Genomic DNA, 72,089 nt, shown 5'->3' on the forward strand with positions numbered 1-72,089 from the left:
GGCATACTAGTGACACTCTGTTTGTCTATGTATTCACACATGTATTATGTTTCCGGTTAATACAATTCTAGCATGAATAATAAACTTTTATCATGATATAAGGAAATAAATAATAACTTTATTATTGCCTCTAGGGCATATTTCCTTCACATACAAGTGGTAGAAGAGCTCACCTTATAAAGAGGTGCAACTCTCTCTCCACTTTCGGGGTAGGACTAAACTTTAGCCTCACTCACTCCACTCACATGTGTGCATGAATGGGCCAAGAGAATTTCAGAATTTTAGTTGGGCTTTGGGCCAAAGGCCTACTAGCAAAATTCCAACAATCGCTGTTTTGGGACGGAGGGAGTATGATGGAAGCGTGTAACCCGTGAGGGCCGCGTGTGGTTTGTATTAATAAGAGAACAGCCGTGGCTTACACGAAAGGAGATCACTTAGGATTCATCATGGAATTACAGAAGCTCGGTAGAAGAGTTAGAACAGAAGAAGAGATAGAATCTAATACGAGTACAAGTTAAACACCTCTCCTATCTCGCGTCTGGATTAGGGTCAGGTGCACAATGAACTACTAATAGGCTGTTAGCCTAATTATCAATTTATTTATGGAAACATCCCTTAACCGACTTAACACTTCCCTAAAAATAAAAATAAAACCTTAACCGACTTGTCTTTTTTTTGAGGAAATAACCGACTTATCCTTGAAAGGACAAACTTGACCGACTTCAGCCGCTTCTCGCTTCCTTCCAGACGTCAACTTCCTCCATTATTCATCTCTACTAGAAGTTTGTCACACGCTTTGCTGCGTCATCTCTGTAGATCGACGGTCACATCTTCATATGTATACGGCAGGACAACCTATCACATTTACTCCCTCTTTCTAAATATAAGTTTTTTTAGATATTGTATTATGAACTACATACGAATGGATATAAACATATTTTAGAGTATAGATTTATTCATTTTGCTTCGTATGTAGTCTCTTATTAAAATATCTAAACAGACTTATATTTAGGAACGGAGGGAGTAACACATAGACATGCATTAATCTTGCCTGCTGAGATAATCTCAGATTAACATCAAGGATATGTAAAATTAGTTTGGCAGCCCCCTACTATGATAGTATCCACTACCATGCCATAAGTCGAGTGTAGAAACATGGGTACTCGACTTACATTCACATAAGCAAGTATGGAATGGCAAACACACAACAACAAAAGGCAACTCGGATTATGTCTAAATAAGTCGAGGTGGGTAAAAAAAGGTTCTTGGCTTTTGTACAACATTCGACATATAGAAAAAATGCACTCGCCTTGCAATTAGGGCTCGGCAATGATCGTTTCCATGTGGAGATCATGTACACCGCAGACATCTTCATGACGGAGCTAGAAGTAAGGTGGTTACCCGATAAACGACACTCGACTTACAGGTACTCTATTTTTTCCAAACCTATTTTTTAGTTCAAAAATGATTTATAATGTGGCGCATTGCATGTTATTTCTTTTCCTTTTCCTTATCCATTCTGTTTGGGTTAGTTTTCATCACCCTTTCTATGCTCCAATTTCACGATCTCTGTCCAATTAATTACCAGCATTTTGCCAGTTTGAAGTTGTGGGGTATTGCTTAAACTTGGCCTGGCATGACACCATGCATGACCTACCCTATCACAAACTAAGAGTAATTCACCATGGTCTACCCCATCTTGTTGCCAGTCAAAGCCCTAAACTATGCGGGGTCCATGGATGGGCATCGTCTGAAAACGCGCGAGGGTGGATCAAAACCACCCTCACCTACATGTGGTACCAAAACTGTTTGAGCTCTAACATCTCGACACATGTCATGAGTCATGGCACTTACAAGAAACCCCAATAATATTGAGCAAGTAAGAAATATGATCAAAAAACCACACACATACATAATCCATTGTCCGTTGGCACACAATAAGACCAATTGAAGTTAATGTGCAAAGCAATGGATGTAATACGCACAGGGAGAATCTACCATGATCTATGTAATACGCACAGGGAGAATAAACCATGATCTGTTGCCACCCCCTTCATATCCCTGCCCACGTATTTAACTATGAGTCAAATGATGATCTTTAAGCAAGATTTGAATTGCATCTTTAAGTGGCAATGAAGATGTATTGGTAACATGAACAACCCCAAGAAAACTCTCACATCCTATTCCCGATTTATCAATGTCAATGTCTACATCAAAATGAACTAGATTTGGGAATCAGGACAATGTATTCTACTATCTTCAATTTCATTTTACACTTCGGCTACAACCTTCCTTGTTCTAGCCTCAAAATTCCAAAAAATGACATAATGTCACCCTTCCTCTTCACATTCAGTTCTACGATTACAAAAAAGGCACAAGAAAAATAAGAATCAATACGCAATAGTTGAGTAGTGACTACACGATGGCATCAATTCATACATGTAACCGGTGACTACACAATCACAATGCAAAATTGACCACATATTTAGGTTCAAGAAGTAAATGACATCAATTCATATGCCAAATTAACTTTATATTCAGGTTCAGGAAGTAAATAGGATCGAGTCACACATATGAGATCTGACTACATAAGTAAAACAATGCCAAGCTGACTGCAAGTAAATGACATCAATTGATTCAATTCACTATTCTTTGACATGGAAATGCAGAAAAACTCACACACTAGCACGACTGGACGAGGCATCGGGCGTCACTAGTGTCGCAGTGGGGATGAGAGGGAGGTGGTAGCAACAACTTTTTTTTCCTGATAAATGGTGCATTTGTTATCTCAAGTTGTAGCATCAAGAGGACACAAAGCATGATTAGTAACATGCAACCTCTCCATAACTAAGATGCACACAACTTACGCTGGCAATGGGATTACCCAGGCAAGTATTGGACTCCCATTCCCATCACCATGAAAACCTTCCCATGCCCGATCCCATCCCCATACCTGTCTGCGGGGATAGAAATATTCTCACCCCCATCCTCGTCAAGTTTTTATCCCCATGGGGAAACCCATGCATGCAAACAACAACAACTTTTGATAGCATTTCAGTAGAAAAAAATAGCATTTTAGCATAGTAAATGATATGTTGTGGCTAGGTTAGGGTTTACTTATGGATTTTTGGCCAAATGGGTGGGGTGTTAGGAAATTTAGGTCGGTAAGGGTGGGAACTACATGGGGTATACTAATTTTAGAGACCACATGTAAGGTCTTCGTCGGTAAGGCAGGTAAGGGGCATGGGTAATGCTATCCCATCCCCATCCCCGTCTTTCACGTTGAGTAAGATATTTGACCCACCAGCTTCCCTATGGGCATTAAATCTAGCACATCCCCATCCCTTAATAGATTAATCACCCATGGGGATGCGTGTAATAGTTAACCATTGCCAAATTAACACACAACCAATCACCAAAAGGTAGCAGCAGCTAATAGAGTAAGAAGTGAAGGAAATATGCCCTAGAGGCAATAATAAAGTTATTATTTATTTCCTCATATCATGATAAATGTTTATTATTCATGCTAGAATTGTATTAATCGAGAACATAATACATGTGTGAATACATAGACAAACAGTGTCACTAGTATGCCTCTACTTGAGTAGCTCGTTGATCAACGATGGTTATGTTTCCTAACCATAGACATGAGTTGTCATTTGATAAACGGGATCACATCATTAGGAGAATGATGTGATTGACATGACCCATTCCGTTAGCTTAGCACTTGATCATTTAAGTTTACTGCTATTGTTTTCTTCATGACTTATACATGTTCCTATGACTATGAGATTATGCAACTCCCGTATACCGTAGGAACACTTTGTGTGCTACCAAACATCACAACGTAACTGGGTGATTATAAAGGTGTTGTACAGGTGTTTCCAATGGTGTTCGTGGAGTTGGCATAGATCAAGAATAGAATTTGTCACTCCAATTGTCGGAGAGGTATCTCCGGGCCCTCTCGGTAATGCACATCACTATAAGCCGTGCAAGCAATGTAACTAATGAGTTAGTTGCGGGATGATGCATTATAGAACGAGTAAAGAGACTTTCCAGTAATAGGATTGAGCTAGGTATTGAGATACCGACGATCGAATCTCGAGCAAGTAACATACCGATGACAAAGGGAACAACGTATGTTGTTATGCAGTTTGACTGATAAAGATCTTCATAGAATATGTTGGAACAATTATGAGCATCTAGGTTCCTCTATTGGTTATTGACCGGAGACATGTCTCAGTCATGTCTACATAGTTCTCGAACCTGTAGGGTCCGCACGCTTAAATTTCTATGATGATCGGTATTATGAGTTTTTGTTTTTTTGATGTACCGAAGGTAGTTCGGAGTCCCGGATATGATCATGGACATTACGAGTAGTCTCGAAATGGTCGAGATGTAATGATCGATATATTGGACGACTATGTTCAGACACCGGAAGTGTTTCGGGAGGTTTCAGGCATATACCGGAGTACCGGGGGGTTACCGGAACCCCCCGGGGAGTAAATTGGGCCTAATGGGCCCTAGTGGGATAAGTGAAGGAAATATGCCCTAGAGGCAATAATAAAGTTATTATTTATTTCCGTGTATCATGATAAATGTTTATTATTCATGCTAGAATTGTATTAACCGGAAACATGATACATGTGTGAATACATAGACAAACAGAGTGTCACTAGTATGCCTCTACTTGACTAGCTCGTTGATCAAAGATGGTTATGTTTCCTAGCCATAGACAAAGAGTTGTCATTTGATTAATGGAATCACATCATTAGGAGAATGATGTGATTGACTTGACCCATTCTGTTAGCTTAGCACTTGATCGTTTAGTATGTTGCTATTGCTTTCTTCATGACTTATACATGTTCCTATGACTATGAGATTATGCAACTCCCATTTACCGGAGGAACACTTTGTGGGCTACGAAATGTCACAACGTAATTGGGTGATTATAAAGGTGCTCTACAGGTGTCTCCGAAGGTACTTGTTGGGTTGGCGTATTTCGAGATTAGGATTTGTCACTCCGATTGTCGGAGAGGTATCTCTGGGCCCACTTGGTTAAACACATCACTTAAGCCTCGCAAGCATTGCAACTAATGAGTTAGTTGTGGGATGATGTATTACGGAACGAGTAAAGAGACTTGCCGGTAACGATATTGAACTAGGTATTGAGATACCGACGATCGAATCTCGGGCAAGTAACATACCGATGACAAAGGGAACAACATATGTTGTTATGCGGTTTGACCGATAAAGATCTTCGTAGAATATGTAGGAGCCAATATGAGCATCCAGGTTCCACTATTGGTTATTGACCGGAGACGTGTCTCGGTCATGTCTACATAGTTCTCGAACCCGTAGGGTCCGCACGCTTAAAGTTCTATGACAGTTATATTACGAGTTTATGTGTTTTGATGTACCGAAGGTAGTTCGGAGTCCCGGATGTGATCACGGACATGACGAGGAGTCTTGAAATGGTTGAGACATGAAGATCGATATATTGGATGAGTATGTTCGGACACCGGAATGGTTTTGGGGAGTTTCGGGCATATACCGGAGTACCGAGGGGTTACCGGAACCCCCCGGGGAGACTAATGGGCCTATTGGGCCCTAGTGGAGAAGAGGAGGGGCGGCCAAGGGCAGCTGCGCCCCCTCCCCCCAGTCTGAATTGGACAAGGAGGGGGCGGCGCCCCCCTTTCCTTTCCCCCTCTCTCTCCTTCCCTCTCCTCTCCTACTCCCACATGGAAGGGGGAGTCCTACTCCCTGTGGGAGTAGGACTCCTCATGGGGCGCGCCTAGAGTGACCGGTCCCCTCCCCCTCCTCCACTCCTTTATATACGGGGAGGGAGGCACCCCTTGGAGACACAACAATTGATCTCTTGGATCTCTTAGCCGTGTGCGGTGCCGCCCTCCACCATAATCCACCTCGATAATATTGTAGCGGTGCTTAGGCGAAGCCCTGCGTCGGTAGAAAATCATCATCGTCACCATGCTGTCGTGCTGACGGAACTCTCCCTCAAAGCTCGAATGGATCGTGAGCTCGCGAGACGTCACCGAGCTGAACGTGTGCTGAACACGGAGGTGCCGTACGTTCGGTACTGAGGATCGGCCGATCGTGAAGACGTACGACTACATCAACCACGTTGTTATAATGCTTCCGCTTACGGTCTACAACACTCTCCCCTCTCATTGCTATGCATCACCATGATCTTGCGTGTGCGTAGGAATTTTTTTGAAATTACTGCGTTCCCCAACAGTGGCATCCGACCCAGGTTTATGCGTAGATGTTATATGCACGAGTAGAACACAAGTGAGTTGTGGGCGATACAAGTCATACTGCTTCCCAGCATGTCATACTTTGGTTCGGCGATATTGTTGGATGAAGCGTCCCGTACCGACATTACGCGTACGCTTATGCGAGACTGGTTCTACCGACGTGCTTTGCACACAGGTGGCTGGCGGGTGTCAGTTTCTCCAACTTTAGTTGAACCGAGTGTGGCTACACCCGGTCATTGTGAGCAGCACTAACTTGATGAAATATCGTTGTGGTTTCGATGCGTAGGTATGAACGGTTCTTGCTCAGCCCATAGCAGTCACGTAAAACTTGCAACAACAAAGTAGAGGACGTCTAACTTGTTTTTGCAGGGCATGTGGTGATGTGATATGGTCAATACATGATGCTATATTTATTGTATGAGATGATCATGTTTTGTAACGGAGTTATCGGCAACTGGTAGGAGCCATATGGTTGTCGCTTTATTGTATGCAATGCAATCGCCCTATAATTGCTTTACTTTATCAGTTAGCGCTAGCGATAGTCGTAGAAGCAATAGTTGGCGAGACAACTGATATGTCTCCGTCGTATCTACTTTTCCAAACACTTTTGCCCTTGTTTTGGACTCTAACTTGCATGATTTGAATGGAACTAACCCAGACTGATGCTGTTTTCAGCAGAATTACCATGGTGTTATGGGACAATTGCATTTTTACCCCTAGTTGGTTCCTACCCACGGGTTTTGCCCTTACTTTTCGAGCTTGCTCAGTTTTGCCCTTACTTTTTCCGTCGAGGTCCCTCGAATGCCCTTTGACCGTTAGACCAAAACATTGAAAATTCATAACTAATTCATATTAACTCAGAAAAATGCAAATAAGATATCAAAATGTTCAGATAAACATTACCTTTATGTGCATATCATCTGCATTCAGGACAAAAGCACCCTTTAAACTACCTGAGGTAATTAATGTTATTAACATTATTAAACTAAAAAGGTATAAACACTATTTTTTTCATGAATAAAAATTACATGCAAATGTAGGTGATGTTTTCTGAACATCAAGATATCTTATTTGCATTTTTCTGAGTTCGTATCATCTTGTTATGAATGTTCTAATGACTTTGACAATTATTTGGAAACTTCATAACAAATTGATACGAACTCAGAAAAATGGAAATAAGATATCACGATGTTCAAGAAACATCACCTACATTTGCATGTAATTTCTATTCATGAAAAAAAATATTGTTTATACCTTTTTATTTTTAATAATGTTAATAACATTAATTACCTTAGGTAGTTTAAAGGGTGCTTTTGTCCTGAATACAAATGATATGCACATACAGGTAATGTCTATCTGAACATTTTGATATCTTATTTGCATTTTTCTGAGTTCATATGAATTAGTTATAAATTTTAAAAGTTTTGGTCAAACTGTCAAAGGGCATTCGAGGGACCTCGACAGAAAAAGTAAGGGCAAAACCGAGCAAGCTCGAAAAGTAAGGGCAAAACCCGTGGGTAGGAACCAACTAGGGGCAAAAATGCAATTGTCCCTATTATTTATGTGCAGAAACAAACGTTCTCGGAATGACCTGAAACTTCACGGAGCAACTTTTTGGAAAATATAAAAAGTACCTACAAAAGATGAAGGCCAGGGGGCCCACCACCTGTCCACGAGGGTGGGGGCGCGCCCCCCTACCTCGTGGCCCCCCTGGAGCTCCTCCGACTCCAACTCCAACTCTATATATTATGTTTCGGGGAGAAAAAAACCAGAGAGAAGAATTCATCGCGTTTTACAATACGGAGCCGCCGCCAAGCCAAAAACCTCTCAGGAGGGCTGATCTGGAGCCCATTCGGGGCTCCGGAGAGGGGAATCCGTCGCCATCGTCATCACCAACCATCCTCCATCACCAATTTCATGATGCTCACCGCCGTGCGTGAGTAATTCCATCATAGGCTTGCTGGACGGTGATGGGTTGGATGAGCTTTACCATGTAATCGAGTTAGTTTTGTTAGGGTTTGATCCCTAGTATCCACTATGTTTTGAGATTGATGTTGCTATGACTTTGCTATGCTTAATGCTTGTCACTAGGGCCCGAGTGCCATGATTTCAGATCTGAACCTATTATGTTTTCATCAATATATGAGAGTTCTTGATCCTATCTTGCAAGTCTATAGTCACCTATTACGTGTTATGATCCGTTAACCCCGAAGTGACAATAATCGGGATACTTGCCGGTGATGACCGTAGTTTGAGGAGTTCATGTATTCACTATGTATTAATGCTTTGTTCTGGTACTCTATTAAAAGGAGGCCTTAATATCCCTTAGTTTCTGTAAGGACCCCGCTGCCACGGGAGGGTAGAACAAAAGATGTCATGCAAGTTCTTTTCCATAAGCACGTATGACTATATTCGGAATACATGCCTACATTACATTGATGAACTAGAGCTAGTTTTGTGTCACCCTAGGTTATGATTGTTACATGATGAACCGCATCCGGCATAATTATCCATCACTGATCCATTGCCTACGAGCTTTCCATATATTGTTCTTCGCTTATTTACTTTTCCGTTGCTATTGCTATCATCACTATGCTACCTCTTGAGCACTGCGTTGGATTTCCCCGAAGAGGAGAGGATGATGCAACAAAGTAGCGTAAGTATTTCCCTCGGTTTTTGAGAACCAAGGTATCAATCCAGTAGGAGGCTACGCGCGAGTCCCTCGTACCTACACAAAAACAATATCTCAATGCAACCAATGCGCTTAGGGGTTGTCAATCCCTTCATGGTCACTTACGAAAGTGAGATCTGATAGAGATGATAAATAATATTTTTGGTATTTTTGGTATAGAGATGCAAAGTGAAAAGTAAAAGGCAAAGTAAAAAAGCAAAGCAGTAATAAAGGGATGGAGATTGATATGATGAGAAAGAGACCCGGGGGCCATAGGTTTCACTAGTGGCTTCTCTCAAGAGCATAAGTATTCTATGGTGGGTGAACAAATTACTGTTGAGCAATTGACAGAATTGAGCATAGTTATGAGAATATCTAGGTATGATCATGTATATAGGCATCACGTCCGAGACAAGTAGACCGACTCCTGCCTGCATCTACTGCTATTACTCCACTCATCGACCGCTATCCAGCATGCATCTAGAGTATTAAGTTAAAAACAGAGTAACGCCTTAAGCAAGATGACATGATGTAGAGGGATAGTTTCATGCAATATGATAAAAAAAACCATCTTGTTACCCTCGATGGCAACGATACAATACGTGCCTTGCTGCCCCTTCTGTCACTGGGAAAGGACACCGCAAGATCGAACCCAAAGCTAAGCACTTCTCCCATGGCAAGAACAACCAATCTAGTAGGCCAAACCAAACTGATAATTCGAAGAGACTTGCAAAGATAACCAATCATACATAAAAGAATTCAGAGAAGATTCAAATATTATTCATAGATAGACTTGATCATAAACCCACAATTCATCGGTCTCAACAAACACACCGCAAAAATAAGATTACATCGAATAGATCTCCACGAGAGAGGGGGAGAACATTGTATTGAGATCCAAAAAGAGAGAAGAAGCCATCTAGCTACTAACTATGGACCCGTAGGTCTGAAGTAAACTACTCACACTTCACCGGAGGGGCTTGGATGATGATGTAGAAGCCCTCCGTGATCGATGCCCCCTCCGGCGGAGCTCCGGAACAGGCTCCAAGATGGGATCTCGTGGATACAGAAAGTTGCGGCGGTGGAATTAGGTTTTTGGCTCCGTATCTGATCGTTTGGTGGTACGTGGATATATATATAGGAGGAAGAAGTACATTGGTGGAGCAACAGGGGGCCCACGAGGGTGGAGGGCGCGCCTGGGGGAGGGGGGGGGGCAGGCGCGCCCCCTACCTCGTGGCCTCCTGTTAATTGGCTTGTCGTACGGTCCAAGTCTCCTGAGTTGTATTCGGTGAGAAAATCACGTTCCCGAAGGTTTCATTCCGTTTGGACTCCATTTGATATTCCTTTTCTTCGAAACCCTAAAACAGGCCAAAAACAACAATTCTGGGCTGGGCCTCCGGTTAATAGGTTAGTCCCAAAAATAATATAAAAGTGGATAATAAAGCGCAATAATGTCCAAAACAGTAGATAATATAGCATGGAGCAATCAAAAATTATAGATACGTTGGAGACGTATCAAGCATCCCCAAGCTTAATTCCTGCTCGTCCTCGAGTAGGTAAATGATAAAAACAGAATTTTTGATGCGGAGTGCTACTTGGCATAATTTCAATGTAAATCTTCTTAATTGTGGTATGAATATTCAGATTCAAAAGATTCAAGACAAAAGTTCATATTGACATAAAAATAATAATACTTCAAGCATACTAACAAAGCAATTATGTCTTCTCAAAATAACATGGCCAAAGAAAGCTATCCCTACAAAATTATATAGTCTCGCTATGCTCTATCTTCACCACACAAAGTATTTAAATCATGCATAACCCCGATGACAAGCCAAGCAATTTTTTCATACTTTTGACATTTTCAAAACTTTTTCGATCTTCACGCAATACATGGGCGTGAGCCATGGATATAGCACTATATGTGGAATATAATGGTGGTTGTGGAGAAGACAAAAAGAGGGGAAGATAGTCTCACATCAACTAGGTGTATCAATGAGCTATGGAGATGCCCATCAATAGATATCAATGTGAGTGAGTAGGGATTGCCATGCAACGGATGCACTAGAGCTATACGTATATGAAAGCTCAACAAAAGAAACTAAGTGGGTGTGCATCCAACTCGCTTGCTCACGTAGACCTAGGGCATTTTGAGGAAGCCCATCATTGGAATATACAAGCCAAGTTCTATAATGAAAAATTCCCACTAGTATATGAAAGTGACAGAATGAGAGACTCTCTATCATGAAGATCATGGTGCTACTTTGAAGCACAAGTGTGGTAAAAGGATAGTAACATTGTCCCTTCTCTCTTTTTCTCTCATTTTTTGGGCCTTCTCCTTTTTTATGGCCTCTTTTTCTTTTTTTTTTATTTTTCGTCCGGAGTCTCATCCCGACTTGTGGGGGAATCATAGTCTCCATCATCCTTTCCTCACTTGGGACAATGCTCTAAAAATGATGATCATCACACTTTTTATTTTTCTTACAACTCAACAATTATAACTCAATACTTAGAACAAAATATGAATTTATATGAATGCCTCCGGTGGTGTACCGGGATATGCAATGAATCAAGAATGACATAATTTAAAGAATTATGAATGGTGGCTTTGCCACAAATATGATATCAACTACATGACCATGCTAGCAATATGACAATGATGGAGCGTGTCATAATGAAAGGAATGGTGGAAAGTTGCATGGCAATATATCTCGGAATGGCTATGAAAATGCCATGATAGGTAGGTATGGTGGCTGTTTTGAGGAAGGTATTTGGTGGGTGTATGATACCGGCGAAAAGTGCGCGGTATTAGAGAGGCTAGCAATGGTGGAAGGAAGGAAAGTGCATATAATCCATGGACTCAACATTAGTCATAAAGAACTCATATACTTATTGCAAAAATCTAGAAGTTATCAAAGCAAAGTATTACACGCATGCTCCTAGGGGGATAGATTGGTAGGAAAAGACCGTCGCTCGTCCCCGACCGCCACTCATAAGGAAGACAATCAATAAATAAATCATGCTCCGACTTCATCACATAACGGTTCACCATACGTGCATGCTATGAGAATCACAAACTTTAACACAAGCATTTCTCAAATTCACAACTACTCAACTAGCATGACTCTAATATCACCATCCTCATATCTCAAAACAATTATCAAGCATCAATTTTTTTCTTAGTATTCAACGCACTTCAAAAGAAGGTTTTACAAATCTTGAATACCAAGCATATTTATTATTAAGAAAATTACCATGCTATTAAGACTCTCAAAATAATCTAAGTGAAGCATGAGAGATCAATAGTTTCTATAAAACAAATCCACCACCGTGCTCTAAAAGATATAAGTGAAGCACTTATATAACTCAAAAGATATAAGTGAAGCACATAGAGTATTCTATCAAATTCCAAATTATGTATGGCTCTCTCAAAAGGTGTGTACAACAAGGATGATTGTGGTAGACTAACAAGCAAACACTCAAATCATAAAAGACGCTCCAAGCAAAACACATATCATATGGTGAATAACAATATAGCTCCAAGTAAAGTTACTGATAGAAGTAGATGAAAGGGGGGATGCCTTCCGAGGCATCCCCAAGATTTGGCTTTTAGGTGTCCTTAGATTATCTTGGGGGTGCCATGGGCATCCCCAAGCTTAGGTTCTTGCCACTCCTTGTTCCATAATCCATCAAATCTTTACCCAAAACTTGAAAACTTCACAACACAAAACTGAAAGTAGAAAATCTCGTGAGCTCCGTTAGCGAAAGAAAACAAAAGACCACTTCAAGGTGTTCACACACGAACACGTCACGTGTACCCTCGACGCCGGGTGTGATGCACCGCAGCTCGAGTCAAAGGAGTCTCACCGGAAGCGCGATTCGTAAGACGACCGGAGAGAGCTTTTGAGGACCCAAAACCCCACACTCTCGGGTGGGACCCCATCGGGGAGTGCGGCGGCTATGGGCTGCCCTAGGTTGGTCAAGCCACCCCTAGAGCCTCGGGATTCGCAGCTCTCCAACATGAAGAACGGCGAAGAACGAGGGAGCAAGAACGGGGGAGGACAAAACATAGATGAAAAAAGTGGTAGATGCGTTGCGATTGTCTGTTGTTATTCAATCGGCCGTCACCCCTTACATATATATGAGGCGGCTGGACTTTCCATATAAGAAAAGGACTCAAATCCCGTCCAAAACATCAAAAGATAACCTAACTCAGACAAAGAGGGCCGGAACTTCCGGGCTGAAATTATATCAAGTAGCCCTCTTGCACAGAATCTGCAGGTCGCATACTACTTCGGATGACAATGGTCCCAAAAGCAAAGTTGTAGATCTTGCAATGGACAAAAACTCTTCAGTTGATCACTTTTTCATCCGAGGTCATCTTGATGTCGAAGTCGGCCCCGTAAATCTGCAAACAATGTTAAAATTTCAGTTTTTGGGGCGCACCGCGTGCAAACTTTCGGTTTAGCCCGGAACCTCCCCGGAAGTTTTGCCCGGAACTTCCGGGGCAAACTTATGCAGCACACTGTTTTGGCTCTAACTTTTGCATACGAACTCCGATTTAGACGTTTTTTATATCGAAATCGATCGCCTCGACGAGGCGAAGACAATCCGTATAGGAACTTTTCCCATAGGACGTCGTCTTGAAGGCCTAATTGGCCGAATAATACTCTGAATACAAAATCATAAAATTTTGAGCATAGTTTCGGCCCTTGATATGAGGTCGGATGGCGATAACCCAAACTTGAAAGATGTTCATATCGACAATATGAAACTTTTTCATGTGGATCACTTCTCTATTTGAGGCCATCTTAATCAAGTTCTTAACCGTGCCAAAATCTGGTGTCAACACATGCCCCCCTGTTTTTCGGCAAACTTGCGTGCTGAAAAATAATTTTCAATGTATTTGTTCTAAGGACGATGTCAACACTCCATCGGCCATTTATAGTTTCTTAGGGCGATAATTATATATCGGCCATGTTTATGCTAAGGGTGATAGCTATTTATCAGCCATGTCTTTGCTTAGGACGATAGTGACATATCGGCCATTGCCTATCTAGGCTTCTTGCCACACACTTGGGTGATATTTCTTTAAATACTTGCCATTGAGAGCTCGAGTTAATAATATGCCTTGTACGGATTCCAGCAAATATGAGTTTCTGGGAACCACTCTTGTAATCTTAAAAGGACCTTCCCAACTTGGAGACAACTTCTCGAATTTTCTATCTTTTGAACCAATTGGTAGAATCACCTTCCATACAAGATCGCCAACTTGAAAATTCTTCAACTTGACCTTCTTATTTTAAGCTCTTGCCACCCTCAACTTATCTCTCTCTATGGCATTCAAAGCAGACAAACGTTTATCGGCGACTTCATCAATATTGTCCATCATCAAGTTATAGAAGTCCACCGCCGATAAATCATTTTGTTTGGCTATTCTCAAAGCATTCAAATTCACTTCCATCGGTAAAACGGCCTCTTGACCATATACGAGCTCATATGGAGTTACCTTTGTAGCACCATGCCTTGAGATTCTGTGCGCCCACAAAGCTTCGGACAGTAGCTCATGCCATCTCCTTGGATTATCCTCAATATTCTTCTTGATGAGTTTGATTAAAATTTTATTGCTGGACTCAGCTTGTCCATTGGCTTGGGCATAATATGCAAAGGAATTGAGCAACTTTATGTTATAAGATTCGGCAAATTCTCTGACTTGGTGTGACATAAAAGATGAGCCTTGATCTGTAGTCAATGTTTGAGGAATGCCGAATCTATGAATAATGTGCTCGGTTATGAATTTAATTACCTCCACATGTGTCATGTTCTTGAGAGGTACTGCTTCAGACCATTTAGTGAAATAATCGGTTGCCACCAATACGAACTGATGCCCCTTTGAGGAAGACGGATGAATTTGTCCAATAAAGTCTAAACCCCATCCTCTGAAAGGCCACGTCTTGATAATGGGATGTAACATAGTAGCAGGAGCCAACTGAATATCACCAAATTTTTGACAAGCTTCACACCCTTTGTAATATCTGAAGCAATCATTAATCATAGTCGGCCAATAAAATCTAGCACGTCGTAGCAACCATTTCATCTTGGGAGCCGACTGATGAGTGCCACAAATACCTTCATGGACCTCCCCCATAGCAACTCTCGCTTGGTCCTCGTCCAAGCACTTTAGAAGAACAACATCAACCGTTCGGCGATAGAGACCATCATCTCTCATTGTGCATTTAAAAGCCATGCGCCAAACAGCCCTGTCCACCCCTCTACTAGGATCACGCAAATAATCAACAACGGGTTTCCTCCAGTCTTGATTTTCTCCTACATTGAATATTTCATTAGTGGCCGAAATGGTGGGCTCCGGTTCGGCCTCCCCTCTGTTGGCAAGACTAGACATCGGTGTTTGAGAAATATGAAACATGCCATGATCTACATGATAGCCGGATGCTTGTTGTGCCAACCCATTTGCTTTCCAGTTGTCATGTATAGATATATGAGCAATGCTAAAATAATCCAAAGTAGAAATTATATCTAGACACTTATCAAGATAAACATTAAGTGATTCGTCAAAACACTGAAAAACTTTGGATATTTGCTGCACTACTAATAACGAATCACCAAAAGCCTCAATATGTGTAGCACCTATGGCAAGCAACATCTCTAAGCCGAATAACAATGCTTAATATTCGGCTTGATTATTTGTGCAAAAATATTCTAAGCGGCACGAGGCTTCAAAAACAGCACCATGAGGACAATACCAACACCTTGGCCATTGCTACAAACCGAACCATCAAAATATAATCTCCATGATACTAACGAGACAAGGTTTATATCAATATCATGCTTGTCATCAATCCGATGCTCAACAATAAAATTAGGAACGATTTGGCCTTTCATGGATTTCAGAGATTCATAAGCCAAATCATATTCAATTAAAGCATAAGCCCACTTGCCAATTCTACCACTAAGAATTGGCCTATGCAACATGTACTTGATGACATCGGTTTGACAAGCTATAATGCAAGTACTTGGCACTAGGTAATGTCTCAATTTTGTACAAGCATAATATAAGCATAAGCATAATTTCTCAATAAATCTATACCTTGTCTCGGCGTCCAATAAGCGTCGGCTTAAATAAGTAATAACATGCTCCTTCCCTTCAGTCTCTTGAGTTAAAACAGCACCAATAACACCTTCTTCCGCTGCAATGTAAAGTCTAAATGGCTCCCTGTGCCTGGGCGCTTTCATAACCGGAGGAGTGCACAAATATTTCTTAATTATATCAAATGCCTCTTGCTGTTTTGCCCCCCAAGTAAAGTCAACATCATTCTTTAACCGAAGGATAGGAGTAAATGCATCAACCTTCCTTGGTAGATTGGCTATGAACCTCCTCAAATAATTGACCTTGCCAAGGAACTTTTGCATATCTCTCTTGCATGTTGGAGCCTCTACTTTTTGTATAGATTCTATCTTTTTGGGATCAATTTCCACACCATCTTCATGAATAATGAAACCTAGAAACTTCCCAGCTGATACACCAAAGGCACACTTCAAAGGATTCATTTTCTTCCCATATTTCTTCATCCTTTCAAAAGCTAAGCGCAAATCGGCTAGATGAGATTCAAAAGCATCTGATTTGACAACAATATCATCAATATAAACCTCAAGTATAACACCAAGTAAATCATGAAAAATTAAATTCACAGCCCTTTGATACATGGCACCGGCATTTTTTAATCCAAAGGTCATCACTGTCCACTCAAATAAACCAAGGAAACCGAGACATCGAAAAGCCATTTTGGACATGTCCTCTTCGGCCATAAAAATCTAATTATACCCCGCATTACCATCAAGAAAGCTAATGACCTTATGTCAAGAAGCATCATTAATAAGCATATCGGCTATTGGCATAGGATATTCATCTTTAGGTGTAGCTCTATTCAAATATCTGAAATCAATGCACACCCTCAACTTGCCGGAGCCTTTCTTCTCTACCGGTACAATGTTAGAAATCCACTCGGCATACCTGCAAGGTCTAATAAAATTAGCTTTAAGAAAACGACCGATCTCTTCCTTGATCCGGTCATACGTTTTTGGATTAAACTTTCTGGACGATTGCTTATATGGCCTAAAACCGGCCTTTATAGGTAACCGATGATCCACTAGCTCTCGGCTTAAACCTGGCATCTCATGATATTCCCATGCAAAGCAAAAAACATATTCTTTTAATAGCTCGATCAACTTAGCCTTATGATCGGCTCTTAAATTTTCGTTTACAAATGTTGGCCTAGGAATTGAACCATCTCCTATATCTATCTCTTCTAATGGATCGGCCGATGTAAAACCTTGTCCTAGTTTATCCATATCATCTAACTCTTCTATGGACTCATACATATCGTTCTCATCGGACCGATATTCTACAAGACGTTTCTGTAACCACTCTGAGTTAGGATCCATTTAAATACATCATACCTTGGAGCCGATTACCGCCAACCGGCTTTAAAGAAACGGGCACAAAACCACTTTTCGTGGCGCTAAGAAAATCATATTCTGATAAGTCGCGCCCCGTCAGGCAAGTAGCATTGGGATGTTGCCAATCCACCGATGCATCGGCCAAAGCAACACAAGCCGAATTATCCGCATGAATGACTTCTACTTAATCATCAACCCATTGAATTAAAAACTGGTGCATAGTAGATGGCACGCATTGGTTTGCTTGAACCCAATTGCGGCCTAATATCACATTGTAGTTACCTTGCACCTCGGCGACAAAGAAGGCGGTAGCCAAAGTTTTGCTTCCCACCGTAAGCTCCACATACATTACACCTTTGGCTTCAGTTTTCTCTTTGCCTTTAGATCCATTAAGCACCATGTTGGTATTTATTAACTCTTCATCATGCAGCCACAATTTTTTGAAAACCGAATATGGCATAAGATTAACCACAGCACCACCATCGACAATCATTCTAGCAACAGGCGATCCATTAATATGACCTTTAAGGAACAATGGCTTCAAGTGCATCTCCGGTTCTTTTGGCTTCTCGAATATAGCATTTTTAGAACCAAAATCTAGCTGAGCTACTTCCCTTTCTTCATCTATAGCACGAAATTCAGCGGGTAAGTAATACACCATATTAATATCCATACCTTCATGAACCGGTGTAGACTTATAATCAAGCATTTCATCTTCTTCCGCAAGCATGTTCACCGACTCCGAAATATCTTCAAGGGAAGAGGAAGTAGTAGGCAAAGTGGACGATGTAATAGTAGCCGCATCGTCCTCCGTTGGTGGTGTAGGTGTTGCTATGATCAATGTAGAAGCTGCTATGTTTTCCTTTTTCTTTGGCCACCACACTTGTTTTGGGGGTACCATGGGACGCCTTTCATTGAAAAATTTATCCCTTAGCTTTTCTGCTTCTTGTTCCTCCTTCTCATGACTCCTCATGCGATGCAATCTCCTTTTTTGCGGCTTGGTCAGACCGGAAGGACACCACTTAGGCTTAGTATATTTTGGATCCCTCGACTTGGCCTTGCTTGTGTTAGCTTTGTGATCATTAGCCATGGGACCCTGCTGGACAACAGCCACATCTTTATTAGAATCAGCCGGATTATCACCAATAATCGCCTCTTTAATTGTTAATTCTTTAGTGCCTATCATAATAGTCTCAGCACCAGTATTCTTCTCCTTTTGCTTGCCAGGCTCTGAAATTTCAGTACTTGGTGATTTAGCACGCCACACTTGCTTGCCAATCCTTCCATGATTATCTTGCATTGGCTGATTGACACCGTTGTTCAAACGGCCTCGTGTGGGATAAAAAAGCCTCTCATGAACGGGACTCCTTGGTTCAGCCCAACCCGGATGAAAAGCATAAGGGGCTATTAGGGGTTGCCCCCATCCTCCATTGTAGCCTCCCATGTAGTATGGCGCATAGGGGGGTGGTGCCATCCATGGTCCTGGTGCCCATGATCCATATGGCCTTGCGTGATGCTGAAATTCTTCCCGAGGAGGTGACCTTGAGCGCTTCAAATTTAATGCCCGGTCAGAGCTAGAATCGGCCGCTTGATTGGCATACTTGGACAACAGCATATCAAAAGTTGGCTTCATTCTCTTGCGCTGCACTTTAGCTTCATTCGTCTTCCACTTGCGAACCTCTGGACTCTTGGGCTTAACAAATTTGACATGAGTGTTCTCTTGCACTTGTGGTTGCCCCCCCCCCCCGAGTGTAGGATTCTTGACGGTGACCTTGATTACGTCCTTTCCACCGGGTCGCTTGTCAAGCACAAGTTGTCTCCCCAAGATCTTGTCGCTCTCCTTATTTTTCCTGGGCTCACCAATGACAATATTATTTTTACTAGCTGATTCGGCTATGTTGGGCCGAATTAACATCTTCTTCCCCTCCAAATCCATGGTGTTCATTGGGAAAGGCTGCTTATCAACTTGCATCTCAGAAAAATTCAATCATCCATCATTAATGGCCGATTGTATCTATCGTCGAAAAACATTACAATCATTAGTAGCATGAGAAAAAGAATTATGATTCTTGCAATAAGCACGCCATTTCAGCTCTTCGAATGGCAGTAAAGTATGAGATATTCTAATAATCTTGGCTTGCAACAAAGCATCAAATATTTTATCACACTTAACAATGTTGAAAGTAAATTTCATCTCTTCATCACGATTCTTATGAATCGGCTTTAAATCATTGCAAGTAAACGGTTTGGCCTTAGATGGCCAAAAAAATTCAGCAGCATAAATATCACCCTCATCGTCTGAGTGATCACTATCATACTCAAGCATATTCATCTTAGGACGATCAGTTTTATATCTATGCACCTCTTTAAGATCTTTGCTTCGGCTTTCCTGAGCCAAAGCCCTTTGCAAGGCGTGGTTGATATTTAAAAACTCATGTCCTTCTAGCCTTTCTCTAATGTGAGTTCTCAAACCACTAAGCACAAGATCAGCCAAATCTCTCTCGGTTATCACCAAACTATCACTACTAGGGAAAAGCCTAGCAACAGCGCAGGTTTTCGGCCTTTTAGTAGCGCGGGGGCCGGTGCTACTAATAAGGCGCTACAGCTGACGTATAGCAGTAGCGCTGGTCCACCCGCGCTACTGCTACACAAGTGTTGCAGCAGCGTGCTTAAAGGAACCTCGCTGCTGCTAATAGCTATAGCGCGCTTCCCCTGTGCGCGCTACTGCTACAACCGCGCTACTGCTAACTTTTCTCCACTCGCTACTGCTAATTTTAGTAGTTTTTGTTTTTTTCGGCATATTTGTTTTGTATTTGAACAGGCTTTATAGAAGAATCTTTAGCACATAAAAATGTCATCATGATCCACATACAAATGCCTGCGAGACCACAAATGTAATCATAGCATATACATACAAATAGTCTCGTCATAATCATCATCCAACACAAAGTGGTATCTTGTGATCATCTCGAAAATAGCGATACATGCAAGTCTCGAATACTTGCAACTATAACGTCATCCATCTAAACAAATGTATACGCGAGAAGAGATATCACTATGAGTGAGAGCGGAACTATGCAGTACATGAGATGGCGGTTACGAGTCCTCTCTCGCGCTAGCGTGAACCTCAAGTAACTAGCTTCTCCTTCTTGTCTGCTTTTGAAGCCTTTGTGGCTAGCGTCCGAGAACCCATTCACTTGCGCCTGACACTCATGCCACTCGTTGTACACCCCCGGAACCTTCCCTTTGTACACGACATAGCAGTTCCATCTCGCCATCAAGAAACTAGGTACCTGTTAGAGATGCATGTTCATGAAGAGGATGTACAATCATATATATGCAACAAAATATACTAGAGAACACCGAAAAAGAAAGGGTTAGCAACTAGATGCAACATACAGTACGCAAATTAATTAACTAGAGGTACACAGGTCATCGTACGCAAACTAACAAAGTAGCGTTACGCAAGTTCGGCAGGGATCATGGACATCACAAAGTTGCATCACTACAAATAGTATACAAGTTCAACCGACACATATCATCATCATCGGCATCATAAATCACTAGAAGTTCCATCCTTCCATATCATCGAGGATGGACCCTAGCTTCTTGAACGGCGTGAGGTCTAGACATTGCATGCCTATGCGAGTTCGGACGTCAGCTCGCGATATAGGGCCGTGGTGGAACATCCCCTTCTCATCGATGACTTCTTTCATGATGATCGTTGCAATATCGCTTTGGATGCGAAAGAAGTCATCTCTAAGTTTATAATCCGCTTCTCCATGAGATTCTAGCCACTTGTGGATATGATCATCATTTCTTCTTCTCATGCGAAGCTTTTGGTGATCCGTGTTGAACTGAATCATGAGATGGAGGATGTACAATCCATCCTTCTTGCTTGGTTTTGGGACATGGATGCAGGAGAAGTTAGTTTTATGCGCGAAACCCATCTTCTTGTTCCTTTGTTTCCTCATCTACATGTGGCCACCTCTAAAGCTGAAGCCTTGGAGAGCATCATCTAGAATATTCATTATGTGGGTGTAGTCTTTTTTCTCCTAGTCTCTGGAAGGGTCAAAATACACGGCGTGGGAGACTTGCGGATAAAGAACGATAAGGACGGCGCGCCCGTTGCTGCGGGGAAAAGACACCTCAAATTATTCCCCATAGAGAGAGAAGGAATGATTGAAATGTATGAAAGGGTTGTTCGAAACTGACTTACTTTGGATGATAAGGCACGAGGACAATTTCCCGGTCCTTATTCTGTACCATGAAGTTTTGGAGGTAGTCCCTAGCAGTTTCACGCTCAAAGTTGCCGAGACTCAAGAAAGACTCGTGCATGTAGTACGGATCCGCCACACAGATTTGCGAGACTTCCTCACTATTCATGACAGAGCTCATATGTAGCGCAAAAAGGCGGACGATTGTAAAATCGAGCCGCCTTGTCAGAAACATCTCAAAGATATGGTCAAACCGCAGGAAGAACACCTCCGCGGGTCGTGTCTCGACGTAGCACTTCCCCTCAGGCACACGAGCCGCGTATGTCGGATATCCTGGATCCTTTGAGGCTAGTAGGCTTTTCTCAGTCGACAGCACATGGTCGTGCAGTCTCCTGAGATCCCCTGATAGTGCCTCCAGTGGTTTCGGCGGTAACATCGGCTCGCCCGTGAGATGGAACATGGCCGCACCTTTCACGGGTACACGCTCTTCAGAATGCATCGTTTGGCTGCTATGTGCTCTGGCTTGTTTGGAGGCAGCTATCCTCCCCGATCTCTTTTTCTCCTTTTTCTTGGGCACACCTTCTAGACCCTTCCTTAACCCCTGCCCCAGTGTTCCCGGGCTAAGTATTGTACGACCCTCGCGCTGGGATAGTTGAGCCTGTGTTGAGGCGGCATCTTCAGGTGTGTCCTGTGAGGATTTCATGAAGAGAGACTTTTTGCAATCCCTGCTACGACCTTCCTGCCCGGGCATATCATCCATATCCTCATTAGCAAGCTGATAGCCTGATTCGTCATATGGTTGACTCATCAATTCTATGTCACAGTCATACGCGTTTGTATTGAGGAAATCCATAGGGTCGACCTCCGTCTCATCATCCATTCTTTGTTCTACAGGACAAATTACATCAGCCAGCACTATTGCACCCCCTTCATCATGTCGTCCGCCGCTCTCACCCGGCACTACAGGAGCTGGTAATTGCGTAGGCGGGGTGGTGGTCTCCGCACATGCTTGTTGATGTGTGGTTATTGGTGTGCTCTCGGCCGGCTCCAGACGAATAAGATTCTTCGGCCATAGTAGCACCCAACCCTTGCAGCTTCAATCCATGGCGGGGTCTCGTCGTCCGCTCCCACATGCTGTACTGGAGGAGGAAAATCCTCGTGCCCTGATTTCACACTGGACAAGCTAACCATGAAGTGCCCAGCAAGGATCAGCTGGTAGTGGAACGTGGGTTGCAAGGGGTCCATTATCATCCCCTTTCCCACGTCCACCTTCTGGCCTTTGATCAAGTAGAGTATGGTGCACGGGGTTTCTTTCGGCTGCAAACACATATGTCTGTGGCGTAAAACATCCGAAAGGCAACAAAAATGGAATATTATATATATATATATATATATATATATGTTGGTGCGACATGTAATTACCGTGACGGCGTCGAGCTCAACCAAAGACGAAGGCCCACCAAGCGCGCCAGAGACTGAGGACGGGCTGCTATGAGCGGGAGCGGCTGCGAGAGGAGGCCCACTTGCGTGAGCAAGTGATGGTGCGATGGTGTTGTTGTTCATGGAGTTGCTCCCGATGAAACTGGGCAACGGGAAATCATGTACCGTCTTGTCTGGATTTTCCTTCGTCCAGTTGATGATAATTGGAACCAAGTTAGTAGCAAAATCATTTCTGCAGGCAGTTACAGCTGCATTGACTGCCTGCTGTAGCAACTCATATTTGTCCTCGGCTGCTTTTTTCACGTCCTCAGCTGCTTTTTTCTCGACCGCAAGCTTCACCTTCGCGTCGATGTCCGCCTGACTAAACTTCTTTTTCTGCTTCTTGGCCTCCTGGCCCTCGTTGTAAAACACCTTCCACGTGGCGCCATCTCCAGCGCCATGCACACGACCATATTGCGGCCGCTGGCCCAAAGGGAGTCCCTTAAGTTCGTTCAAGGCCCGGTTGAGAGGGGTGTCCCACTTGGGCCTCATCGGAGAAGTAGGGTTTTCGGCTGCAAGCTGGTGTTGCTTCTCCAGTAGTCTAATCAATTTCCTCGTGATCTTGTCCGTGTAAAAAACCTTTTTCTCCTTGTCCCACTTGTAGCGGGCCCTGATGAAGTCATGCTCCAAGGGGTTGGTGAACTTCGTGAAGGGGTCTGGGAGACCCGCGGCTTCATGTTCCGCGTCCTCCTTATCCCATATGGGCCTTTTACCAAGGTAGCCACGGCTTCCGAGGTGATGCTTCCTTGTGTTCCTTTGCTGAAGGCTCTTGAATTCCGCAGCCTTAGCCTTGGCGTCCTCGGTAGCGCAAGTGTCCTTGAACTTTTTTAAATCCTCTTCCGTAAGTGTCGGATTTTCCTCCAGAATCATGGACAGGGGTTCCTCAGCCTCAATAGCTCGTTTCACCCTCGATTTCCAGGAGGCCAAATCATTGCTGAACATGCCCATGGCGTGATTGTTAATCTTTTTCATCTTCGGATCATCCCACGGTTGTTCTATGTTATCATCCCGATCGGGGAACTTAAATCTCTTGTGCAACTTCGTTAGGAGCAACTGCGTCAAATGTTCTTTACTCCTTAAGTCATCGTCATTGATGCTCGCACATTCCCGTAGGATGCATCCTACTTGGTTCCCATAGCACTTGCGAGGTTCTTTCGGCTCTAACGGCTCAAACTTGCCAGGTGCCATCTTTGTGATCACAAGTTGTCCAATCCCTATTTTGTTAGGTTTTCGTATCCTCTGCTTCTTATGCCTCTTTTCGGTACCGGCATCGGCGCCGGTATCTTCCCCGGCGGTACCTGCCCCACCGGTCTCGGCACCGCCATCAGTGTCGGCACCGTCGGTGTCGGTGTCGGCGTCAGTACCATCATCGAGGCAGACCTGCAAACCTTGCTTAGCAGTCAAAAAGTCGAGGTAGTCTTGTTCACCCTCATAATCCATCTCGTCTGCATCTTGGTCAGAAGGCCCAGTTTCTTCGTTGTTCAACATGTTTCCTATGATTAAGTGTCCTCATTTATTTCTAAAAGTATGAATAAATGAGAAATGAGATAAAAAAGAAATCTATGTGCCAGCACTCGATATGCCAACTATGTTGCACAAATCATGCCTTTATTCACGGGAAATTTCGGCATGACCTTTGCTAAAAAATGGACATATTGAGCGCCTGAAATTCACCGGAACGGAAATGAATCAACATTCCGGCGTAACATAGGCAACTCGGATCATTTACCAAAACATGACATGTCCAAAACATGACATATCCACGTATCACATGTCTAGTTCAAATTTGCATATAAATTCAGCAAATTTTGAAACATATCTAAATTCATAACTAAATAGATAACCTAATTAACATAACTAAAACCTAAGTAAATTAACCCTAGCTAGTAGAGAGAGAGGGGGGGTTTACAAAGGGTGCAGGGCGAGGAGGCAGGCCCGACGACAGCCGAGGTTGGGAGGGGAGGAAGCAGAGGAGGGAGGCGAGGGCCGACGGGTCAGGGGCGAGCGCCGGCGCCGGGGGCAAGCGCGCCTAGGTCAGGGGCGGTGGGGTCGGGGTCGGGCGCGGCGGGGTCGGGCGCGGCGGGGTCGGGGGCGAGCGCGCCGGGGTTGGGGGCGAGCGCGCCGAGGTCGGGGGCGAGCGCGGCGGTGCGACGAGGCCGGGGAAGAGAGAGTGGGGATTTGGGGGAAAAGAGGCGGGATGAAGCAAGGAGAGGGAGAATTTTGGGTTAAGTGGACGTAGCAGTAGCGCGTTTACACGAAACGCGCTACTACTATTACGAGCAGCTATAGCGATTTTCTGCAGAAACCGCTACTGCTACCTTGACTAACTGTAGCTCTTTTTCACTAAAGGGCTACTGCTATAACCAGTTTCCCTTTTTTCTTTTCCTCAGCATAATAGGAACATATATATTACATCATTGGACCCTTGCATAATAATAGCTAAGTGTGTATACAAAATAGGAACATATATATATTACATCATTGGACCCATGCATAATAATGGCTAATTAAGTGTGTATACAAAATTGGAACATATATTTCCATTTTGCAAAAGCATGAAAGATCGAGCACACGGTGGAGATGATGATGTAGGGAGGTCAAATGTGCAAAAAGCTCTTCTTGACAAAGAAAGATCTAGTTAGGGGGCAAATAGGTCACTTAACTAAATGCTACATCTACCTAGCTAGCTAATTTGGGAGGAGACAACTTCAACTAGTGGAGGGGGGAGGAAAAAGAGAAAGGAGATGAATTAATGGAGGTGGTGTAGTTATAGTTAGGAGTAATGAAGAGAGAGAAATGTAGGTAGAAGAGGGAGAGTAATGGGGGGAGAAGTATTGAGGAAGAAGAAGAGTGAGAGAGGGAGGATGTGGGAGGTAGGGGAAAGGGAGGAGAGGAGATGAGGAGGGGAGGTGGAAAAGGTGGTGGGTGCTGCGTCTTAGCAGTAGCGCGGGAGAGAAAGCGCGCTGCTGCTAAGAGCGTAGCAACAGCGCGCTTTCCTGTCACGCGCTACTGCTAAACGGGCCAACCCTGTGCACAATTTCAAAATTAGCAGCAGCGAGGTGACAAAAAAGCGCGCTGCTCCTATGGCATTAGCAGCAGCGCGCTCCCTGGCGCCGCGCTATTGGTAAACTTATGTCGTTGTGTACTGTCGGTGGATTTTTGTAGTAGCGCGGTTTAAGCATCACGCGCTACTGCTAAGTTTGCACCAGTAGCGAGCTTTCCATAGCCGCGCTGCTACTACTTAGCAGCAGCGCCCGTTTTTGTGCCGCGCTGCTGCTAAGATTCTGTGTATAAGGTTTTCCCTAGTAGTGTATAACACCGGTTTTTTGTATCTCTAAATCTTTTGACATAATCGAAGACCGATTCATCATGCTTTTGCTTAACCGATGTAAGATGGGATAGTTTAAGCTCATTGTCACCACTGTAGAAGTGATCATGAAACTTTTGCTCCAATTGAAACCATGTAGTAATAGAACCGGGTTGTAATGCAGAAAACCACGAGAAAGCAGTACCGGTTAAAGATAAAGGAAAATAACGTACTTTCCACTCGTCTCGTGAACTTGCCTCACCTAATTGTGCCAAGTATTGACTAACATGCTCCCATGTAGTCTTTTTTCCCTCTCCGCTAAACTTAAAAAAATCTGGAACTTTATATCCGGGAGGACATGACACGGCATCAAAAAATTATAGATATGGTTTCCTGGAAATTCGTGGTTTAGGTAGTTCAATCCCACAATGCTCTCGAAACACCCTAGATATTTCCTCTCTGACATTAGCCAAAATATCACTCGTATTGAGTGATGTTGCGTGTGGTTTTGGCGCATGGTGAATATGATTTCTAATAGTTGGTACAGTGCTAGTCGGAAGAGATGGTGGTGTGTATGTTGTACCATAGTTCGGCAGCAATCCACTTGGACTTGCCGAACCGTAACCTAGCAATGCAGTTGGATTAACTGAACTTGGTACGTTCATGGCAGGATTAAAGGGTGTAGCAACAAGTTGGTTTGTCTGACTGGGATAAGAATTCAACGGCACGGGCGGCGTCAAAGAAATAGGTAAAGTTGGACTAAAGTTTTCCACACCAGCAGACATACTACCACTACCATGATATGACTGAGGAGTATTATTTCGAGCAGTATTATTGTCTATGATAGCTTGGTAAATAAGATCATTATTCTGAGCAATAAGAGTAGTAATTTCAGCCGACTGTTCAGGAGAGAAGATTTTGCTTACAGCCGGTTCTACCTGCTCATTGTGAAGAGGAGGAAACTTGATTTCTTCAATTGAAGTGATGTTGCCTTGGCGCTCCTTTTTGAACTTAGCAAGGAACTCCTGCATCTCCTTCTCTTCACGCGCCTTCTTGTATTCCTCAAAAGCTTGGCGATGTTCTGTCGATAATTCCTCAAAATTGGGCTTGATGATGTTATCAGCATCCACTTCAGATGGCTTGGGAAGATCGACCATGATGGATGATGATGATTGCTCTTTGTCCCCAGCGGAGTCGCCAAAAAGTGTGTTCGCACACGAACACGTCACGTGTACCCTCGACGCCGGGGGTGATGCACCGCAGCTCGCGTCGAAGGAGTCTCACCGGAAGCGCAATTCGCAAGACGACCGAAGAGAGCTTTTGAGGACCGGAAACCCCACACTCCCGGGAGGGACCCCGTCGGGGAGTGCGGTGGCTATGGGCTGCCCTAGGTCGGTCAAGCCGCCCGTAGAGCCTCGGGATTCGCAGCTCTCCAACACAAAGAACGGCGAAGAACGAGGGAGCAAGAACGGGGGGAGGACAAAACGTAGATGAAAAAAGTGGTAGATGCGTTGCGATTGTGTGTTGTTATTCAGTCGGCCGTCACCCCTTACATATATATATATATATGAGGCGGCTGGACTTTCCGTACAAGAAAAGGACTCAAATCCCGTCCAAAACATCAAAAGATAACCTAACTTGGACTACGAGGGCCGGAACTTCCGGTCAGCCCGGAACTTCCGAGCTGAAATTATATCAAGTAGCCCTCTTGCACTGAATCTGCAGGTCGCATACTACTTCGGATGACAATGGTCCCAAAAGCAAAGTTGTAGATCTTGCAATGGACAAAAACTCTTCAGTTGATCACTTTTTCATTCAGGGTCATCTTGATGTCGAAATCGGCCCCGTAAATCTGCAAACAATGTCAAAATTTCAGTTTTCGGGGTGCACCGCGTGCAAACTTTCGGTTTAGCCCTGAACCTCCCCGGAAGTTTTGCCCGGAACTTCCGGGGCAAATTTATGCAGCACACTGTTTTGGCTCTAACTTTTGCATACTAACTCCGATTTAGACGTTTTTTATATCGAAATCGATCGTCTCGACGAGACGAAGACAATCCGTACAGGAACTTTCCCATAGGACGTCGTCTTGAAGGCCTAATTGGCCGAATAATACTCTGAATACAAAATCATAAAATTTTGAGCATAGTTTCGGCCCTTGATATGAGGTCGGATGGCGATAACCCAAACTTCAAAGATGTTCATATCGACAATATGAAACATTTTCATGTAGCTCACTTATCTATTTGAGGCCATCTTAATCAAGTTCTTAACCGCGCCAAAATCTGGTGTCAACACAAGGTACTGTAATGAACTCATTCTTTATTTATATTCGTGTTAAGCATACTATATTCCAACTTCTCTATGGATTATAAACTATTTTACTAGCCATGGATTCACCAAAATAAGCAAACAACACACGAAAAACATAATCTGTCAAAAACAGAACAGTCTGTAGTAATCTGTAGCTAGCGCAAGATCTAGAACCCCAAAAATTCTAAAATAAATTGCTGGACGTGAAGAATTTATCTATTAATCATCTGAAAAAAGAATTAACTAAATAAAACTCTCCAAATAAAAGTGACAGCAGTTCTCGTGAGCGCTAAAGTTTCTGTTTTTTACAGCAAGTTCAACAAGACTTTCCCCAAGTCTTTCCAATGGTTCTACTTGGCACAAACACTAATTAAACACACAAAAACACAACCAAAACAAAGGCTAAATAATTTATTTATTACTAAACAGGAGCAAAAAGCAAGAAATAAAAATAAAATTGGGTTGCCTCCCAACAAGCGCTATCGTTTAACGCCCCTAGCTAGGCATAACAAGCAAGAATAGATCTAGGTATTGCCATATTTGGTAGGCAATCCATAAGTGGCTCTCATGATAGATTCATATGGTAATTTTATTTTCATTCTAGGGAAGTGTTCCATCCCCTTTTTTAATGGAAATTGGAATCTAATATTCCCTTCCTTCATATCAATAATTGCACCAACCGTTCTAAGGAAAAGTCTACCGAGGATAATAGGGCAAGAAGGATTGCAATCTATATCAAGAACGATAAAATCTATGGGCACATAATTCCTATTTGCAACAATAAGAACATCATTAATTCTTCCCATAGGTTTCTTAATAGTGGAATCCGCAATATGCAAGTTTAGAGAGCAATCATCAAAATTACGAAAACCTAGCGAATCACACAAAGTTTTGGGAATAGTAGAGACACTAGCACCCAAATCACACAAAGCATAAAACTCATGATCTTTAATTTTAATTTTAATAGTTGGTTCCCACTCATCATAAAGTTTTCTAGGGATAGAAACTTTCAACTCAAGTTTTTCTTCATAAGATTGCATCATCGCATCAACGATATGTTTAGTAAACGCTTTATTTTGACTATAAGCGTGAGGAGAATTTAACACGGATTGCAACAAGGAAATACAATCAATCAAAGAGCAATTTTCATAGTTAAATTCCTTGAAGTCCATAATAGTGGGTTTAGCAACATCTAGGGTTTTAATTTCTTCAATCCCACTTTTATCAAATTTAGCATCAAGATCAAAAGATTCAGATTTCTTGGAACGCCTTCTATGTAAAGGTGGATCATATTCAGTCCCATCATTATCAAGATTCATATTTAAAAACAAAGATTTAATAGGGGACACATCAATAACTTTTAGATCTTCATCATTATTTTCATAGGAACTAGAAGAACACGCTTTTATAAAGGCATCTTTCTTAGCACGCATCCTAGCGGTTCTTTCTTTGCACTCGTCAATGGAAATTCTCATGGCTTTGAGAGACTCATTGATATCATGCTTAGGTGGAATAGATCTAAGTTTCAAAGAATCAACATCCAGAGCAATTCTATCAACGTTCCTAGCCAAATCATCAATCTTAAGCAATTTTTCTTCAATCAAAGCATTAAAATTCTTTTGTGAAGTAATAAATTATTTAATATTAGATTCAAAATCAGAGGGCATCTTATTATAATTTCCATAAGAATTGTAGATGGAATTACCATAATTATTAGAGGGATTACTAGGATAAGGCCTAGGGTTGAAATTTCCTCTATACGCGTTGTTACCACAATTGTTCCTACCAACAAAATTCACATCCATAGATTCATTATTATTCTCAATCAAAGTAGACAAGGGCACATCATTAGGATGAGAAGGAACACTCTTATTAGCAAATAATTTCATAAGTTCATCCATCTTTCCACTCAAAACATTAATTTCTTCTATCGCATGCACCTTTTTAGTAGATCTTTCAGTATGCCATTGAGAATAATTAACCATAATATTATCTAGGAGTTTAGTAGCTTCTCCTAAAGTGATTTCCATAAAAGTGCCTCCCGCGGCCGAATCTAAAAGACTTCTAGAAGCAAAATTCAATCCGGCATAAAATTTTTGTATAATCATCCACAAGTTTAAACCATGAGTAGGGCAATTACGTATCATTAATTTCATTCTCTCCCAAGCTTGTGCAACATTTTCATGATCAAGTTGCTTAAAATTCATAATATCGTTTCTAAGAGAGATGATTGATACGTCTCCAACGTATCTCTAATTTTTGATTGCTTCGTGCTATATTATCTACTGTTTTAGGCAATATTGGGCTTTATTTTCCACTTTTATATTATTTTTGGGACTAACCTATTAACCGGAGGCCCAGCCCAGATTTGTTGTTTTATGCCTATTTCAGTGTTTCGAGGAAAAGGAATATCAAACAGAGTCGAAATGGAATGAAATCAACTGGAGAAGTTATTTTTGGAAGGAAACCTACTGGATAGACTTGGACCCTACGTCAGAAGATGAAGGAGGAGCTCACGAGGGTAGGGGGCGCGCCCCCTGCCTCGTGGCCACCCCTTCAGTCCACCGACGTACTCCTTTCACCCATATATACCCACATATCCTAAAACTTCCAGAGAGGAGAATAGATCGGGAGTTCTGCCGCCAGAAGCCTCCATAGCCACCGAAAACCAATCTACACCCGTTCCGGCACCCTGCCGGAGGGGGCAATCCTTCTCCGGTGGCCATCTTCATCATCCCGGTGCTCTCCATGATGAGGAGGGAGTAGTTCTCCCTTGGGGCTGACGGTATGTACCAGTAGCTATGTGTTTGATCTCTCTCTCTCTCTCTCTCGTGTCCTTGATTTGGCATGATCTTGATGTATCACGAGCTTTGCTATTATAGTTGGATCTTATGTTTCTCCTCCCCCTCTTCTCTCTTGTAATGAATTGAGTTTCCCCTTTGAAGTAATCTTATCGGATTGAGTCTTTAAAGATTTGAGAACACCTGATGTATGTCTTGCCATGCGTATCTGTGGTGACAATGGGGTATAACGTGATTCACTTGATGTATGTTTTGGTGATCAACTTGCAGGTTCCGCCTATGAACCTATGCATAGGGGTTGGCACACATTTTCGTTGTGATTCTCCGGTAGAACTTTGGGGCACTCTTTGAGGTCCTTTGTGTTGGTTGAATAGATGAATCTGAGATTGTGTGACGCATATCGTATAATCATACCCACGGATACTTGAGGTGACATTGGAGTATCTAGGTGACATTAGGGTTTTGGTTGATTTGTGTCTTAAGGTGTTATTCTAGTACGAACTCTAGGACTGTTTGTGACACTTATATGAATAGCCCACCGAATTGATTGGAAAGAATAACTTTGAGGGGGTTTCGTACCCTACCAAAATCTCTTCGTTCGTTCTCCGCTATTAGTGACTTTGGAGTGGCTCTTTGTTGCATGTTGAGGGATAGTTATGTGATCCAATTATGTTATTATTGTTGAGAGGACTTACACTAGTGAAAGTATGAACCCTAGGCCTTGTTTCAACGCATTGCAATACCATTTACGCTCACTTTTATCATTAGTTACCTTGCTGTTTTTATAATTTCAGATTACAAATACCTTTATCTACTATCCATATTGCACTTGTATCACCATCTCTTCGCCGAACTAGTGCACCTATACAATTTACCATTGTATTGGGTGTGTTGGGGACACAAGAGACTCTTTGTTATTTGGATGCAGGGTTGCTTGAGAGAGACCATCTTCATCCTACGCCTCCTACGGATTGATAAACCTTAGGTCATCCACTTGAGGGAAATTTGCTACTGTCCTACAAACCTCTGCACTTGGAGGCCCAACAACGTCTACAAGAATAAGGTTGTGTAGTAGACATCAATGATCTTAGCGGGAGGAAAATACTTAGAGATAAAAGCATCTTTGCACTTGTTCCATGAATCAATACTATTTTTAGGCAAAGACGAAAACCAAGCTTTAGCACGATCTCTAAGCGAAAAAGGAAATAGCTTCAATTTAACAATATCATTATTGACATCTTTCTTCTTTTGCATGTCACACAAATCAACGAAGCTATTAAGATGGGTAGCGACATCTTCACTAGGAAGGCCAGAGAACAGATCTTTCATGACAAGATTCAGCAAAGCAGTATTAATTTCACAAGATTCAGCATCGGTAAGAGGAGCAATCAGAGTGCTAAGGAAATCATTGTTGTTGGTATTGGTGAAGTCACACAATTTAGTATTATCTTGAGCCATTGCGACAAACAAGTAAACTAACACACAAGCAAACAAAAAGGAAAGCGAGCAAAAAGAGGCAAATAGAGAAAGAGAGGGAGGATAGAGAGAGAGGGCGAATAAAACAGCAAGGGTGAATTGGGGGAGAGGAAAACGAGAGGCAAATGGCAAATAATGTAATGCGGGAGATAGAGATTGTGATGGGTACTTGGTATGTTGACTTTTGCGCAGATTCCCCGGCAACGGCGCCAGAAATTCTTCTTGCTACCTCTTGAGCACTGCGTTGGATTTCCACGAAGAGGAGAGGATGATGCAGCAAAGTAGCGTAAGTATTTCCCTCTATTTTTTAGAACCAAGGTATCAATCTAGTAGGAGGCTACGCGCGAGTCCCTCGTACCTACACAAAAACAATAGCTCAACGCAACCAACGCGCTTAGGGGTTGTCAATCCCTTCACGGTCACTTACAAAAGTGAGATCTGATAGAGATGATAAATAATATTTTTGGTATTTTTGGTATAGAGATGCAAAGTGAAAAGTAAAAGGCAAAGTAAAAAAGCAAAGCAATAATAAAGTGATGGAGATTGATATGATGAGAAAGAGACCCGAGGGCCATAGGTTTCACTAGTGGCTTCTCTCAAGAGCATAAGTATTCTACGGTGGGTGAACAAATTACTGTTGAGCAATTGACAGAATTGAGCATAGTTATGAGAATATCTAGGTATGATCATGTATATAGGCATCACGTCCGAGACAAGTAGACCGACTCCTGCCTGCAACTACCACTATTACTCCACTCATCGACCGCTATCCAGCATGCATCTAGAGTATTAAGTTAAAAACAGAGTAACGCCTTAAGCAAGATGACATGATGAAGAGGGATAGTTTCATGCAATATGATAAAAAAACCCATCTTGTTATCCTCGATGGCAACCATACAATACGTGCCTTGTTGCCCCTTCTGTCACTAGGGAAGGACACCGCAAGATCGAACCCAAAGCTAAGCACTTCTCCCATGGCAAGAACAACCAATCTAGTAGGCCAAACCAAACTGATAATTCGAAGAGACTTGCAAAGATAACCAATCATACATAAAAGAATTCAGAGAAGATTCAAATATTATTCATAGATAGACTTGATCATAAACCCACAATTCATCGGTCTCAACAAACACACCGCAAAAATAAGATTACATCGAATAGATCTCCATGAGAGAGGGGGGAACATTGTATTGAGATCCAAAAAGAGAGAAGAAGCCATCTAGCTACTAACTATGGACCCGTAGGTCTGAAGTAAACTACTCACACTTCATCGGAGGGGCTTGGATGATGATGTAGAAGCCCTCTGTGATCGATGCCCCCTCCAGCGGAGCTCCGAAATAGGCCCCAAGATGGGATCTCGTAGATACAAAAATTTGCGGCGGTGGAATTAGGTTTTTGGCTCCGTATATGATCGTTTGGGGGTACGTGGATATATATAGGAGGAAGAAGTACGTCGGTGGAGCAACAGGGGGCCCACGAGGGTGGAGGGCGCGCTTTGGGGGGGGGGGGCAGGCGCACCCCCTACCTCGTGGCCTCCTGTTAATTGGCTTGACGTAGGGTCCAAGTCTCTTGAGTTGTATTCGGTGAGAAAATCACGTTCCCGAAGGTTTCATTCTGTTTGGACTCCGTTTGATATTCCTTTTCTTCAAAACCCTAAAACAGGCAAAAAAACAGCAAATCTGGGTTGGGCCTTCGGTTAATAGGTTAGTCCCAAAAATAATATAAAAGTGGATAATAAAGCCCAATAATGTCCAAAACAGTAGATAATATAGCATGGAGCAATCAAAAATTATAGATACGTTGGAGATGTATCACACTACAAAATACCAAAAACACTACTTTTACTACTGTTACCTTTTGCTACCATTACCACTACTATCATATTACCTTGCTACTAAACACTTTGCTGCAGATATTAAGTTTCCAAGTGTGGTTGAATTGACAACTCAGCTACTAATACTTGAGAATATTCTTTGGCTCCCCTTGTGTCAAATCAATAAATTTGGGTTGAATACTCTACCCTCAAAAATTGTTGCGATCCCCTATACTTGTGGGTTATCAAGACTATTTTCTGGCGCCGTTGCTGGGAGCATAGCTCTATTCTTTGAGTCACTTGGGATTTATATCTGCTTATCATTATGAAGAACTTGAGAGATCCAAAAACCAAGATCTATCCCTCAACTACGAGGGGAGGTAAGGAACTGTCATCTAGCTCTGCACTTGATTCACCTTCGGTTTTGAGTAAGCTTGCGACACCTAAACCTGCTTCTGCTATTCGTTCTGGTATGTCGCATGTTATTGATGATGCCACTTCTGCTATGCATGATACTTATGATGAAACTACTTCTATGCTTGATACTACTATGCCACTTGGTGAATTTCTTGATGAACAACTTGCTAGGGCTAGAGAGATTGAAAATATTGAATCTGATAATACTGATGAAAGTGATGATGAATAATCACTTGTTATTTCTAAGGGTTATGTTTTTGATCAAGAAGCTTCTTTAGCTATTTTAGCTTGCAAAGATAGATATGAACTCAAAAGGTTATTAGCTAAATGGAATAAGCAATCTCTAAATGCTAGAATGAAACCTGACCCTGCTTTTGCTACTTCACCTATCTGTGTTACTGATAAGGATTATGAATTCTCTGTTGATCCTGATATAATTACTTTGGTTGAATCTGATCCTTTTCATGGTTATGAATCTGAAACTGTTGTGGCACATCTTACTAAATTAAATGATATAGCCACCCTGTTCACTAAAGATGAGAGAACTCGTTACTTTTACATCCTTAAAGTATTTCCGTTCTCATTAAAGGGTGATGCTAAGATATGGTTTAATTCTCTTGATCCTGGTTGTGTGCATAGTCCCTAGGATATGATTTATTACTTCTCTATTAAATATTTCCCTGCTCATAAGAAACAAGCTGCTTTAAGGGATATATATAATATTGTGTAAATTGAAGAAGAGTCTCCCACAAGCTTGGGGGAGGCTTCTCCAATTACATAATGCTTTGCCTAATCATCCTCTTAAGAAAAACGAAATACTTGATATCTTTTATAATGGACTAACCAATGCCTCCATAGATTACCTGGATAGTTGTGCTGGTTCTGTTTTCAGGGAAAGAACGCCAGATGAAGCTGAAATTCTATTGAATAATATGTTAACAAATGAAAATAATTGGACACCTCCGGAGCCACTTCCTGAGCCTATTCCTAAACCAACTCCGAAGAATAGGGGTATTCTATTCCTCAGTCCTGAAGATATGCAAGAGGCAAAGAAATCTATGAAATAAAAAGGTATTAAAGCTGAATATGTTAAGAATTTACCTCCTATTGAAGAAATACATGGTCTTAATTTACCGCCTGTTGAAGAAACATATGATCTTAATCCTCTACCTATTGAACAAGTACATGGTCTTGATAACCCGACACGGGTAGTAAAGGTAAATTCTCTCTATAGATATGATAAAGCTGAAATCCCATTTACTAAGTTTGCTAGCCCATGCTTAGATGAGTTTGATAAATTTATGGCTAATCAAGAAGATTTTAATGCTTATTTTGGTAGACAATTGAAATACAATTCAAATATGCTTGAACACTAGGGTGATTATATGGCTAATGTTAAAGGTGAACTTAAACTTATTAGTAAACATGCTTCTATGGTTACCACTCAAGTAGAACGAGTACTTAAAGCTCAAAATGATTTTCTCAATGAATTGAATAATAAGAATAATGATAATGATGTTAGAGTTATGACTAGAGGTGGCAGAATGACTCAGGAACCTTTGTATCCTGAAGGCCATCCTAAGAGAATTGAGCAAGATTCTCAGAGAAATAATATAGATGCACCTAGTTCGTCTAATAAGAAGAAAAAGAAAAATGATAGGTCTTTTCATGCTTCTAGTGAACCTATTACTGAAACACCTGAGAATCCAAATGATATTTCTATCTCTGATGCTGAAACACAATCTAGTAATGAACCTTAAACTAGTGATAATGCTAATAATAATGTTCTTGACGATGCTCAACCTAGTAATGATAATGATATAGAAATTGAACCTGCTGTTGATCTTGATAACCCACAATCAAAGAATCAATGTTATGATAAGAAAGACTTTGTTGCTAGGAAACACGGTAAGGAAAGAGAGCCTTGGGTTCACAAACCCATGCCTTTTCCTACCAAATCATCCAAGAAAAAGGATGATGAGGATTTTGAGCGCTTTGCTGAAATGATTAGACCTATCTTTTTGCATATGCGATTAACTGATATGCTCAAAATGAATCCTTATGCTAAGTACATGAAAGATATTGTTACAAATAAAAGAAAGATACCGGAAGCTGAAATTTCCACCATGCTTGCTAATTATACTTTTAAGGGTGGAATACCAAAGAAACTTGGAGATCCCAGTGTACCAACTATACCATGTTCCAATAAAAGAAACTATGTTAAAACTGCTTTATGTGATCTTGGAGCCGGTGTTAGTGTTATGCCTCTCTCTTTATATCGTAGACTTGATTTGAATAAGTTGACACCTACTGAAATATCTTTGCAAATGACTGATAAATCAACTGCTATACCTGTCGGTATTTGTGAGGATGTGCCTGTTGTAGTTGCAAATGTTACTATTTTGACGGACTTTGTTATTCTTGATATTCCTGAGGACAATAGTATGTCTATTATTCTTGGAAGACCATTTTTGCATACTGCAGGGGCTGTTATTGATTGCACTAAAGGCAATGTCACTTTTCATATTAATGGTAATGAGCATACGGTACACCTTCCGAGGAAACAACCTCAAGTTCATAGTATTAACTCTATTGGAAAAAATTCCATCGATTATATTTGGAGGTTTTGAATTTCCTCTTCCTACTATCAAGAATAAATATGATATTCTTATTATTGGGGATGTGCATATCCACGTTGAGGTAACATAGTGTTATTCGAAATTTCTCCGGTTCCATGTTATTCGGAATGAGTTCGTTAACAAGACTTGATCAACCTTATTAGTGGATTCCTTTTGATGATCATGAGATGGATGAAACTAGAAGGCACAACCTTCTGTACCCCATTTTTACTTTCTCTTATTTATATAAACTAGCAAAAGGGCCCGTTCGTTGCACCGGGTACAAAATAAATAAGCATATTCTTAGAAAGTTGAAAAAATACCACTCAAACTTTGCAGAGAATCAGACAACTATAGCAAAACAACATTGTTGAAATAGTTTTGGTTCAAAAAGATATTTCAAACAATTAATATTTTCAGTTTGTAAATCCCATAACCTTCTCAAGAAACCGAATAAGTAAAAATGTATATGTTTTATATGCTCTTACTTGATGTTCCAAGTTGCATGGCCTCTGTACTGTTGGTTATTTGGCACATGGCAAGTTTAAACAATTTGTGCGGTTGAAGTATAGTAGTGGTCAAAAGTATTGGGATAATATTTCTGACAAAATTGATAAATGATTTCAGTTTAAATAGTGTAAAAAGAAATGCAATTAGATATCATCATTGCATGCCAAACATACCCGTACATTGCAATGGAAGCAAAATTGTACTCAATAACCTAAAATTTTCAGTATAACATCTGGTCTCACCCTGATTTTGATTGTATACCATTAGAAATATGATGGGTTTCACCCCAACGGTAGTGCCCTTTTCCATTATTCAACAATTATTTCAAAAGAAAAGAAGAAAACACCACTAACTTCTCAATGTGCATCATGACTCAGTAAAGCTTCCAGTGCATGGACATACTTCCTCCTCCCTTTCATTTCCATTGCAATGTCACTTATTTTACAAACCCACTTTGTGTGCCACTGCGCAGTTTCTTCTATCCAACTTTGACACTGCACGCTATTTCTTCTATTCAACTTTGACAACGTCACAGCTAGCAACAATGTGAAAGTAATGTTTTTGTTGCCATGGCTACAACAGTTTGACTAAAAAGAAAAAGAAAATAGCTACATTCAAGAACGGAGGGACAACTTCGTCAAACTTGCAAACCTTGTGTTACTTCTCTTACTTTTAGCAAGTTAATATTACTTGTCTGAGGTGTAGATGATATCTGAAAAGCTCCCGGAGAAAGATGAAAAAAATGTTAACTATAATGAGTTAAATATATATATATATAATACAAAACCTATGCAAGGATCCACTTTTATATACATCAACTTACGGAGGATATATTTGTTTATTCAGATAAACTTGTAAAGTCACATATTTACAAGCCGCATCTCGTTCTCCACCAAAAGAAAAGAAAATAACCAAGAAAATACAAAATCTTAAATCCCAAGAACTCAGTCATGAAATCATTGGAAGCAATGTGATTCACAAGAGAGATTTTGGGTTCACCTTGCTGGAATTCATGCATTAGCGATTGTTAGAGAATCAAGGGCGATTATACCTCGAGACAATGTATTTTGTAGTTGCCAAGCTTGATGACAATTCAGGGAGTTCAATTCCAAATAGGTTAACGAGCCTATGGATACTGTGGAAATCCTCCCCCTGCAATGGTTTGAGTGTTCAGGTTCACATATTTATGGACTACTTGTGAGTAAAATAAATTTTGAAGCTGATATAGTGTCATCACAACCTGAATAACAACATCTGGATGTGAAATTTCACTTAAAACTTGCTGCATTTATGAATAGTTTTGGAAGCAAAATAATCTTTGGTGCTACAGGAGAGCCTACAGGATGGTTCTCCAGCTCCTTGCTTTCAGAAGTTTTGGAGGTTGTTGATGTGTGTGTAGAAGTCAATGTGCCACTTTAGTTGTGCTTCAACAACACAACCACCACATTAAATCAGACATCATTTACACCAAGAACCGAATGTGTCTGTTTCAGTCTTGCAAGAACACAACACATTATCAAGGGTCCGATGATTAGAGGCATTCCCTTCACCGGGCAAAATGCGCGTGTGTCTACAAAGGAATGACATTGGCAGTAGGCTGACATCATCTATAATGCGGGTTGGCTATGTAGACGCTCAGAGATAGAGAAAATAAATACCATAAAATTTAAAACCATGTAAACGTCCTCTCTTTTCACCACTTGATGCTAAATATGGGTGCTAATTACAGAATGAAAACAATTTTAGTATTTTACCTCGTGCGGAGGAAAATACCCAAGTGCTTGATGTATCTTTTGTCGCCGATGCGACGCTGGCCTGCTCGAAGATAGCATCAGCGTAAAAAACACATCGACTTGCTATGGTCTGTATGCATCGACCAAATGATATTCTCATGCTAAGTACATCGACTCTTCATTGACATTAGTATACATCGACTCTTCATTGACATTAGTATACATCGACTTGTTGTGGTCTGTGTGTTCCATTGATATTCTTAAATTCCATTGCGGTGAGGACACATGACTTTGAAAAAATTGAATACTTACAAATGCAGGTCGCCTGTGTAGATGCATAGAGATTAAGAAAATAGATGCGATGTCATAAATTAAAAATCATCTAACTGCCCTCTCTGTCAATGCTTGATGCTAAGTAGGGTGCTAATTACAGACTTCAAATACCTTTGGTATTCTACCTGCCCTTGATGCATCCACCGATGAGGCTCAACTGCCGATCGACTGGGAAACAAATCCCGGCACCTTTTCCTACCATCCAGCGTTGAAGATAGTCAACAAATCCCAGCACTTTTTTCTAGCATCCAATGTTGAAGATGGTCTAAGAGGAAGAGCTGCTCACCTCGGCAACCTTGCTGCTGACATCGTTGGGAAGGTCGCACATGTACACCATGGCCTCCTCCGACGGCTCCATGTACTCCCAGACCCCCTCCACACCACCACGACCTCCTACTCCACCTCAACCGTCGGATCCTCCTGGGCAACGGAATCCAGGGCCTCATCCTGGACTGCAAAGGGAGGGGATTTGGGTCTAGGGATCTGCCTTCCAGTTAGGGTGTGGGGCCCTTTGGCACCGCCGTCGTCATCTGGAGGAAGACCTGCAGCTGGGGCGGGGGCGGATGTGTGGAGAGGCTGCGCGGGGATTGAGATCGAGCACAGGAGAGGAGGAACAGGGGTCGTCGGTCTCGAGAAGAGGAAGAGACAGGATCGCCCGTGCGTATTTGTTTATAGCAGGCCGAGGCCCGAGCCCGACACAAAGCGCGAATCGTGAATCATTTTTCACTTATTCATGGATTGCGGGTTGATTGTCCTGAAGTGGAGGGTGTTTTCTGCAAAAACGCTACGATGGTGAACCCGGAGACTCAATCCGTGCGTTATTATTAGGGAGAGAATAAAATAAAAATAGTATTTTTCTGTCTGTTATCTGATTATCCGTGCAATATAAAAATACCCCGAAATAAAAGTTCTCCAAATGCCCTGAAATTTAAATATGACTTTTTCTATAATATTTGAGAATATTTGGCACTGAGAACACAACAGGGGGGGTCAACCACCTACCCACGAGGGTGGAGGGCGCGCCATACCCCCCAAGGCGCGCCTGCCTGCCTCGTGGGCCCATGGTGGCCCTCCTCCACTTATCCTTTCATCCATACACTTCTTCTTCCTCCCCCAAACATGAATAACCAGCTCAAACCCGAGACCAAGCTCGTTTTGCTGCCATTTTCGATCTCCTTGCTCAAAGCACCTCTCACAAAACTTCTTGGGGAGATTGTTCCTTGGTATGTGACTCCTCCATTGGTCCAATTAGTTTTTGTTCTAGTGCTTTATTCATTGCAAATTTTTGCTGGTTAGGTGACCTTGTTCTTGAGCTTGCATGTCAAATTTATATGGTCAAAAGTAGTTTTGATGCATGATATAGGCTCTAGGCACTTGTAGGAGTAGTTGCTATCAATATTATTGAGTTTGGTTTATTTTTATTTTGAAGTTACTAAAAATTTCAGAAATCTTTTCAGAGGAAGAAATATCTTTAGGAAAATGTTCCAAGGTGGTTCTTCAAGGAAGCAAGGACCCAGTCTTGCAATGCGTGATGCTGATGATGAGCCACCAAGAGACGCTCCAGTGCATCCTTGTGAATGGCCTTCTAAGAACTTTATGGATCGAGCGGGAATTAAAGAAGAATTTAACGCATATTTGCGTAACGCTGATCCTGTGAGCTTCGAGGAAGAGAAGTGCAGCCAATATCACAATCTCACTAGTTCCTTTGTGAGGAGGCAAGTACCTCGTCTCGCCGAAGGACATTCACGCTTACCAAAACCCTACATCAGCCACAGAGCCAGAGTCGGAACCACAAGTTGATCCTCCACGACAGTCTAATTACCTGTGGGATCCGGAGATGATTGCCAACCGGTGGCAATCAAAATCTTCTTCTTCGCAGTACGACCCCAACTACTATTATGGATATCCGCCAGGCCAACCGTGGCCATAGACCAACTTAGGCCAAAAGCCTAAACTTGGGGGAGTACGTATTTCTCACCGACAATACATTTATGTTCACACACTCATTGCTAGATGTCGGTGCTCATACTTTTTTATTGTATCATCCATGCTAGTTTAATTTCCTTTTTACGCTTTCTTCTTGTGTGTTTAATAAACCTTAAGCAAAATAAAAAAAATTCGTTGTAGCTTTTAATCGGTTTACTTTCCATGCTTGTAGTAGTAATTAAAAAGAAAACCCAAAAAGATTTCCTGTTCTTCTTTTGCTTGTTGGGAGCTTTCCTGTGTAAATAGTTTTATTTATTTTCTTTTCTTTGGGGGTCGATAGGAGAAGACCATATTTAAATTGTTGAAGTGGCTCTTATATGTATTATTGTTGATCTGACAAAAGTGCCCATATTGCCTTGTCTTCTCCTGTTTATTGAATGCTTGCAGATTCCAGCTTAGTCCAATGCACGTGCACTACTATTATTATTCACACTATTCGGTCGTGCAAGTGAAGGGCAATTATGATGATATATGATGGACTAACTGAGATGAGAAAAGCTGGTATGTACTCGACCTCTTTTGTTTTTGTAAATATGATTAGTTCATCGTTCCTGATTCAACCTATTATGAATAAACATGTTTGCAATGACAACTAGAGATGATAGTTTCTTGTGCCATGCTTGATTAGGTATGAGTTATGATGGTTTACCCTGCGTGCCAACATGCTATTAAAATGGTTATGATGTGGTATGATAGGGTGGTATCCTCCCCTGAATGATTTAAGTGACTTGACTTGGCACATGTTTACGCATGTAGTTGAAACAAAATCAACATAGACTTCATGATATTTATGTTCATGATGGATTATATCCTACTCATGCTTGCATTAGGTGTTGATTAATTTTAATGCAGGTTAATGACTGTTGTCGCTCTCTAGCTGGTCGCTTCCTAGTCTTTTGCTAGCCTTCACCTGTACTAAGCGGGAATACTGCTTGTGCATCCAACTCCATAAACCTCAAAGTTATTCCAAATGAGTCCATCATACCTACCTATATACGGTATCTACCTGCCGTTCCAAGTAAATTTGTATGTGCCAAACTCTAAACCTTCAAATAAATATCCTGTTTTGTGTGCTCGAATAGCTCATGTATCAACTAGGACTGTCCGTATCTTCCATGTTAGGCGGGTTATTCTCAAGAGGAGTGGACTCCGCTCCTCACTCACGAGATAAATGGTTGGTCACCGGGATGCCCAGTCCCATGCTTTATGCAAACTAAATCAAAATAATTGCAAACAAAACTCCCGCTGGGACTCTTGTTAGTTGGAGGCACTCGTTGTTTCGAGCAAGCCGTGGATTGATGCTTGTTGGTGGAAGGGGGAGTATAAAATTTACCATTCTGTTTGGGAACCGCCTATAATGTGTGTAGCATGGAAGATATTGCCATCTCTTGGTTGTTATGTTGACAATGAAAGTATACCGCTCAAAATATTATTCACCTATGTTTCAAAATCGAGCTCTGGCACCTCTACAAATCCCTGCTTCCCTCTGCGAAGGGCCTATCTATTTACTTTCATGTTGAGTCATCATCTTCTTATTAAAAAGCACTAGTTCGGGAGCACCGCTGTCATTTGCATTCATTACTGTTAGTTTACATTGAGTATGACTTGACTGGATCTCTTTTACCATGAATTACAATGTCTAGTCAGTCCTTGGTCTTGAAAGGTGCTCTGCATTTATGTTTTGCGGTCTCAGAAAGGGCTAGCGAGATACCATCTTGTTATATCATATTATGATTGTTTTGAGAAAGTGTTGTCATCCGAGATTTATTATTATGGCTTGCTAGTTGATTATGCCATTGATATGCGTAAACTTGAGACCTATGCGTTATTGTGAATGTGGTTAGTTATAATCTTTGCTGAAAACTTGAATGCTGGCTTTACATATTTACAACAACAAGAGCAAACAGAGTTTGTAAAAGTTTTTCTTTATCACTTTCAGTTTATCAACTGCATTGCTTGAGGACAAGCAAAGGTTTAAGCTTGGGGGAGTTGATACGTCTCCATCGTATCTACTTTTCCAAACACTTTTGCCCTTGTTTTGGACTCTAACTTGCATGATTTGAATGGAACTAACCCGAACTGACGCTGTTTTCAGCAGAATTACCATGGTGTTATTTATGTGCAGAAACAAACGTTCTCAGAATGACCTGAAACTTCACGGAGCAACTTTTTGGAAAATATAAAAAATACCTGCAAAAGATGAAGGCCAGGGGGCCCACCACCTGTCCACGAGGGTGGGGGGCGCGCCTACCCCCCTAGGGCGCGCCCCCTACCTCGTGGGCCACCTGGAGTCCTCCGACTCCAACTCCAACTCTATATATTGTGTTTCGGGGAGAAAAAAATCAGAGAGAAGAATTCATCGCGTTTTACGATATGGAGCCGCCGCCAAGCCCTAAAACCTCTCGGGAGGGATGATCTGGAGTCCGTTCGGGGCTCCGGAGAGGGGAATCCATCGCCATCATCATCATTAACCATCCTCCATCACCAATTTCATGATGCTCACCGCCGTGCATGAGTAATTCCATCGTAGGCTTGCTGGACGGTGATGGGTTGGATGAGATTTATCATGTAATCGAGTTAGTTTTGTTAGGGTTTGATCCCTAGTATCAACTATGTTCTGAGATTGATGTTGCTATGACTTTGCTATGCTTAATGCTTGTCACTAGGGCCCGAGTGCCATGATTTCAGATCTGACAATAATCGGGATACTTATCAGTGATGACCATAGTTTGAGGAGTTCATGTATTCACTATGTGTTAATGCTTTGTTCCGGTACTCTATTAAAAGGAGGCCTTAATATCCCTTAGTTTTTGTAAGGACCCCGCTGCCACAGGAGGATAGGACAAAAGATGTCATGCAAGTTTTTTTTCCATAAGCACGTATGAATATATTCGGAATACATGCCTACATTACATTGATGAACTGGAGCTAATTCTGTGTCATCCTAGGTTATGATTGTTACATGATGAACCGCATCAGGCATAATTCTCCATCACTAATCCATTGCCTACGAGCTTTCCATATATTGTTATTCGCTTATTTACTTTTCCGTTGCTATTGCTATCATCACTACAAAATACCAAAAACACTACTTTTACTACTGTTACCTTTTGCTACCGTTACCACTACTATCATATTACCTTGCTACTAAACATTTTGCTGCAGATATTAAGTTTCCAGGTGTGGTTGAATTGACAACTCAGCTGCTAATACTTGAGAATATTCTTTGACTCCCCTTGTGTCGAATCAATAAATTTGGGTTGAATACTCTACCCTCGAAAATTGTTGCGATCCCCTATACTTGTGGGTTATCAATGACAACGATGCTACAATGGAGATCAAGGTGTTGCGCCGGTGATGATGGTGATCATAACGGTGCTTTGAAGATGGAGATCAAAGGCACAAAATGATGATGTCCATATCATATCACATATATTGATTGCATGTGATGTTTATCCTTTATGCATCTTATTCTGCTTTGTTTGACGGTAGCATTATAAGATGATCTCTCACTAAATTTCAAGGTAAAAGTGTTCTCCCTGAGTATGCATCGTTGCCAAAGTTCGTCGTGCCGAGACACCACGTGATGATCGGGTGTCATAAGCTCAACGTTCATCTACAATGGGTGCAAGACAGTTTTACACACGCAAAATACTCGGGTTAAACTTGACGAGCCTAGCATATGCATATATGGCCTCGGAACACTGAGACCAAAAGGTCGTGCGTGAATTATATAGTAGATATGATCAACATAGTGATGTTCACCATCAAAAACTACTCCATCTCACGTGATGATCGGTTATGGTTTAGTTGATATGGATCATGTGATCACTTAGATGATTAGAGGGAGATCTATCTAAGTGAGAGTTCTTAAGTAATATGATTAATTGAACTTAAATTTATCATGAACTTAGTACCTGATAGTATTTTGCTTATCTATGTTGTTGTAGATAGATGGCTCGTGCTGTTGTTCCGTTGAATTTTAATCCGTTCCTTGAGAAAGCAAAGTTGAAAGATGATGGTAGCAATTACACGGACTGGGTCCATAACTTGAGGATTATCCTCATTGCTGCATAGAAGAATTATGTTCTGGAAGCACCGCTAGGTGCCAGGACTACTGCAGATGCTGCTGATGACGTTAAGAATGTCTGGTAGAGTAAAGCTGGTGACTACTCGATAGTTCAGTGTGCCATGCTTTACGGCTTAGAACCGGGAGTTCAACAATGTTTTGAACATCATGGAGCATATGAGATGTTCCAGGAGTTGAAGTTAATATTTCAAGCAAATGCCCGGATTGAGAGATATGAAGTCCCCAATAAGTTCTACAGCTCCAAGATGGAGGAGAATAGTTCTGTCAGTGAACATATACTCAGAATGTCTGGGTACCATAACCACTTAAGTCAACTGGGAGTTAATCTTCCTGTTGATAGTGTCATTGACAGAGTTTTTCAATCACTGCCACCAAGCTACAAGAGCTTCGTGATGAACTATACTATGCAAGGGATGAATAAGACAATTTCCGACCTCTTCACAATGCTAAAGGCGGCGGAGGTAGAAATCAAGAAGGAGTATCAAGTGTTGATGGTCAACAAGACCACCAGTTTTAAGAAAAAGGGTAAATGGAAGAATAAGGGGAACTTCAAAAAGAACATCAAACAAGTTGTTGCTCAGGAGAAGAAACCCAAGTCTGGATCTAAGCCTGAGACTGAGTTCTTCTACTGCAAACAGACTGGTCACTGGAAGCGGAACTGCCTCAAGTATTTGGCGGATAAGAAGGATGGCAAGGTGAACAAACGTATATGTGATATACATGTTATTGATGTGTACCTTACTAGAGCTCGCAATAGCACATGGGTATTTGTTACTGGTTATGTTGCTAATATTTGCAACTCGAAACATGGACCATGGATTAAGCAAAGACTGGCTAAGGATGAGGTGACAATGAGCGTGGGAAATGGTTCCAAAGTCGATGTGATCGCCGTCGGCACGCTACCTCTACATCAACCTTCGGGATTAGTTTTGGACCTGAATAATTGTTATTTGGTGCCAGCGTTAAGCATGAACATTATATCTGGATCTTGTTTGATGTGAGATGGTTATTCATTTAAATCTGAGAATAATTGTTATTCTATTTATATGAGTAATATCTTTTATGGTCATGCACCCTTGAAGAGTCGTCTATTTGTGATGAATCTCGATAGTAGTGGTACACATATTCATAATGTTGAAGCCAAAAGATACAGTGGAACTCATTTGTGGCACTGCCGTTTGGGTCATATTGGTGTGAAGCGCATGAAGAAACTCCATACTGATGGACTTATGGAATCACTTGATTATGAATCACTTGATACTTGCAAACCATGCCTCATGGGCAAGATGACTAAAATGTCGTTCTAAGGAACAATGGAGCGAACAACGGATTTGTTGGAATCATACCTGATGTATGTGGTGCAATGAATATTAAGGCTCGCGGCGGGTATCATTATTTTCTCACCTTCACATATGATTTGAGCAGATCCGTTGAGGAGAATATTTGAGTTACGAGTTTTGTCGGGGATATACCCCACAGTATGACCCAGCCAGACTTGGCGCTTCACCGATGACCCGCCGGAGGACTGGCGACTCACGGGTCTAGAGGTTCACTGGTCAGACGACTCACGGATGACCCTGGCGGCGGGTCACATAGAAGACTAGGCCCAAGGCCCAGTAGGCCGGCTCATATTACGGTGGATCGGCTTAAGACAGAAGGCGTGAGGAATATTTCCTTTACGAGGAAGCATGACCCATACTTGTATCTAACTTGTAATAGAGAATAAGTTAGTTCTAATCCTAATAGGACTCTACATGTAAGCCGCCCCGTCAACTTATATAAGAAGGGGCAGGGCTCCCCAAAGAGGGAGAGGCAAGAAGAAGCAATCTCGAGGGCTAGACACAAAGAGCCGGCTTATCGGCGACTCTCTCATGAGCATAATGAGATCTAGAAGCAAACAACCTGTAGGGTTATTACCGGATGATGTTTCCCGCGGCCCGAAGCTGTCTAAATCATTGTCTTATGTAGCATCTCTCGATTCCGCTCAACTCCTCTCAAGCTACCAAATAGATGTGTTGGCCTCGCGACTAAGTCCTGACACTAAGAACATCTGCCGTGACAATTCTATGACAGTTTGCGCCCACCATGAGGCGTGCGCACGATGGTGTTGAGTTCTTGGAGGGATCTCTCACAAGGATCGAGAAGCTTGTAATCGAGCAAATCAGGAAAAGACGGCGTGGAAGAATCAACTTGAGCAATCGAGATTGAAGAAATATTTTCTATCAAGCCGCCGCGGACAATCTCCGAGATCTGGTTCAGTCTGCGTTGGCCATCATACGAAGTCGCCGACCATGTTTAGTCAAACAATAGGCAGTCAGATCAGCAGCGACAGGCTCGATCCGATATGGTACTAATCCTACTTCTTATGGAAAGTTAATTTCGAAAAGAGGGAAGGGGAGCAAGTTCCAAGGTGGAAAAATCTTCGAGGATGCTGCGCTGTGAACTCTATCGGTGCAATCTACGACCTCAGCTACCAAGAATTTATGCCTTGGGCATACGTGGGAGGAAAGAGCAAGTCAGCACGTCCAATCTTCAAAGGCAACCAAACATCAAAATACAGAGGGTCTACGAGCCGGAAACAAATACAGCAGCAACTCGGACTCGCCGCCGCGGGACCTCATCTGGCTCGCCCTGCGAGTGGCCCGGCCGGTCCGTCAACCCGCCGTCGAAACCACCCCGGTCTCGGTCACCTCGGCCTCGCATCCGCTGGACTGGGCCTCTGCCACAATTTCCACCCGCCGTTGAAAGCCTCTGGCCTCGGTCGCCTTGGTCTCACGCCGAGCCGACCGCCGTCAAGCCGCGCATGTGTGTCGCCGCCGTCCCCTGGCTTTGAAGCTGCCTCTGTGAGTCTCTGTGCCCGCACGCCTGTCGCCTGAGCCGCCCGCCAGATAGCCCCGTGCTTCGCCGGGTTGTCCCCTCGATGTGGCTTCTCCGCTATCAAGCCGCCCCGCTGCTTCTGCTGCTTGCGGCCGCAGCCTTGAACCGCCGCTGGTGAGACGCCCCTCTGTTCTCCCCTGTGTCACTGCTCCGGGTTGGCCTGCCCTCGCCGCGAGTTCTTGCTGGTCGGAGCCGCCGCCATCTTCCGAGCGGCCTTGACTCGGCTTCATCACACCACCTCTTCCGCAACCGGGCTGACCTTGCCCGCGGCCTTCACTTTCCGTTGGACCTCATTTCCAAACAGTTATGGCCTCGCGTCGTTTCTCCGATGAGCCGCCCGTCGAGCCATCCCCGCCTCCTCCTGAAACTACCGCTGCCCTGAGTCGCCACTTTGAGGCCATCGCTCCGCATGACTGCGATTCAGCCCGCCTCAACCCGGCCCCGCTAAGCCGCCGTTAAGGCGCGCGCCTTCTTCGTGGCCGTGGGCATACCTCCGAGCCGCCGTCGGGACTCCGCCATTACCGCGGCCATGTCCACGACCCGGAGGAAATCACGGATGAGGGATTGACCAGAACCACCATGACCCGGAAGCATAGACAAACGAGGACTACAAACTGCGCCTACAGAACGGGCTGCCGGCCACCCGCCGCCGCGCCTGGAGTCACCCTTACCGGCGTGCCAAGCAGCCACTGCGGCTCTCCTCACCTCACCTCGCCGTTCTACTTCTACTGGCCGCAGCCGCGCCACAATCTGCCCTGCCTCGCGGTTTCCGCTCCGCCGAGTCACCGCACCGGCCTTGAGCCGTCGCACCTCCTCCGCCATGCTGAGCCGCGGTCCCAATGGTCGGTCCAAACTGTCGGCGGGTCTGCCTCGCGCAGTCAGCCGTCGCCGTCCGAGGTCTGCTGCCGGCTCACGCGATGTGCTCTCATGCTATGGCGTGATGGTTACCAAGCAAAGACCAAAGAAAACTACTACTTATGGTCAAATCAGCCACTAACCAGGTTCCGCAGAGTGTCCTTCGTTCAAATTCCCAAGAATTAAATCACTTCTATCCGACGGTGGTCACAGGAAGACCATGGTCGATAGGCATATCCGGAGTTTTAAATAATCAGCTAAAGTTGACGGACATCGGTGCGGGTTATCTGTTTTTCGTCTGACTACATCAAGTATTATCCAGCACGAGTGTCCATATTCATATGAAAAAAATACCAGGTGCTATTTATCCTATTTATTTTAAAAAAGTGCATATTAATTCATCCGAGCAAAACTACTTTGCCCTGCCGTGTTTTATATGCAGGAGAATTATTTATTACAAAGCGGCATTATACCACGAAGATGAAGGCGTGCCAACATAAATCGGCACAGGTGGTCGTCCTTACTCACTCCCGCACCGGCTTACAACACTGCGACCGACTCATCTGTCTGTGCCGCCTCTGATGATGCGGTCGTTTTACTGTCCGCCCTGCGGTCCGGCCTATTCAACGTGCCGGGTTGACTAACGGATGCCGCTGAGGATCATAAATACATCAGGTGAGATCCATCCAGGATATATTTTTCTTTCTTTAATGGAGCAATTACTCTGGCTTGCAAGTTCTCCAGTGCAGGATAGGTCATATCACTGAGATGTTGAATGACTCGTACCGGTTTATATCACGGTCAAAAATAGAGAGTCTCAAGCCAACTCCTCGAGTAGTCTTAAGACTTGGAGGCTACAATGACATGAATCAGGAACTCCGGGTCATTGGAGGGAATGATAACCCGGTTCCGGAAGACACCGCCATATTGATGAAAATTTAAAGACCATCAGAAAATTGTCGGTTCAAAATAAAGATTCCGGTTTAAAATCCGGTTCAAGAGACATCTCTCTCCTGCAAAGTTTGAAAGCTCTCAAATCCGGTTCAAACATCTGGCTCAAGGTAAATTTGTCTCTTACAAAGCTATGAAGCTGTCAAATCCGGTTCAAAATCCGGCTCAAGGTAAATTTGTCTCTTACAAAGCTTTGAAGCTCTCAAATCCGGATCAAAATCCGGCTCAAGGTAAATTTATCTCTCACAAAGTTTTGAAGCTTTTAAATTCGGTTTAAAGTTCCGGTTTAAAAAGAATTAATCTCTCGCAAGTTCGAGTTCTCAGAAAGATTAAAGGGTGCCAAAAAGAGCTTGCTGCCATGATGCACGGTTCAAACATGGGTATCCCGCCTTACGGCTTATCTTGGGGGCTTCCTGCTCATCGAGCATAGCTGTCAATACCCTCTTGATCTGTGCAATGCTAAAACTTATATGGTCACTTGGGGGCTTCCTGTTCAAACATAGGTCGTATTCGAACCAAAGAGAACATAGTTGTCGTAACCCTTTTGATCGGCGCAAAGCCAAACTCACTAGGGGGCTTCTTGATCGTATCCGAATCATAGCTTAACCCCTTTTGGGTCCAACTTGGATCGTATTCGAATCAGGGTCATTAAAAAACTCTCAAGGTCATTTGGGGGCTTCCTGTTAAAACATAGGTCGTATTCGAACCAAAGAGAACATAGCTGTTGGTACCCTCTTCATCGGCGCAACGCCAAAGCCACTGGGGCTACATGATCGTATTCGAATCCTAGCTTAACCCCTTTGGAACGGTTTACTGATCGTATTCGAATCAAAAACCTCGATTTTTATTTGGTTTAAGTTTTTGCAAACAATCTTTTGGGTTTTGATACTTTTTGCTCATATCTGAAACATATAAGTGTGGTTTCATTTAAACCCGGCTTGACTTTGGACGATAAGTCGCCAGCATGTGACAATCATCATATATTTGGAAGTATTGGCTTCTAAGGACTGGGTTATCACCCTTATTGCACAGGTCATGTAAACTGGTAGTACAAATTCAATATCACAATGGTTATATGTGGGATATTATGACCCGCCCTGCGGTAAAACTGCCAAGGGGTCTTGTAATTTACTTGTGTGCAGGATAAAAACTACATTTGGGTGGTTATCCGCCCTGGCTTTTGATGTTAAGTCGCCAGGGCATATGTTGTTTAAACTCTATGTAGGATTTACAGAGCTATGACTTACATAAATGATTAAGTTCCAGCCCATCATCAAAGATTGAAATTGGTGTCTCAAAAGGGTTATCAATTCTTGATTTTCTCAAAGGCTATAAGCCGCCGGGTTATAAAAATTCCGGTTTACAATGGAGGCGTATTAAATCGCCATCGGTCAAGAGCCGCCGAGTATTTAAACTCCGGATTTACTTATAAGGTATTTGAATCTTTAAATAGCCAAACTTGGCTGGATTTTCATTATGATATTGAATGATTGAGGTTTTCAAACCGAGTTATATTATTCAAATCTTTAAATAGCCAACATGGCTGGATTTTTATTATGGTTATCAATAACCAATATTACGATTGAGGTTTTCAAAGTTGCTTCAGCGCAATGGATATTATTTTATCAATGGAAGGAATAGTCCCGAGTCGTTGCAGGCTTACGACCCGGCACTTGGGGGCTACATTATTCAAGTTGAGATTACATCAAATATACAAGTCTCATGTCGCTGCAAGCATGCACCATGACACTTGGGGGCTAATGCAAAGTCATTTTTACTGGCCTTATTGAAGACCCGACTCATCACATTATAATGAGTCGGCCCTTGGGGGCTACCAATTGCTCGTGTCGGAAATTCAAGGTACACAAGCCTTAATTAATTATATTGAAAGATCCACTACTCAGTTGGTAGAGTGCAAAGCTCTTAACCTTGTGGACGCGGGTTCAAGCCCCATGGTGGATATTACATCATATGATGTTATTATCAATGAATCATATATAAAGTCCCAACTCAATATTATCTTACTGAGCCAGCCCTTGGTGGCTATACTGGTTGAAGTTTTCATGAGCATAAAGCAATTAGAATTCCCAGGTTGCTGCAAGCATGACAACCCGGCACTTGGGGGCTACATGTGTGGAATATTGAGTTTATATGATTGAGATGAATAAACCAGATTTCTTCAAGGTTGCAACATTTATTGGAGCAAGTCTTAAACCATCACTTTGTTTTGCTCAAGACTTGGGGGCTACAGGTAATATGGATATAAGGGAGAAAAATCTTCAAATTATCAGTTTTGAGCAAATCAGGAGGATCAGTGACATAAACCGGTGTCAACAACAATTATATCCCGACATCGTCTGTTTTATAATCCGGCAGTTTTTGGTAATGATAAACCGGCAAATTTTACATCTTCAAGCCGGCTAAATATCAGATGAATATTTGAACACCAAAATTATTTAACCTGGCGCCTTGGAAGCCGACTGTGACGTCCGGATACTTAGACTACAGTAATCCCAAGCTAATGATGCCACGTCACATCCATTACAAAGGATTAAACTCACGTTGATTCGAACCCGATTCAAATTCAAATTTAAAACATAGGCAAACAACAAAAGTTTCCAAACTTTAAAACTAAAATGCTCGGAGTGAACTAAATAATGCAGCGGTAATTATGGTGGTGAAACCAAACTTTGATAAAGTGTTTAAAGGCTCTAAGATAATTAAAACCGTAGTTAAAACAGTTAAATACATGCCTATTGAATTTTATAAAATATTAAACTATTTTATTTTCGGTTGAGAGTTAAGGTGGCAGTAGTATATTTATAAATACAAATTTAGGTGCTAGTGTTTTTATGAAACTGTAATAAAAGGGAACTTAAAATAAAACAGAAAAGAAAATACAAAAGAAAAAAACTAAACAGACAAAAAAAAACTAAACAGACAAAAAAAAAAGAGCAAACCTCCCCCCCCACTGGGCCTCGGCCCAGCAGGCCATCGGGCCCCCAGGCCAGCCCACTCACCCCCTGCATAACCCCCCGCTCCCCACTCGGCCGAACCCTAGCCGCCACCCACTCGCCCCCCCCCCCCCACTCGCTCCCTCCCGCACGCCTCTCTCCCCTTCCCCGTCTGGATCGGGGCAGAGGGCCCGACCCGCCCCCCTCTCACCAACGCCGTTGCCCGCCACCAGCCGGCGCCGGCGCCGCCCCTCCCGGACTTCTCCGCGCCCCTTCTCTCCCTCGCACGAAGCCGCCCCGACGCCGTGCTCCTCCGTCCCCTCTGCCTCCTCTCGATTTGGATCGAGGGGATCCGCCCCGACTCCACCGCCGCACATCGCCGGAGCTGGCCGCCGACCTCGACCTCGTCGTGACCTCCTCGTCCCCTTCCCGACTCGCCGGACCGATTCGCAGGCCGCCCGGAGCTCCACGCGCCTCCTCCACCTCGCCGGTCCTCCCCAACCTCCCCCGAGCTCGCTCCCGAGACCCTACGAACCCCCCTGTGAGCTTGCCGTTCGTCCCCTCCCTTCTCTGATTCGCATCGCCGTCGCCCGCCTGTGCCTCGACGCTGCCGAGCCCGGACCTGCTCCGGACAAGCCCGTCACCCCCCTACCTCACCGTGCCTCCGCACGCCGCTTCCCTCACCTCACCAGCGATGCGGCCTCGCCGGCCCGCGCGCCCGCGCCTCCCATTGCTGCAGTTGCCGTGGCCTCGCCCCTCACGCCAGCCCGTCCGCGCGGCCCCACTCCGGCGGCGCCTCCTCTGCCGCCCGCGAGCTCGCTCGTCGCCGGCCCCGCACTTCGTCTCCCCACGCCGGCCGGCCACCGCGGTCGCCTTGGCCACTGGCCTCGCCTCGCCACACTCCGTGCGGGTGAGCGCTCGCTCCGGCGCCCGTCGCCCTCCCTGTCGCTAACCCGCTAAGGCCCCCCCGGGGCCTATGACAGGGGGCCCCCACGCCCAGAACGTTTTTTTAAAAAATAATAATAATAATAATAAATAAAAATAATAATAAAAAATTAATAAAAACAATAATTAAAATGAAAACAAATTTAATTAATTAATTAATTAAATTAATTAATTAACCTTAATTAATTAATCTAATTAACCTGTTAGCTTAATTAAACAGTGATTAGTTTAACTAAACCCTAATTAACCTAACAGTGTATGACAGGTGGGTCCCACGGGACCCACATGTCAGGTTGACCAGGTCAAACGGTCAACGCTGACTGCTGACGTCAGCATGACATCATGCTGACTTCATAAATCCATTTTCCGAGTTAATTAAATAATTAAATAAATTCCAGAAATTAATAAAATCTTTAGAAAATCATATCTTTTAATCCGTAACTCGGATTAAAATATTTTCAACATGAAAGTTGCTCAGAACGACGAGACGATTCCGGATACATAGTCCGTTCGTCCGCCACACCCCTCTAACCTATCGAACCCGCAACTTTCCCCCTCCGGCTCCTCTGCCCGAAAACACGAAACACCGGGAATACTTTCCCGGATGTTTTCCCCCCTTCACCGGTATCACCTACTACCGCGTTAGGGCACACCGAACACCGCGTATTGCCTTGTTATATTTTATGATGCTTTGTTTGCTCTGTATTCATTATTTCTTCCCCCTCTTCTCTCCGGTAGACTACGAGACCGACGCTGATGCCACCGAGTACGACTACGTCACCGACGACCCCTCCTTGTCTGAGCAACCAGGCAAGCCCCCCCTCCCCCTTGATCACCAGATATCGCCTATTCTATTCTATACTGCTTGCATTAGAGTAGTGTAGCATGTTACTGCCTTCCGTTAATCCTATTCTGATGCATAGCCTGTCATTGTTGCTACAGTCATTGATACCTTACCCGCAATCCTAAATGCTTAGTATAGGATGCTAGTTTATCATCATTGGCCCTACATTCTTGTCAGTCTGCCTTGCTATACTATCGGGCCGTGATCACTTGGGAGGTGATCACGGGTATATACTATACATACATACATACTATACAGATGGTGACTAAAGTCGGGTCAGCTCATTGAGTACCCGCAAGTGATTCTGACGAGGGGGCTGAAAGGACAGGTGGCTCCATCCCGGTAGAGGTGGGCCTGGGTTCCCGACGGCCCTCGACTGTTACTTTGTGGCGGAGCGACAGGGCAGGTTGAGACCACCTAGGAGACAGGTGGGCCTGGCCCTGTTCGGCGTTCGCGGATACTTAACACGCTTAACGAGATCTTGGTATTTGATCTGAGTCGGCTACGAGCCTATACGCACTAACCATCTACGCGGGAGTAGTTATGGGTATCCCGACGTCGTGGTATCAGCCGAAGCACTTCAGACGTCAGCGACGGAGCGGCGCGCGCCGAATTGGACTGGAACGCCACTAGGCTAGGTCTGCTTTCGGCCGCGTACGCAACGTGCAGGTGTGCTATGGGCGATGGGCCCAGACCCCTGTGCGCTTAGGTTTAGACCGGCGTGCTGGCCTCTCTGTTGAGCCTAGGTGGGGCTGCGACGTGTTGATCTTCCGAGGCCGGGCATGACCCAGGAAAGTGTGTCCGGCCAAATGGGATCGAGCGTGTTGGGCTATGTGGTGCACCCCTGCAGGGAAGTTAATCTATTCGAATAGCCGTGATCTTCGGTAACAGGACGACTTGGAGTTGTACCTTGACCTTATGACAACTAGAACCGGATACTTAATAAAACACACCCTTCCAAGTGCCAGATACAACCGGTGGTCGCTCTACCTCAGGGATACGAGGAGAGGATCGCCGGGTAGGATTATGCTATGCGATGCTACGTGGAGATGCTATTTGGAGATGCTACTTGGAGATGCTACTTGGAGGACTTCAACCTACCCTATTCTGCCTGTTGCAAGACGAAGGTGACCAGAAGCGTAGTCTTCGATAAGACTAGCTATCCCCCTCTCTTATTCTGGCATTCTGCAGTTCAGTCCACTGATATGGCCCTTTACACATATACCCATGCATATGTAGTGTAGTTCCTTGCTTGCGAGTACTTTGGATGAGTACTCACGGTTGCTTTCTCCCCCCTTTTTCCCCTTTCCTTCCTTTCTGGTTGTCGCAACCAGATGCTGGAGTCCAGGAGCCAGACGCCACCGTCGATGACGATCCCTACTACACTGGAGGTGCCTACTACTACGTGCTGCCCGCTGTTGACGACCTGGAGTAGTTTAGGAGGATCCCAGGCAGGAGGCCTGCGCCTCTTTCGATCTGTATCCCAGTTTGTGCTAGCCTTCTTAAGGCAAACTTGTTTAACTTATGTCTGTACTCAGATATTGTTGCTTCCGCTGACTCGTCTATGATCGAGCACTTGTATTCGAGCCCTCGAGGCCCCTGGCTTGTATTATGATGCTTGTATGACTTATTTTATTCGTAGAGTTGTGTTGTGATATCTTCCCGTGAGTCCCTGATCTTGATCGTACACATTTGCGTGCATGATTAGTGTACGATTGAATCGGGGGCGTCACAAGTTGGTATCAGAGCCGACTGCCTGTAGGAATCCCCCTTCCAACTCCTTGGCCGAAGTCGAGTCTAGACTTTACAAAACTTTTACTAACATGGCTGTGTGTCTTACGGGCACACGTCGCCATTGGGTGGTATTAGGATCTTTTACTCCTCGACCTTTACTCTGGGATTCTGAACTCTCTTCTATTCGGGTTAAACGATTTTGCTAAAAACAAAACTAACTTTAGGTTCTCGCAAGTACTTTCTCCCGGAGAGCCACTTGTTACCGATAACCGCCTGCTGCACCAGAAGATTTCGAGATACTCTACGATGTGCTCTGGAGACTATGTGCCATCGCTTTTGCAATTCACTTCCATCGATAAATCCCTCTGGATAACTACTTACACCTATCGTTCATATTGTCATCCCCCGTTGCTTTTGTTATTACAAAATGTCCTGAAATACTCTTCGATATTCCGAGAATTCTTTACGCTTACTACCCTGCAGTTCCTTGCTGCATGAATACCCCTACGGATAATTACTCGCGCTTGCCGAGTATCCGCTCATCCCCAGTTGTTCTTGTGTTTCACAAAAGTCTTCAAAATAATATTCGATCTTCCGAAAATCCTCTGGAGCCTTTGGCTCTTGAAATTCTTGCTTGCTTGCATTATGGTTAATCCCATAAGTCTCGTAGTCTTAATGACATTCCTTGTCATTATCATTTTGAGTCTGTTGACTCAATATGTTTGCGAATACACGCAATCATCATTGATCCTTATAAATTACTTTTCCGGCTGAGCTTCCATTCTTTTAACTGGAATTGGTTCTCGACCAATCCAATTGTCGTTGATTATACCCTAGGTTATTCAACTTATCCATCCCTAATCAGAGCATTGCTTCTGATCCCTTGATTTGGAAATCATAATTCCTTTGCATTTGACAATTGAGTTAGTCAGTTGTTTCTATAATCTGATCTCCTTGCATTCTTCTCCCTCTAGTTGAGTACCGATACTCGTATCAGATCCTTTGTGGACCATCAAGTCCTTTGTTGGATTGTTATCCGACAGTGTCCTTCACATTTGATCACTTTATGAGTTCTTCCCCTAATACATAATGCCTTTGTTAAGTTGTATCCTCTGCTTGGCCAACCATGCTCTGCTTTCGGGCTTGTGTTATTTACTCTTGAAACTTGTGGTATATGTTTCTAAGAAGCCCCTATGGGTTGAACATATGCCTTCTCTAAACCGTGTGAACCCGAAAGTTTTCACGAGTCATACTCTTCTGGTGCTTCACCAGATAAAATTTCAACACTGCAACTTCATCGAACGTGAGAAGTGAATGAAAGGTTATGCATTGGAGAAGTGGGAGTCGACCTTGAACTTGTGTTCATGCCCATGGACACAATGTAGATCTTATAATTAAAGCTTCTCTTAAATGAATTATTCCTTTGGTATAAGTTCATCTTATATCTAGGATCTGGCCTTTTGCAATCGTGGTTCCGACCATGATTGTTCTTCTTTGATCTCATTTCTCGGACAAGTTAAAACAATTGTCTTCTATGGATCAATACACCAGACCAACCTTTACTTTGATCTTGTGTCGAGTATTACCCCCTGGTATCTCAAGATTATCATGGAACTGCATAACTTTTTATGAGTTCTTCATCAAGTGCTACCTTCCCACTAATTCCAATTTCTCGCGGGCTCTGAGTTATTGAACACTCAAAGACACCGATAACTGAACCGAGTCCGCTCTACGGTTCAACAACTCTTCAGTAAGCTTCTATAAGTACGAGTTTGTACCCGATCACGCCATTCCTAGCCTGTTTGGCTATATCATTGTCGTGACGATTCTAACTGTGCTACCTGGTCCTTATTCTCGGAGCACCAATTTTCGACGATGAACTAACCTTACGTCGATCCTAATCGTCATATCAATTCGCCTTGAACAACAAGCTTGGTTTCGAGTTTGTGTCGTACCTTTGGTTCCAATAACCTTTCACTTCATCATTACTTGACTTGATGTCGTCACCGATCGATTACATCTTCATGAACTCTCGCGACAAAGGTGTCGTGATCATCAACATTCTGAGCTCATCCAGGATATCAATTGGATTCATGATGAGAAATACCATCCTTGCCCTCGATGAATTGTATTATCGTCGACCACTTTATTGCCCTCCCACCAACACAAGCTTGTTCATGTTTGGTGTTATACCTTGAGTTCCTTGCTATCCAGCAGTTGTTCTTCTTTACCTTGGAGTATTACCATCCTTTATGTTAAGAATGTTCTGAGATTTGTTCCACCTCTTGAGAATTCTCGACATAGAAATACTTCTCACCATCACCATTCTTTTCTTGGTCCCTGTGTTAATTCCAACAAGTGAACGGTGTTGTTTGGATTCTTTCCTTCTAGCAACCCTATCTCTTTGAAGTTAATGGTCGAAAGTTCATTCTTAGGCTATTGATTATTGCATCACCATTCTGACATTGGTCGTGCAACCCAACCCATATTTCGGGCGCACCTTTCAACCAATGTTTAATTGTGTATGTTTTCCTCGAGCATACTTCCTTATATCATTTGATCTGACAAATGTTATCTCCTTGTTCACTTAATTGTGGACATCCATCTTTTAGGAATCTCGGTGAATTGCTGTTGAGTTCACCAGACACCTCCTTGTCCTCTCCTTGGGTTAATGATGGACTCTTGATAACGGAAATCACTTCATAGTTCATTTCCCTGAGAATCCTACAATGTCATCTCGTCAATTTGCGTTGCACCTTTTCTTCTCAGGTATCCTAAGTCTGAGGTATCCTGACACCAACCGGATCTGAATCTCGGTCAGATATGATGGTTGGGACATATCTCCAAGAGTTGTAACATTGATCTCTACGTGACCCGGTAACATGATGTCATGAATAGCACCCCCCCCCCCCCTGGGTGGAGGACCTATCGTTATAATTTCTTTTGCAAGGACAACCTTTCTTCCTGGAGGAAATTGTAAGACTTATTCTACAAGTTATTCCTGATGGATCCTTCGTGTTTCCAAAGTCTGATCTTCACCTGAAGACCATGTCAATGCTATCTCGAAGCATGTCAATGGTACTCCGATTTTCAATAGGAACATTTGAAGCACGATGCTAAATTTTATTTATCATTTATCCTAACACCGTTGTATGGGTAATATCATGAGATTCCTCCCCCCCTTACCTAAAGAGTTTTCTACATTATATCCTGTCTTGGATATCATGCTCTGCTTGTCCTTGGGAAGGATATACCCCTGAAATATGTGATTAAACACATTTTCCTTGTCTTTGTTTTGTGTAAATTGATAACCATATTTCCTTTCCGTTGTTTGGTTTAACCTTTCTTGTGATCTATATAATCTAAGCAGTAACAATTCACTGCGTAGGTAAACACCTCGGTGTACAACTCTGACAGTGAGACCCTGTTTCTATTGTTGATGACATTTCGGTAACCGCCGATGGATGAGAACTTGGCCTCTTGGCCCGCCTCGTTCAACGAGCAGGAAAATAGTTCTCTTCGTCCCTCGCTCTTGGTATCGACATTATCGCCGACATAATCGACAGGCTACCCCCCTGACATGCCTTGCTTGCATGATCACGCAAGACGTCTCCGCCCTTCCTACTTCTAACCCACATGGTGGGCCCATAACCCACAGTTCCACAGGATCGAAACCTGACTCTCCTATACCCCCTGCTGTCGAAGTTATTCCTCGCGCTTGGCTTCGTATTTAATTCACGGGCCACCTTCCTAATGCTCTATTCTGGTAACAGACGCAATACTTACTCTCGCTGCTCTGAAACCCTTTCTCACTCTGGTTCAGACTTCGGGCAACTATCTATCCACTTGGAACCTCTTATTGTACCTTCGTACCTTACTCTTGATGTATTCGATATGTTCAACTCGAGAGATAATCTTATGCTCATTCATGGGTTAACCCCCAGATTGTTTCCCTCATAAGCATTCTGTCGTAGCCGAGCTGCCCCTTACCTATTCGTAAGTACGTTGGAGTTCCCGAGAAAAGAACGACATCACCATGATGACCTGAAGCAGAGAAGTGAAGACAACAATGTAATGGATCGACCTCCTCGAGAAGAGTAGCCAAGACCAACAAGACCCGTTAGAATTTCGCAACCTAATCCCTTCCCCGCACTTCCCCTCTTAAATCTCGGGACGAGATTTCTTGTAGTGGAGGAGAATTGTGACGTCCGGATACTTAGACTACAGTAATCCCAAGCTAATGATGCCACGTCACCTCCATTACAAAGGATTAAACTCACGTTGATTCGAACCCGATTCAAATTCAAATTTAAAACATAGGAAAACAACAAAAGTTTCCAAACTTTAAAACTAAAATGCTCGGAGTGAACTAAATAATGCAGCGGTAATTATGGTGGTGAAACCAAACTTTGATAAAGTGTTTAAAGGCTCTAAGATAATTAAAACCGTAGTTAAAACAGTTAAATACATGCCTATTGAATTTTATAAAATATTAAACTATTTTATTTTCGGTTGAGAGTTAAGGTGGCAGTAGTATATTTATAAATACAAATTTAGGTGCTAGTGTTTTTATGAAACTGTAATAAAAGGGAACTTAAAATAAAACAGAAAAGAAAATACAAAAGAAAAAAAACTAAACAGACAAAAAAAACTAAACAGACAAAAAAAAAGAGCAAACCTCCCCCCCCCCCACTGGGCCTCGGCCCAGCAGGCCATCGGGCCCCCAGGCCAGCCCACTCACCCCCTGCATAACCCCCGCTCCCCACTCGGCCGAACCCTAGCCGCCACCCACTCGCCCCCCCCCCCCACTCGCTCCCTCCCGCACGCCTCTCTCCCCTTCCCCGTCTGGATCGGGGCAGAGGGCCCGACCCGCCCCCCTCTCACCAACGCCGTTGCCCGCCACCAGCCGGCGCCGGCGCCGCCCCTCCCGGACTTCTCCGCGCCCCTTCTCTCCCTCGCACGAAGCCGCCCCGACGCCGTGCTCCTCCGTCCCCTCTGCCTCCTCTCGATTTGGATCGAGGGGATCCGCCCCGACTCCACCGCCGCACATCGCCGGAGCTGGCCGCCGACCTCGACCTCGCCGTGACCTCCGCGTCCCCTTCACGACTCGCCAGACCGATTCGCAGGCCGCCCGGAGCTCCACGCGCCTCCTCCACCTCGCCGGTCCTCCCCAACCTCCCCCGAGCTCGCTCCCGAGACCCTACGAACCCCCCTGTGAGCTTGCCGTTCGTCCCCTCCCTTCTCTGATTCGCATCGCCGTCGCCCGCCTGTGCCTCGACGCTGCCGAGCCCGGACCTGCTCCGGACAAGCCCGTCACCCCCCTACCTCACCGTGCCTCCGCACGCCGCTTCCCTCACCTCACCAGCGATGCGGCCTCGCCGGCCCGCGCGCCCGCGCCTCCCATTGCTGCAGCTGCCGTGGCCTCGCCCCTCACGCCAGCCCGTCCGCGCGGCCCCACTCCGGCGGCGCCTCCTCTGCCGCCCGCGAGCTCGCTCGTCGCCGGCCCCGCACTTCGTCTCCCCACGCCGGCCAGCCACCGCGGTCGCCTTGGCCACTGGCCTCGCCTCGCCACACTCCGTGCGGGTGAGCGCTCGCTCCGGCGCCCGTCGCCCTCCTGCCGCTAACCCGCTAAGGCCCCCCCGGGGCCTATGACAGGGGGCCCCCACGCCCAGAACGTTTTTTTAAAAAAAATAATAATAAATAAAAATAACAATAAAAAATTAATAAAAACAATAATTAAAATGAAAACAAATTTAATTAATTAATTAATTAAATTAATTAATTAACCTTAATTAATTAATCTAATTAACCTGTTAGCTTAATTAAACAGTGATTAGTTTAACTAAACCCTAATTAACCTAACAGTGTATGACAGGTGGGTCCCACGGGACCCACATGTCAGGTTGACCAGGTCAAACGGTCAACGCTGACTGCTGACGTCAGCATGACATCATGCTGACTTCATAAATCCATTTTCCGAGTTAATTAAATAATTAAATAAATTCCAGAAATTAATAAAATCTTTAGAAAATCATATCTTTTAATCCGTAACTCGGATTAAAATATTTTCAACATGAAAGTTGCTCAAAACGACGAGACGATTCCGGATACGCAGTCCGTTCGTCCGCCACACCCCTCTAACCTATCGAACCCGCAACTTTCCCCCTCCGGCTCCTCTGCCCGAAAACACGAAACACCGGGAATACTTTCCCGGATGTTTTCCCCCCTTCACCGGTATCACCTACTACCGCGTTAGGGCACACCGAACACCGCGTATTGCCTTGTTATATTTTGTGATGCTTTGTTTGCTCTGTATTCATTATTTCTTCCCCCTCTTCTCTCCGGTAGACTACGAGACCGACGCTGATGCCACCGAGTACGACTACGTCACCGACGACCCCTCCTTGTCTGAGCAACCAGGCAAGCCCCCCCCCCTTGATCACCAGATATCGCCTATTCTATTCTATACTGCTTGCATTAGAGTAGTGTAGCATGTTACTGCCTTCCGTTAATCCTATTCTGATGCATAGCCTGTCATTGTTGCTACAGTCATTGATACCTTACCCGCAATCCTAAATTCTTAGTATAGGATGCTAGTTTATCATCATTGGCCCTACATTCTTGTCAGTCTGCCTTGCTATACTATCGGGCCGTGATCACTTGGGAGGTGATCACGGGTATATACTATACATACATACATACTATACAGATGGTGACTAAAGTCGGGTCAGCTCATTGAGTACCCGCAAGTGATTCTGACGAGGGGGCTGAAAGGACAGGTGGTTCCATCCCGGTAGAGGTGGGCCTGGGTTCGCGACGGCCCTCGACTGTTACTTTGTGGCGGAGCGACAGGGCAGGTTGAGACCACCTAGGAGACAGGTGGGCCTGGCCCTGTTCGGCGTTCGCGGATACTTAACACGCTTAACGAGATCTTGGTATTTGATCTGAGTCGGCTACGAGCCTATACGCACTAACCATCTACGCGGGAGTAGTTATGGGTATCCCGACGTCGTGGTATCAGCCGAAGCACTTCAGACGTCAGCGACGGAGCGGCGCGCGCCGAATTGGACTGGAACGCCACTAGGCTAGGTCTGCTTTCGGCCGCGTACGCAACGTGCAGGTGTGCTATGGGCGATGGGCCCAGACCCCTGTGCGCTTAGGTTTAGACCGGCGTGCTGGCCTCTCTGTTGAGCCTAGGTGGGGCTGCGACGTGTTGATCTTCCGAGGCCGGGCATGACCCAGGAAAGTGTGTTCGGCCAAATGGGATCGAGCGTGTTGGGCTATGTGGTGCACCCCTGCAGGGAAGTTAATCTATTCGAATAGCCGTGATCTTCGGTAACAGGACGACTTGGAGTTGTACCTTGACCTTATGACAACTAGAACCGGATACTTAATAAAACACATCCTTCCAAGTGCCAGATACAACCGGTGGTCGCTCTACCTCAGGGATACGAGGAGAGGATCGCCGGGTAGGATTATGCTATGCGATGCTACGTGGAGATGCTATTTGGAGATGCTACTTGGAGATGCTACTTGGAGGACTTCAACCTACCCTATTCCGCCTGTTGCAAGACGAAGGTGACCAGAAGCGTAGTCTTCGATAAGACTAGCTATCCCCCTCTCTTATTCTGGCATTCTGCAGTTCAGTCCACTGATATGGCCCTTTACACATATACCCATGCATATGTAGTGTAGTTCCTTGCTTGCGAGTACTTTGGATGAGTACTCACGGTTGCTTTCTCCCCCCTTTTTCCCCTTTCCCTTCCTTTCTGGTTGTCGCAACCAGATGCTGGAGTCCAGGAGCCAGACGCCACCGTCGACGATGATCCCTACTACACTGGAGGTGCCTACTACTACGTGCTGCCCGCTGTTGACGACCTGGAGTAGTTTAGGAGGATCCCAGGCAGGAGGCCTGCGCCTCTTTCGATCTGTATCCCAGTTTGTGCTAGCCTTCTTAAGGCAAACTTGTTTAACTTATGTCTGTACTCAGATATTGTTGCTTCCGCTGACTCGTCTATGATCGAGCACTTGTATTCGAGCCCTCGAGGCCCCTGGCTTGTATTATGATGCTTGTATGACTTATTTTATTCATAGAGTTGTGTTGTGATATCTTCCCGTGAGTCCCTGATCTTGATCGTACACATTTGCGTGCATGATTAGTGTACGATTGAATCGGGGGCGTCACACCGACTCAAGTGGATTATTCTTCACAATATTTTTCCGTGAGAAACCAACGTCGGCAAATTGAGTATGAAGCTAGCTTATTTGACCCGGATTTTCTAGATGAAGGAAATGACAATTGGACTTAAGGATAATTAGGTCCCATCTCAGGAGAATATTTAACCCGGAGCACAAGGAATTAAGGATGATCAGGTGCCGTTGTACAAGAATTTTAAACCCGGAACACAATCTGTCAAAGCTGTTCTTGTGTTTGTTTTATAGGATCAATTAAACATGGATAAATCCAAATTAAACTGGGGGCTAATGTCGGGGATATAACCCATGGTATGACCCGGCCGGACTTGGCGCTTCACCGATGACCCGCAGGAGGACTGGCGACTCACGGGTCTGGCAGTTCACTGGTCACACGACTCACGGATGACCCCGACGGTGGGTCACATAGAAGACTAGGCCCAAGGCCCAGTAGGCCGGCTCATATTATGGTGGGCCGGCTTAAGACAGAAGGCGTGAGGAATATTTCCTTTACGAGGAAGCAAGACCCGTACTTGTATCTGACTTGTAATAGAGAATAAGTTAGTTCTAATCCTAATAGGACTCTACATGTAAGCCGCCCCTTCAACTTATATAAGGAGGGGTAGGGCTCCCCAAAGAGGGAGAGGCAAGAAGAAACAATCTCGAGGGCTAGACACAAAGAGTCGGATTACCGGCAACTCTCTCATGAGCATAATGAGATCTAGCCACAAACAACATGTAGGGTTATTACCGGATGATGTTTCCCAGGGCCCGAAGCTGTCTAAATCCTTGTCTTATGTTGCGTCTCTTGATTCCGCTCAACCCCTCTCAAGCTACCACATAGATGCGTTGGCCTCGCGACTAAGTCCTGACACTAAGGACATCTGCCGTGACAATTCCACGACAATTTTGGTCTACATTTGAAACAATGCGGAATAGTTTCGCAACTGACGCCACCCGGAACACCACAACGTAATGGTGTATCCGAACGTCGTAATCGTACTTTACTGGATATGGTGTGATCTATGATGTCTCTTACTGATTTACCGCTATCATTTTGGGGTTATGCTTTAGAGACGGCCACATTCACGTTAAATAAGGAACCATCAAAATCCGTTGAGACGACGCCTTATGAACTGTGGTTTGGAAAAAAAATTCAAAGTTGTCGTATCTTATAGTTTGGGGCTGCGATGCTTATGTGAAAAAGCTTCAACCTGATAAGCTCGAACCCAAATCGGAGAAATGTGTCTTCATAGGATACCCAAAGGAGACTGTTGGGTACACCTTCTATAACAGATCCGAAGGCAAGACATTCGTTGCTAAGAATGGATCCTTTCTAGAGAAGGAGTTTCTCTCGAAAGAAGTGACTGGGAGGAAAGTAGAACTTGAGGAGGTAACTGTACCTGCTCCCTTATTGGAAAGTAGTTCATCACAAAAACCGGTTCCTGTGACACCTACACCAATTAGTGAGGAAGCTAATGATAATGATCATGAAACCTCAGATCAAGTTACTACCGAACCTCGTAGGTCAACCAAAGTAAGATCCGCACCAGAGTGGTTCGGTAATCCTGTTCTGGGAGTCATGTTACTTGACCATGATGAACCTACGAACTATGAAGAAGCGATGATGAGCCCATGAAATCTGAGATGGGATCTATGTATGAGAACAAAGTATGGACTTTGGTTGACTTGCCCGATCATCGGCAAGCCATCAAGAATAAATGGATCTTCAAGAAGAAGACCGACGCTGACTGTAATGTTACTGTCTACAAAGCTCGACTTGTTGCAAAAGGTTTTCAACAAGTTCAAGGAGTTGACTACGATGAGACTTTCTCACCCGTAGCGATGCAATGCTTAAGTCTGTCCGAATCATGTTAGCAATTGCCGCATTTTATGATTATGAAATTTGGCAAATGGATGTAAAAACCGTATTCCTGAATGGATTTCTGGAAGAAGAGTTGTATATGATGCAAACAGAAGGTTTTGTCGATCCAAAGGGAGCTAACAAAGTGTGCAAGCTCCAGCAGTCCATTTATGGACTGGTGCAAGCCTCTCGGAGTTGGAATAAACATTTTGATAGTGTGGTCAAAGCATATGGTTTTATGCAGACTTTTGGAGAAGCCTGTATTTACAAGAAAGTGAGTGGGAGCTCTGTAGCATTTCTAATATTATGTGTGGATGACATATTGCTGATTGGAAATGACATAGAATTTCTGGATAGCATAAAAGGATACTTGATAAGAGTTTTTCAATGAAAGACCTCGGAGAACCTGCTTATATATTGGGCATCAATATCTATAGAGATAGGTCAAGACGCTTAATTGGACTTTCACAAAGCGCATACCTTGATAAAGTTTAGAAAAAGTTCAAAATGGATCAAACAAAGAAAGGGTTCTTGCCTGTGTTACAAGGTGTGAAGTTGAGTAAGACTCAATGCCCGGCCACTGCAGAAGATAGAGAGAAAATGAAAAGTGTTCCCTATGCTTCATCCATAGGCTCTATCATGTATGTAATGCTGTGTACCAGACCTGATGTGTGCCTTGCTATTAGTTTAGCAGGGAGGTACCAAAGTAATCCAGGAGTGGATCACTGGACAGCGGTCAAGAACATCCTGAAATACCTGAAAAGGACTAAGGATATGTTTCTCGTTTATGGAGGTGACACAGACCTCGTCGTAAATGGTTATGTCGATGCAAGCTTTGGCACTGATCCGGACGATTCTAAATCGCAAACCGGTTACGTGTTTATATTGAACGATGGAGCTGTCAGTTGGTACAGTTCTAAACAAAGCGTCATTGCAGGATCTACATGTGAAGCGGAGTACATGTTATTGATATGTACCGTACTATAGCTCGCAGTAGCACCTGGGTATTTGATGCTGGTTATGTTGCTAATATTTGCAACTTGAAACAAGGACTACGGATTAAGTGAAGACTGGCTAAGGACGAGGTAACGATGCGCGTGGGAAATGGTTCCAAAGTCGATGTGATCGCCGTTGGCACGCTACCTCTACATCAACCTTCGAGATTAGTTTTAGACGTGAATAATTGTTATTTGGTGCCAGCGTTAAGCATGAACATTATATTTGGATCTTGTTTGATGTGAGACGGTTATCCATTTAAATCTGAGAATAATGGTTGTTCTATTTATATGAGTAATATCTTTTATGGTCATGCACCCTTGAAGAGTGGTCTATTTGTGATGAATCTCGATAGTAGTGGTACACATATTGATAATGTTGAAGCCAAAAGATACATAGTTGATAATGATAGTGCAACTTATTTGTGGCACTGCCGTTTGGGTCATATTGGTGTAAAGCGCATGAAGAAACTCCATACTGATGGACTTCTGGAATCACTTGATTATGAATCACTTGGTACTTGCGAACCATGCCTCATGGGCAAGATGACTAAAATGTTGTTCTCAGGAACAATGGAGCGAGCAACGGATTTGTTGGAAATCATACCTACTGATGTATGTGGTCCGATGAATATTAAGGCTCGCGGCGGGTATCGTTATTTTCTCACCTTCACAGATGATTTGAGTTGATATGGGTATATATACTTAGTGAAGCATAAATCTGAGACAATTGAAAAGTTCAAAGAATTTCAGAGTGAAGTGGAAAATCATCGTAACAAGAAAATAAAGTTTCTACGATCTGATCGTGGAGGAGAATATTTGGGTTACGAGTTTGGTCTACATTTGAAATAATGCGGAATAGTTTCACAACTCACGCCACCCGGAACACCACAGCGTAATGGTGTATCCGAGCATACCAATGCAACATATGAATTTGATCCCATAAAAATTTCCCTTTATGAGTCAAGCGATAATCCCTAAAGTATTCACGTTGATCCAGTGTTACTCCCATTATATAGTTGAATGGGGTTTTCTCAGGATTATCAAAGTAGAGCATAATATCTTTCACATAACAAGCATCAAGGGTATTAGGAGGTTCCCCATCTCCATGAGTAGCAAGTACAACTAATTTGTTTGGTGTTTCGTGTTCCATATCCATAACTAAAGATAGATAACAAATTAGAAAAAAAAATAAGAACTACATAGTGATAAAGCAAACAAGCACACACGAGAATATTCACCCCACGCTATCGTTCCCCGGCAATGGCACCAGAAAAAGGTCTTGATAACCAACAAGTATAGGGGGTCGTTTGTAGCCTTCTTCGATAAATAAGAGTGTCGAACCCAACGAGGAGCTAAAGGTAGAACAAATATTCCCTCAAGTTCTATCGACCACCGATACAACTCTACGCACACTTGACGTTTGCTTTACCGAAAACAAGTATGAAACTATTTTGAAAGAATAAAACTACAAATAAATTGCAAGGTAATAAAAGTGGATAGCTTTTGTCAACAAGAAAGTCATTTGTCCCTAGGCAATCGATAGCAAGTACCCGTAATCATTCTTGCAATTTTATATGAGGGAGAGGCATGAACTAACATACTTTCTCTACTTGGATCATATGCACTAACGATTGGTACTCTAGAAAGCATCCGCAACTACAAAATATCAATAAGGTCATTGTTGGGGAGATAACTCTTGGGTTAACCCGCCCAGGAGGGGCCGGGTTAAGCCATGGCGGTTTATCAAGATGAAGCCCATAAAGATGTTCAAGATGGCGGTTCACTATGAAGACCCATTTAAAGGCCCAGAGCCCAGAGGCGGCTAGAAGCCCATGAGTGTAAACTGCCGTGTATGTATGACTTGTATTGTAAGGCATGCATATTTGGTCACCGAGCAGGAAACGTTGCTATGAGTCGGTCGGGACTCTGTAAGTCGCAGGGCGTCAACCTGTGTATATAAAGGGACGACCCAGCGGCGGTTTAGGGCAAGAGACAACAGATCGAAAGCTAGGTCAAGCGTATTCGCTCCTTGCTAATCGAGACATAAGCAATACAACCTCAAACTGGATTAGACCTTTACCTTCATTGCAAGGGGCCGAACCAGTATAAACTTCTGTGTCCTTTGTCCCGTTTAACCCCTTTAAGCTAACCTAGTGCGATGGCTCCACGACTAAGTCCTCACACAAGGACATCTGCCGTGACAAATCCACGACAGTCATGAAACCCAACCATAGCATTAAGTACCATGTCCTATTTACTCCCATATGCCATAACCCACTTATCCGCGTTTAGGCTGCTGTCACCCCTGCAACACTGACAATAAGCAAACCATGAACATATTGCAACACCCTACAACGAGGATCCCCCACGTTTGCACGATACGGAGGGCACCGTAGGACAGCACCATAAATAAAATATACAATCATACCAACCAAGATAATGATTAACCCAAAGGGCAAAACGGATCTACTCAAACATCATAGGATAAGCATAGATCATTGGGACATAATATATGGAATTGAGCACCATGTTTAAGGAGAGATTACAACGGGGAGAAGTGGTGTTACACCGCTGCATAGAGGAGGAGAAAGTTGGTGATGACGGTAGCAAGATTGTTGATGTAGATCGCCGTCACGATCCTTGCCTCGGTGGCACTCCGGCGCCACCGGCGGAGAGGGGGAGAGAGCCCCCTTCCTTCTTCTTCTTCTTCTTCCTTGGCCTCCCCCTAGATGGGAGGAGAGTTCCCCCTCTGGTCCATTGCCTCCATGACGACGGAGGGGCGGGAGCCCCTCTGAGATTGGATCTTCCTCTCTATTCTCTTCTATTTCGCGTTATCCAGATCTGGTCGATCTTATATTTTGGGAGATCTGTAACTCCGATTGCGCTGAGATTTTAACACGATTTTTTCCGGATATAAGCTTCCTTGCACCCGAAGTAGAGCTCCAACCGATGTACGAGGCCAGCACAACCCACCACCATGCGCCTGGCTCCTGGGTCGCGCCCTGGTGTCTTGTGGGCTGTGTGAGCCTCCGTTTGTGATGATTCCAACTCCAAAAAATCACATATATTCCAAAATAATACTCCGTAAAATTTTATTGCATTTGGACATCATTTGATATGGATTTTCTGCGAGACAAAAAACATGCAAAAAACAGTAACTGGGACTGGGCACTGTATCAATAGGTTAGTCCAATAAATCATATAAAAAGTTGCCAAAATATGTGAAAGTTGTATAATATTGGCATGAAACAATCAAAAATTATAGATACGACGTAGACGTATCAACTATCTGTTCCGAATGACGCTGAGGGACGCGCACCCATGTGGAAGAAGAAATCTTTTTTTGGTACCTACCCTATT

The sequence above is a fragment of the Triticum aestivum genome, chromosome 5A (genome assembly GCF_018294505.1).
Source record: "Triticum aestivum cultivar Chinese Spring chromosome 5A, IWGSC CS RefSeq v2.1, whole genome shotgun sequence".
Lineage (NCBI taxonomy): Eukaryota > Viridiplantae > Streptophyta > Magnoliopsida > Poales > Poaceae > Triticum > Triticum aestivum.